Source organism: Carcharodon carcharias (assembly GCF_017639515.1).
Source record: "Carcharodon carcharias isolate sCarCar2 chromosome 39 unlocalized genomic scaffold, sCarCar2.pri SUPER_39_unloc_3, whole genome shotgun sequence".
Classification (NCBI taxonomy): Eukaryota; Metazoa; Chordata; class Chondrichthyes; order Lamniformes; family Lamnidae; genus Carcharodon; species Carcharodon carcharias.
The window spans coordinates 554,885-621,481 of NW_024470836.1; the positions used below are offsets into that span (position 1 = coordinate 554,885).

Here is a 66,597-nt window from a genome sequence, read left to right on the forward strand (position 1 = left end):
TATCAGTAAACTGAGTAGTGTCTATCAGGCCTCTTACTCAGGGAGTTATCTGTACACTGACTGGTGTCTCTCAGGCCCTCTCTCTCTCATGGAGATATCTGTACACTGATTGGTGTCTCTCAGTCTCTCTCTCCGGGAGATATCTGTACACTGACTAGTGTCTCTCAGTCTCTCTCTCTCTCAGGGTGATATCTGTACACTGACTGGTGTCTCTCAGTCTCTCTCTCTCTCAGGGAGATAACTGTACACTGAATCGTATCTCTCCTGCCCATCCCTCTCAGTGAGGTAGCTATACCATGTCTGATGTCTCTCATTTCCCTTTCTCTTGGGAGATATTTCTACAGTAGCCAGTGCCTCTCAGATCCCCCACCTCTCAAGGAGATGTCTGGAGACTGGTGTCTGATGTACCCCTGCTGTTAGGGATATATCAGTAGAGTAGCTGGTGTCTCTTCGTCTCTTCTCTCTTTCACAGCGATATCTGGACATTGACTTTGCCTCTCAGTCCCCTCTCTCTCATGGAGTTATCCCTACACTGACTGGTGTCTCTCAGTCCCTCTCTCTCTCATTGAGTTATCCGTACACTGACTGGTGTCTCTCCGTACCTCTGTCTCTCAGGGAGCTATCCGTACACCGACTGGTGTCTCTCAGTCTCTCTCTCTCTCAGGGAGATAACTGTACACTGAATCGTATCTCTCCTGCCCATCCCTCTCAGTGAGGTAGCTATACCATGTCTGATGTCTCTCAGTTCCCTTTCTCTTGGGAGATATTTCTACAGTAGCCAGTGTCTCTCAGTTCCCCCACCTGTCAAGGAGATGTCTGGACACTGGTGTCTGACGTACCCCTTCTGTTAGGGATATATCAGTAGAGTAGCTGGTGACTCTTCGTCTCTTTCACAGCGATATCTGGACAATGACTTTGTCTCTCAGTCCCCTCTCTCTCAGGGAGTTATCCGTACACTGACTGGTGTATTTCAGTCCATCTCTCTCTCAGGGACATATCTGTACACTGACTGGTGTCTATCAGCCCCTCTTTCTCTCAGGGAGATATTTGTACACTGACTGGTGTCTCTCAGTCTCTCTCTGTGACAGAGATATCTGTACACTTACTGGTGTCTCTCAGTCGCCTATATCTCAGGGAGATATCTGTACACTGACCGGTGTCTCTCAGTCCCTCTCTCTCAGGGAGATATCTGTACACTGACCGGTGTCTCTCAGCCCCTCTCTGTTAGGTAGATATCAGTAAACTGAGTAGTGTCTATCAGGTCTCTTACTCAGGGAGTTATCTGTACACTGACTGGTGTCTCTCAGTCCCCTCTCTCTCAGGGTGATATTTGTACACTGACTAGTGTCTCTCAGTCTCTCTCTCTCATGGAGATATCTGTACACTGACTGGTGTCTCTCAGTCCCTCTCTCTCTCAGGGAGATATCTGTAAACTGACTGGTGTCTCTCAGTCTGTCAGGGAGATATCTGTACACTGACTGGTGTCTCTCACTCCCCTCTCTCAGGGAGATATCTGTACGCTGACAGGTGTCTCTCAGTCTCTCTCTCTGACAGAGATATCTGTACACTTACTGGTGTCTCTCAGTCGCCTATATCTCAGCGAGATATCTGTACACTGACCGGTGTCTCTCAGTCCCTCTCTGTCAGGGAGATATCGGTAAACTGAGTAGTGTCTATCAGACATCTTACTGAGGGAGTTATCTGTACACTGACTGGTGTCTCTCAGTCCCTCTCTCTCTCAGGCAGATATTTGTACACTGACTGGTGTCTCTCAGTCTCTCTCTCTCATGGAGATATCTGTACACTGACCGGTGTCTCTCAGTCCTTCTCTGTCAGGGAGATATCAGTAAACTGAGTAGTGTCTATCAGACCTCTTACTCAGGGAGTTATCTGTACACTGACTGGTGTCTCTCAGTCCCCTCTCTCTCAGGCAGATATTTGTACACTGACTGGTGTCTCTCAGTCTCTCTCTCTCATGGAGATATCTGTACACTGACTGGTCTCTCTCACTCCCCCCTCTCTCTCTCTCAGGGAGATATCTGTACACTGACTGGTGTCTCTCAGTCCCTCTCTCAGGGAGATATCTGTACACTGATTGGTATCTTTCAGTCCCCTCGCTCTCTCAGGGAGATATCTGTACACTGAATCGTATCTCTCCTGCCCTTCCCTCTCAGTGAGGTAGCTACACCATGGCTGATGTCTCTCAGTTCCCTTTCTCTTGGGAGATATTTCTACAGTAGCCAGTGTCTCTCAGTTCCCCCACCTCTCAATGAGATGTCTGGACACTGGTGTCTGACATACCCCTTCTGTTAGGGATATATCAGTAGAGTAGCTGGTGTCTGTTCGTCTCTTCTCTCTTTCACAGCGATATCTGGATACTGACTTTGTCTCTCGGTCTCCTCTCTCAGGGAGTTATCCGTACACTGACTGGTGTCTCTCAGTCCCCTCTCTCTCAGGGAGATATCCGTACACTGACTGGTGTCTCTCAGTCCCCCCTCTCTCTCAGGGAGATATCTGTACACTGACCGGTGTCTCTCAGTCCCCTCTCTCTCAGGGAGTTAGCCGTACACTGACTGGTGTTTCTCAGTCCCTCTCCCTCATGGAGATATCTGTACACTGACTGCTGTCTCTCAGTCCCTCTCTCTCAGGGAGATATCTGTACAATGACTGGTGTCTCTCAGTCCCTCTTTCTCAGGGGGATATCTGTACACTGACTGGTGTCTCTCACTCCCCTCTCTCTATCTCTCAGGGAGATATCTGTACACTGACTGGTGTCTCTCAGTCCCCTTTCTCTCAGGGAGATATCTGTACACTGACTGCTGTCTCTCAGTCCCTCTCTCTCAGGGAGTTATCGGTACAATGACTGGAGTCTCTCAGTCCCTCTCTCTCTCAGGGAGATATCTGTACACTGACTGGTGTCTATCAGCCCCTCTTTCTCTCAGGGAGATATTTGTACACTGACTGGTGTCTCTCAGTCTCTCTCTGTGACAGAGATATCTGTACACTTACTGGTGTCTCTCAGTCGCCTGTATCTCAGGGAGATATCTGTACACTGACTGGTGTCTCTCAGTCTCTCTCTGTGACAGAGATATCTGTACACTGACTGGTGTCTCTCAGTCCCTCTCTCTCTCAGGGCGATATCTGTACACTGACTGGTGTCTCTCAGCCCCTCTCTGTCAGGTAGATATCAGTAAACTGAGTAGTGTCTATCAGGTCTCTTACTCAGGGAGTTATCTGTGCACTGACTGGTGTCTCAGTCCCTCTCTCTCTCAGGCAGATATTTGTACACTGACTGGTGTCTCTCAGTCCCTCTCTCTCTCAGGGAGATATCTGTACACTGATTGGTGTCTCTCAGTCCCCTCTCTCTCAGGGAGATATCTGTACACTGACTGGTGTTTCTCAGTTCCCTCTCTCTCAGGGAGATATCTGTACACTGAATGGTGTCCCTCAGTCCCCTCTCTCTCTCTCAGGGAGATAACTGTAAACTGACTGGTGTCTCTCAGTCCCTCTCTCTCGCATGGAGATATCTGTACAATGACTGGTGTCTCTCTGTCCCTCTCTCTCAGGGAGTTATCTGTACACTGAATGGTGTCCCTCAGTCCCCTCTCTCTCCCTCAGGGAGGTATCTGTACATCAATACTTCTACGAGACACTGGTCAAATCCATTCACTTTTGCAGAAGCAGGAAATGAGGCCATAGCCAGATCAGCTACACATTTCACCAAAGCTTTATTGGGTGAGGACACAAAGTCCTGGTACAACTCGAGAACCGAGGAGGTAGACATCGCAAAGTAATTCACGTGTGGACGGGCACAGAACACCTTTCCGCGCCCGCGTTTTTGTTTTTAAATTGTGTGCCGCGGCTCCACCACCACCCCTTGCGTGACCCTGATTTACAAGCATCCGCCCACCTAACCGCCCACGCCGGGGCGACCCGACTCTCCACCGGTATCCCCCGCCGGCCATCTCAGGTTCCCGCCTGCGAAGCGGTGCGTGCAATAGTTCCTCGTGAGGGTGGGGTGGGGGGCGCCACCGACTCGCACTCGCTCGGGGCGTGGCTGCCCCACCCTGCCGTCAGCCATGACACGGCGCCTGCCGGCAAGAAAACCAAAATAGTCACCTTCGGTTCCTTCTCCTGCGTTACAACGTGATGGCACTTAATGTACTTCCCGCCATCGGGTGGTCACCAAAGGCGCTATATAAATGCTAGGTATTCCTTCCTTGGTGAGACGCCAGCGGAGAGGCTGATGGTGCCGACTCGCCCGTGGTTTGGCGTCCTTTATAATTATTTTTCCTTCCTCTTTGTGTTTGGTTTTAAAAGGTCTTTATCTATTTTAAGAGTGGCAACAACACCCTTCAACCTCGTGGCACGTCCCCTCCAGACCCTTCACAGGAGCGACTGTCGAAAGCAACCCGACCCCGGGCCACGTGAGGAGGTACTGGCGGCAGGCGAGCAAAGTCTCGGTCAGAGAGGGAGGTTGTAAGGAACGTCTTAAAGGAGAGAGAGAGAGAGCGAGAGAGACAGATGGGGAGGGGAGAGAATTCCAGAGCTTAGGGCCAAACCCCACCACCACCCCACCCTCCCCCCTCCCAGGCAGCTGAAGGCCCGGCCGCCAATGGCGGAGCGATGGGAATCGGGGGGATGCTCGAGAGGCCGGAATCGGAGGAGCTCAGAGATCTCGGAGGATTGTAGGAGGTGCCAGAGATAGGGAGGGAGGGGATGAGGGAGGGATTTGAACAGGAGGATGAGAATTGTAGGGGCTGGAGGAGGTTGCAGAGATAGGGAGGGAGGGGGTGAGAGAGGGATTTGAGCAGGATGATGAGAATTGTAGGGGCTGGAGGAGGTTACAGAGATAGGAGGGAGGGGGTGAGGGAGGGATTTGAACAGGAGGATGGGAATTGGAGGGGCTGGAGGAGGTTACAGAGATAGGGAGGGAGCCGGCAAGGGGCCACAGAAGGATTGGAGCAGGAGGATGAGAATTTGAAAATCGAGACATTACTGGACTGGGAGTCAGTGCAGGTCAATGGGGTTGATGGGGGGCGGGCTGGTATCCAGTCTTTATCCTTTTCCGGCCTCTTTGTATCCTCCTCACAGCTTTCTTTCCCACCTAGTCTCGTATCATCAGCAAACCTGGGGCGCTTTACACTTGAGCGCTGCACCCGGTTCTGGTCGCCAAAGCTGTTGGTTAGATGCGAGGTCCCTCAGAGGGCGGGGGGTGGGAGCGGGGGAATTAAACTTGCAGGGCTGCGGGCAGGGAGTCGGGGCATGGGGTTGGGAGGGGGGGGCGTTGGAGAATGGGACTGACCGGATTGCCCTACAGAGAGAGAGAGAGAGCGGGAGAGACAATCAGGACTCGGTGGGAAGAATGGCCTCCTTGTGTACCATCAGGACTCTGAGCGGAGAGCGAGTTGGGACACGTGCATGACTGGGGAGGGGTTGGGGTCAGTCGAGCCAGCTTAAACCCTTTCCCGACCCCCACCACCCCCCCTCCACCTTTCCCGTTGATGCCCGGCAAAAAAACTACGAGGCGAATCAGGCTGCTACTCCCTGGGTGACGGTGTCGGATTTTCATGAGGCTATCGGGAGGAGACGGTGGGGGTGGATCGGAGAGCAACCTTTCCCGCTGGTTGTCGGGGCGGTGGGGGTGGTGGGTACAGAGTCTAAAAGTTGGAAACAGGCCCTCTCGTTGAGTGAAATTCAGAAACACTTTCAACACACGGAGGGCGAGGCAGGAGTTTGGAAAAAGCCTCTTCGAGCAGATCAGCAACCGACACTCGATCGATTCATTCCAACACGGAGATCGACAGGTTCACTGTTAGCCAAAGGCTTTCAGGGTGAAGACAAGGATCACAGGGGAGGGCCATTCGGAACCCCCCCCGAGCCTGCTTCCCCCCGAATCATGACTGATCCGATTGTGGTCTCAGCTCCACTCTCCTGTCTGTCTGTCCGCCCTGCCCTCCTACCCATAACCCTCGCCTCCCCGTCGATCGGAAACCTGTCTAACTCAGCCTCGCATACATTCAACGTCCCGGCCTCCACTGCTCTCTGTGGGGGGGGAGGGGGGAGAGAATTCCACAGACTGACCACCCTCGGAGAGAAGAAATTCCTCCTCGTCTCCGTCTTCAACTGGAGACCCCCTCATTCTGAAACTGTGTCTCCCCCTCCCCTCGTTCCAGATACCCCCACGAGGGGGGGGGGGTTAAACATCCCTTCAGCCTCCACTCTCCCCTCCCCTCAGGATCTGATCTGTTTCAATAAGATCACCTCTCATTCTTCTAAACTCCAATGGGTACAGGGCCCAACCTGCTCAACCTTTCCCCCATCAGACAAACCCCCCTTCACCCCGGGAATCAGCCCAGTGAAGCTTCTCCCAATGACCTCCAATAGCGAGTCTGTCCCTCCTTCAGTCAGGAGACTGAAACTGTCCACCGCGCTCCCGGCATGGACTCCCCAGTACCCTGTACACTTGGAGCGAGACTTCCCGGCTTTTATACCCCATCCCCCTCGCAATAAAGGCCATTTACCTCCTGAATCACTTGCGATTGGAACCCATCGCCCAGCGCCTGACTTTGACCATACTTCCCATTTCTGGGCATTGAGGATGAGGTGGGAGGAAAGAAACGGGAGGCTGTTCCTTGGATTAAGAGACAGAGAGAAAGAGAGAGTGTGAGAAGGCAGGGCCCGCTACACCAGGGCCGGCACGCAGTTCCAACTCGCAGGTCATGGGCAAAATAGTCTAATTCGACAGATCAAACAACTGAAGAGGGTCGGTTGAATCTCTTCACCCGATGGGGGTGGGGATTAGTGTTTCCAGTGCTTCTCAGTATAGTCTTACTTCTAAATAAACACGGCAGTCACTCCTTAGCCTGTAAACGCACTCGCTTTCTTCCTCTCGAGCCGCGATCATCGTCCTTGTCACAATAAGAAAACAAAACAAAAAAAAAATCAGGTTGGTCCCCGTGCGATCCAGGCGCTGCTGTGTCCGGGTCGACCGGCCTATGGCTCCCTCAGGCGGAGGAGTGGCAGAGCCGGAAGCTTCTCACTGAGTGGGGTTGGGGGGAAAACGTCCATCCGTTCGGTCGGCTCAGGGTCGCTTTTGGCGCGGTTTAAAAGTCAACGCAGCTGGATTGGTTCGGCGGGTCGGGAGGTGGGTTCTGGGACAGGGGTGTCCGTTGACAGTACGTGGATGGGGGGGGTGTGTGTGTGGGGTACGGGTGGGGGGGGGGAGGGTGGCCTCCCTACCTGTCCCAGAGAGAGAGAGAGAGAGAGAGAGGTGTGGGGGGAGGGGATCAGCTGGGCGCCGTTGTCTTCTTGCCCGCGGGGGCGCACTGGTGCCCGTGGAAGCCGGCGGAGGTCTTGAACTGGCCGCCGCAGTCGGCGCAGATGCGGGGCCCCTCCCAGGCATGGACGCGCTGGTGCCGGCCCAGGACGGAAGCCCGGGAGAAGCCCCGCTGGCAGACGGGGCACTTGTGGGGCCGCTCCTGGCTGTGGGTGCTGCGGTGCTGGGCCAGGGTGGAGGATTTGGTGAAGCCCTTGCCGCACAGGGGGCAGGTGTAGAGGCGCTCGCCCCGGTGGCCCCGCTGGTGTTGCAGCAGGCTGGAGGAGTATCGGAACTCCTTCTGGCAGTCGCCGCACTTGAAGGGCTTCTCGCCGGTGTGGGTGCGCTGGTGGCTCCGCAGGCTGGAGGGGTCGCTGAACCTTTTGTCGCACTCGCCGCACCGGAAGGGCTTCTCGCCGGTGTGGGTGCGCTGGTGGATGACCAGCATGCAGGAGCGGCTGAAGCCCTTGGCGCAGAAGGGGCAGGTGAAGGGCCGCTCGCCCGTGTGGGTGCGCTCGTGGCGCCGCAGGCTGGACAGCTCGCTGAAGCCCTTGCGGCAGGTGGGGCACTGGAAGGGCCGCTCGCCCGTGTGGGTGCGCTCGTGGCGCCGCAGGTTGGAGAGCAGGTTGAAGTCCTTGCCGCAGGCCGGGCAGGCGAAGGGCTTCTCCCCCGAGTGCACCCGCAGGTGCTGCTTGAGGTTGGAGTACTTGTTGAAGGTGCGGCCGCACTCGTTGCAGATGTAGCTCTTGCGCCCACCCCGCGGGCCTTGCCTCCGCCGCCGGCGAGGCTCCCTGCCCCTGGCCTCAGCTAGCAGCTCCGTCGGCTGGTAGGTCGGGTCCTCGCCAGGCCCAGCCGCTGCCTCCTCCTCCTCCTCTGTAGCCATGGGCAGGCGAGAAGGTCACGGCCTAGCACCGGCTGGAAGGTCCAGCTCCTTCTTCCCCCCCCCCACTTCTGGGGGCCCGTTGAGGTGTCACAAACTCGGGCTCCCTGCAATACAGAAAGTGCAGGTGGGGGGGGCGTCACAATTCTCGTAATATTATCGTGATTTATTGTATAAGTAGGTTAATAGCGGGGTTTGGATAGTTCGTGTGTGTGTGTGTGTGTGTGTGTGTGTGTGGGGGTGCGTGTGCGGGGGTAGGGGTGGAATTTAATTGAATTGGACTTAGCTGGTCCGGAGGCTTTGACACATCAAAAGGAAGCTTGGTTTGAAATGCTAACTAGGTCGACGTGGCTGAAGTTTTACAACATGAGGCAAGGAGAATTTGCACTTTCAGGTCAATCAGGGCAGTTTGAATTTCAAAGAGGCGGCAGGGTGCATACACCTCGCCAGAGAAGCTCGGCCAAAGCAGTGTGTTTACTTTTCCCAAAGCGCGGCCAAAGCAGTGTGTTTACTTTTCCCAAAGCTTGGCCAAAGCAATGTGTTTACTTTCCCCAAAGCTCGGCCCAGCAGTGTGTTTACTTTTCCCAAAAGCTCGGTCAAGCAGTATGTTTACTCTTCCCAAAGCTGGGCCAAAGCAGTGTGTTTACTTTTCCAAAAGCGCGGCCAAGCAGTGTGTTTACTTTTCCCAAAGCTCGGCCAAAGCAGTGTTTACTTTTCCTCAAAGCTCGGCCAAGCAGTGTGTTTACTTTTCCTCAAAGCTCGGCCAAGCAGTGTGTTTACTTTTCCTCAAAGCTCAGCCAAGCAGTGTGTTTACTTTTCCCAAAGCTCGGCCAAGCAGTGTGTTTACTTTTCCCGATGTCAGCGCCACGAAGGGGCGGGGGTTCACATCGTGAGGAAGGTCAAGTTCGGAAGGCATAAGGGAGTGACGGGATTGACGTGAGAAGGGGGGACATGCACCACGGAGAGTGAGCCTGTGTGTCAGGGAAGGCATGGCAAGATCTAACAGAAGTGCGAGAAGCCTCCTGTATCTGCGCATTAAGCCTGCTGTCTACAGAAACTGAAGCCACTTTGAATTCTATTGTCCGGGGTATTGTGTTGTCTGGCCTGGAACTGTTTAAAAACTATTTTTTTTAAACTGTTGCCCTAACAGGGTTGTAACTGGAAACCAGATGAATTTGGGGTTTTAGGAGTTATTATTGTAATCATTTATAGACCTATGAATGTGCCTGAAAACTTTCCTTATGTTAATAAATGTTTAGTTTTCTAAAAACCTCTGAAATCTTGGTGGACTTATTATTACTCCATTCAAGGCGCGCATCTTGAAATAAATACAAATTGCAAAACTGTCGTGACAGCGCGATCAAGTTTCCCTCGTGGGTTGGATCTGCCTGGCACACGTCCTCTGCCGGGTCATAACAAGGGTGAATCGATGTTCCGGGTTTGTTCATTATGAAGGTGGTGCCGATGAGAGAAACTATTCCACCCAACCACCACCCCCCCCACCACCGCCGTGCACTGGAGTCCACGTTTAAGGGGGCACGGTAAAGAAAAATCATGCCAATCGACGGTTGGTACTCCATTCAGAGATTGAGAGATTTCGGTTAACCCGAGTTATTCTGGGAAGGGGTGGGGGGTGGTGGGGTGAAGACAGGTCTTTAGAATCACTGATTTCTGTTACCCTGAGGAATTAAGGGATATGGGATTAAGACGGGATATGGAGTGAAGAACCCCGTTAGAATTACCGTATTAAGGTATTAGGGGGTATGGGGTGAAGATACCGACCCCACCCCCGTTAGAATTACCGTATTATGGTATTAGGGGGTATAGGGTGAAGACCCCCCACTGTTAGAATTACTGTATTAAGGTATTAGGGGGTATGGGGTGAAGACCACCCCCCCGTTAGAATTACCGTATTAAGGTATTAGGGGGTATGGGGTGAAGACCCCCCACCGTTAGATTTACCATATTAAGGTATTAGGGGGTATTTGGGTGAAGACCCCCCACCGTTAGATTTACCATATTAAGGTATTAGGGGGTATGGGGTGAAGACCCCCCCTCCTGTTAAAATTACCGAATTAAGGTATTAGGGGGTATGGGGTGAAGACACCCCCCACTGTTAGAATTACCATATTAAGGTATTAGGGGGTATGGGGTGAAGACCCCCCTCCTGTTAGAATTACCGTATTAAGGTATTAGGGGGTATGGGGTGAAGACCTCCCCTCCTGTTGGAATTACCATATTAAGGTATTAGGGGGTATGGGGTGAAGATCCCCCCTTTAGAAATACTGTATTAAGGTATTAGGGGGTATGGGGTGAAGACCTCCCCTCCTGTTGGATTACCATATTAAGGTATTAGGGGGTATGGGGTGAAGACCCCCCACCGTTAGATTTACCATATTAAGGTATTAGGGGGTATGGGGTGAAGACCCCCCACCGTTAGATTACCACATTAAGGTGTTAGGGGGTATGGGGTGAAGACCCCCCCCGTTAGAATTACCGTATTAAGGTATTAGGGGGTATGGGGTGAAGACACCCCCCACTGTTAGAATTACCATATTAAGGTATTAGGGGGTATGGGGTGAAGACCCCCCTCCTGTTAGAATTACCGTATTAAGGTATTAGGGGGTATGGGGTGAAGACCTCCCCTCCTGTTGGAATTACCATATTAAGGTATTAGGGGGTATGGGGTGAAGATTCCCCCTTTAGAAATACTGTATTAAGGTATTAGGGGGTATGGGGTGAAGACCTCCCCTCCTGTTGGATTACCATATTAAGGTATTAGGGGGTATGGAGTGAAGATCCCCCCTTTAGAAATACTGTATTAAGGTATTAGGGGGTATGGGGTGAAGACCCCCCCTCCTGTTAGAATTCCCGTATTAAGGTATTAGGGGGTATGGGGTGAAGACCTCCCCTCCTGTTGGAATTACCATATTAAGGTATTAGGGGGTATGGGGTGAAGATCCCCCCTTTACAAATACTGTATTAAGGTATTAGGGGGTATGGGGTGAAGACCCCCCCTCCTGTTAGAATTACCGTATTAAGGTATTAGGGGGTATGGGGTGAAGACCCCCCCTCCTGTTAGAATTCCCGTATTAAGGTATTAGGGGGTATGGGGTGAAGACCACACCCCCGTTAGAATTACCGTATTAAGGTATTAGGGGGTATGGGGTGAAGACCCCCCACCGTTAGATTTACCATATTAAGGTATTAGGGGGTATGGGGTGAAGACACCCCCCACTGTTAGATTTACCATATTAAGGTATTAGGGGGTATGGGGTGAAGACCCCCCCCGTTAGAATTACCGTATTAAGGTATTAGGGGGTATGGGGTGAAGACCTCCCCTCCTGTTGGAATTACCATATTAAGGTATTAGGGGGTATGGGGTGAAGATCCCCCCTTTAGAAATACTGTATTAAGGTATTAGGGGGTATGGGGTGAAGACCTCCCCTCCTGTTGGATTACCATATTAAGGTATTAGGGGGTATGGGGTGAAGACCCCCCCACCGTTAGATTTACCATATTAAGGTATTAGGGGGTATGGGGTGAAGACCCCCCACCGTTAGATTTACCACATTAAGGTGTTAGGGGGTATGGGGTGAAGACCCCCCCCGTTAGAATTACTGTATTAAGGTATTAGGGGGTATGGGGTGAACACCCCCCCCCTCCTGTTAAAATTACCGAATTAAGGTATTAGGGGGTATGGGGTGAAGACACCCCCCACTGTTAGAATTACCATATTAAGGTATTAGGGGGTATGGGGTGAAGACCCCCCTCCTGTTAGAATTACCGTATTAAGGTATTAGGGGGTATGGGGTGAAGACCTCCCCTCCTGTTGGAATTACCATATTAAGGTATTAGGGGGTATGGGGTGAAGATCCCCCCTTTAGAAATACTGTATTAAGGTATTAGGGGGTATGGGGTGAAGACCTCCCCTCCTGTTGGATTACCATATTAAGGTATTAGGGGGTATGGGGTGAAGATCCCCCCTTTAGAAATACTGTATTAAGGTATTAGGGGGTATGGGGTGAAGACCCCCCCTCCTGTTAGAATTCCCGTATTAAGGTATTAGGGGGTATGGGGTGAAGACCACCCCCCCGTTAGAATTACCATATTAAGGTATTGGGGGTATGGGGTGAAGACCACCCCCCCATTAGAATTACCGTATTAAGGTATTAGGGGGTATGGGGTGAAGACCCCCCCCTGTTAAAATTACCGAATTAAGGTATTAGGGGATATGGGGTGAAGACCCCCCTCCTGTTAGAATTACCGTATTAAGGTATTAGGGGGTATGGCGTGAAGATCCCCCCTTTACAAATACTGTATTAAGGTATTAGGGGGTATGGGGTGAAGACCCCCCCTCCTGTTAGAATTACCGTATTAAGGTATTAGGGGGTATGGGGTGAAGACCCCCCCTCCTGTTAGAATTCCCGTATTAAGTTATTAGGGGGTATGGGGTGAAGACCCCCCCCCGTTAGAATGACCGTATTAAGGTATTAGGGGGTACGGGGTGAAGACCCCCCCACCGTTAGAATGACCGTATTAAGGGCTATGGGGTGAGGCCGGGCTGCTCCCCTCACCGATTGGGTTCGAGAGGATCACTGGTGACCTACTACTCCCCATCTTGAGCGATGTCACCACTGCCACCCACCAAATGGGCATCTCCCCCCCTCGGGGTGCCCACTGCCTTTCCTCTTACCCCTTCCTCATCCCCCCCACCCTCCACCGGACTGTCCCGGGTATAGGTGGCAGGACAAAGGGTTGAAATGCTGTTCCATTCCTCACCCTCCTCCATCACCACCTTGGAGCCATCCTCGCCCTCACCAAAATGGAGGAGCAGGTAGAACCCATGGTCCTCAGGCTCCGCCCCCCCTCACAGCCGCTGCAACGTCACAATGGAAGAGAGTGGGTCTCTCCGTACATCACAATGGAAAGGGCGGAGCTCACCGGGCGTCACTAGGGAAGAGGGCGGAGCTCAGGCGGCCGCAGGCTATGAGAGGGCGGGGCTCGCCCTGGAGTCACAACGAAAGGAGGCGGGGCTCACCGGCGTCAAATGAATAGGGGGGGTGGTGGCGAGGAGCCACAATGGATAAAAACAAAAAAACTGCGGATGCTGGAAATCCAAAACAAAAACAGAATTACCTGGAAAAACTCAGCAGGTCTGGCAGCATCGGCGGAGAAGAAAAGAGCTGACGTTTCGAGTCCTCATGACCCTTCGACAGAACAGTTCTGTCGAAGGGTCATGAGGACTCGAAACGTCAGCCACAATGGAAGTAGGCGGGATTCAGACGCGCGGTCAGGCAGGAAGGGGGCGGGGCCCACCGCCGCGTCACGATGGCAGTGGGCGGGCTAACCAGGCGTCACAATGGAAGGGGCTCACCTCCTTCGTACGTCACATAACGGGCGGGGATGGGGGGGAAGGGGGACGTGAACTCACAATGGAAAGGGGCGGGGACGAGCGAGTCCCGATGGGACCTCAGGGCGGCCAAGCGGAAGGCTGGGTCACCTCTCGTCACAATGTGAGGGGCGGATCCAAAGAGCCGAATGTACGGAGGGGGCGTGACTGCCCAACGTCACAAAGCAAGTGGGACGGAACCGCCGAACGTCACAAAGCAAGGGGGCGGAGCAGGGAGAGGGAGCGTGCGCAGTCGGGTCCTCCTCCTCCCTTCCCCCCCTCCACTCAGCCCGTCGGTTAACGGACGTGCGGGCGGGCGCCTTTTTTTGAATTGTATGGAGACCCATATATAATCACAGAGAAAACCGACCGAGCTCTGGAAGGTAAGCCTGCGCGCGCGCGCACATGCAGACTCTCTAACCTGGTTGTTGAAGGTGGGGGGGAGGGGAAATTGAACCCTCCTCCTCCTCTCGCCTCAAACAAGCTGAGCGGCGGCGGCGGCGACGCTGCGATTCCGGCGCCTGCGCACTGCCCGCTGGCCTCGGGCACATGCGCACTGGCCCCCTCGGTTTCGGCGCCTGCGCATTGGCCGCTGGGTGGCCCGGCCATGCGCATCGGCCGCTCGGTCACCTCGCGCCTGCGCACTGGCCCCGTCCAGCCCTGGGGAGGGAGGGAAATAGGGCGCTTTCTGGCGCGCAGCGCCTTCTGGGTGAGTGAGGCCGCCATGATTGCCCATCATCTTCCTGCCCCACCACTACCAGCAATTTGCGTTTCTTTTTAATTCTTTCATGGGATGTGGCCAACAATGGCGAGGCCAGCATTTGTTGCCTGTCCCTAATTGCCCATTTCAGAGGGGGGCAGTTAAGAGCCAATCACAAGGCTGTGGGTCTGGAATCACATGGAGGCCAGACCGGGTGAGGTCGGCAGATTTCCCTTCTGAAAGGGCATTATTGAACCCAGATGGGATCTTACTCCAATCGATGATAGTTTCACGCTCACCATCACCGAGACCAGCTTTCAATTCCATGTTTATTCATTAACGTTCGAATTAGGAGCAGGAGCCCTGCACCCCCATTCAATAAAATCATGGCTGGCTGATCCGATTGTCACCTCAATCCCACATTCCTGCCTCCCCCCCTCCCCCCACCCCCCCGATAACCTTTCACCCCCTTGTGAATCCAGAATCTACCCACCCTCGGCCTTAAAAATATCCAAAGGCTCTGCTTCCACCGCCTGTTGAGGGAGAGAGTTCCAAAGACTCACCCCCTCGGAGAGAGAACATTTCCCCCCCATCTCTGTCCTAAATGGGCGACCCCTCTTTCTAGATTCTCCCACAAAAGGAAACCTCCTCTCCAAATCCACCCTGTCCAAGACCCCTCAGGATCTTAAAGGTTTCAATCCAGTTGCCTCTCACTCTTCTAAACTCCAGCGGCTACAAGACTAACCTGTCCGACCTTCCCTCATAAAACAGGCCGCGCATTCCTGGTGTTAATTGAATATCAATTCCACCAGCTGCTGTGGTGGGATTTGAACCCTTGTCCCAGGGCAATAGCCCAGCCCTCTGGTTACTTGCCCAGTGACATTGCGAACACACTTTTTATTTGGAGTACCGGTCTTCTGATGGCAGCACTGGTTTTTCTTGCCTTGTCTTTCATCTGTCCTCATTCTGCATGTCAGCTGCACTATCAGCAACCAATTCCCCAGTGATTTCTATTCTCTGCTGTCCCTCACTCTCTGTCCCTTACAGATGCCTGTCTGCTTCTGATATTATCTACCCATGCCATCTTATCCCTCCCTTGTGCAAGTTTTGCGCTTTCTCATCCTCCTGCTCAAATTCCTCCCTCAGCCCCTCCCTCCCTATCTCTTTAACCTCCTCCAGCCCCTACAATACTCATCCTCCTGTTCAAGTCCATCCCTCACCCCCTCCCTCCCTCCCTATCTCTAACCTCCTCCAGCCCCTACAATTCTCAACCTCCTGTTCAAATCCCTCCCTCACCCCCTCCCTCCCTATCTCTGTAACCTCCTTCAGCCCCTACAATTCTCATCCTCCTGTTCAAGTCTATCCCTCGCCCACTCCCTCCCTATCTCTGTAACCTCCTCCAGCCCCTACAATTCTCATCCTCCTGTTCAAATCCCTCCCTCGCCCCATCCCTCCTTATCTCTGTAACCTCCTCCAGCCCCTACAATTCTCATCCTCCTGTTCAAATCCCTCCCTCACCCCCTCCCTCCTTATCTCTGTAACCTCCAGCAGCCCCTACAATTCTCATCCTCCTGTTCAAGTCCATCCCTCACCCCCTCCCTCCCTATCTCTGTAACCTCCTCCAGCCCCTACAATTCTCATCCTCCTGTTCAAATCCCTCCCTCACCCCCCTCCTCCCTATATCTGTAACCTCCTTCAGCCTCTACAATTCTCATCCTCCTGTTCAAATCCCTCCCTCAGCCCCTCCCTCCCTATCTCTGTAACCTCCTCCAGCCCCTACAATTCTCTTCCTCCTGTTCAAGTCTATCCCTCACCCCCTCCCTCCCTGTCTCTGTAACCTCTTCCAAGCCCTACAATTCTCATCCTCCTGTTCAAATCCCTCCCTCACCCCCTCCCTCCCTATCTCTGTAACCTCCTCCAACCACTACAATTCTCATCCTCCTGTTCAAATCCCTCCCTCACCCCCTCCCTCCCTCCCTCTCTAACCTCCTCCAGCCCCTACAATTCTCACCCCCTCCCTCCCTATATCTAACCTCCTCCAGCCCCTACAATTCTCCTCCTCCTGTTCAAATCCCTCCCTCACCCCCTCCCTCCCTATCTCTGTAACCTCCTCCAGCCCCTACAATTCTTCTCCTCCTGTTCAAATCCCTCCCTCACCCCCTCCCTCCTTATCTCTGTAACCTCTGGTCTGCTGTCCTTCCCCGCTCTGGAGCATCCGTGACTTCAGAAAGCGCCCCCCAGTGACTCTTAACTTCCCTCTGAAATGGGTCCGCTGCTAAAACGGGGACCATTCGGCCAATCGATCCTGTCCCTCCATTCAATAGAATCATGCCTCTTTTGCATTTCCCACTCCCTGTATCCCTTAGTCCCCTTAGAGGTAAACCCACTGTCAACATCCTGGGGGTTACCATTGACCAGAAACTGAACTGGACCATCCACATAAATACTGTGGCTACAAGAGCATGTCAGAGGCTGGGAATCCTGTGGAGAGTCACTCACCTCCTGACTCCCCAAAGCCTGTCCACCATCTACAAGGCACAAGTCAGGTGTGTGATGGGATACTCCCCACTTGCCTGGATGAGTGCAGCTCCCACAACACTCAAGAAGCTCGACACCGTCCAGGACAAAGCAGCCCCGCTTGATCGGCATCCCATCCACAAACACTCACACCCTTCACCACCGACGCACAGTAGCAGCCGTGTGTGTACCATCTACAAGATGCACTGCAGCAACTCACCAAGGCTCCTTAGACAGCACCTTCCAAACCCACGAACACCACCATCTAGAAGGACAAGGGCAACATAGACATGAGGAACACCACCATCTGGAAGTTCCCCTCCAAGCCCCTCACCCATCCTGACTTGGAAATATGTCGGCCGTTCCTTCACTGTCGCTGGGTCAAAATCCTGGAACTCCCTCCCTAACAGCGCCGTGGGTGTACCTACACCACACAGCAAAATCCTAGAACTCCTTCCCTAACAGCGCTGTGGGTGCACCTATACCACACGGACAAAATGCTGGAACTCACTCCCTACCAGCGCCGTGGGTGTACCTACACCACACGGGACAAAATCCTGGAACTCCCTCCCTAACAGCGCCGTGGGTGTACCTACACCACATGGGACAAAATCCTGGAACTCCCTCCCTAACAGCACCGTGGGTGTACCTACACCACACGGACAAAATCCTGGAACTCCCTGCCTAACAGCGCCGTGGGTGTACCTACACCACACGGGACAAAATCCTGGAACTCCCTCCCTAACAGCGCCCTGGGTGTACCTTCACATCAGGGCCTGCAGCGGTTCAAGAAGGCGGCTCACCCCCACCATCTCAAGGGGCAATTAGGGATGGGCAGTAAACGCTATTGGTGTTTGTTGTATTTGTAATTGTTGTATTTGTTGTTGTATTTATTGTTGTTGTATTTGTTATTGTTGTATTTGTTGTTGTTGCATTTGTTGTTTCATTTGTTGTTCTATTGGTTGTTGTATTTGTATTGTTGTTGTTGTATTTGTTGTACTTGTTGTTGTTGTATTGGTTGGTGTATTGGTTGTTGTATTGGTTGTTGGTGTTGTTGTTGTATTTGTTTTTGTTGTACTTGTTGTTGTTGTATTGGTTGTTGGTTTTGTTCATTAAATGGCGGCCTCCCGGACCAGGCTCCCATGCGCGCATGGCTCCGTTTCCGCGGTTGTGCGCAGGCGCGGCTGCCGGCTGTGGGCGGGTCCAGCCGGAGCAGCGCGCCGTGCCTGCCGGACTGTTGGAGGGTCAGCCAGGGAGGAGAGAGAGGGGGGAAGGTGAGTGTCCTGTGGGAGGGGGAGGGGGAGGGGGGAGGGGGGAGGGGGCGGGGGCAAACAGCAATTTTCATCCCGTTTCAATCTGGAAACGGCCGAGACATTTAACTAAACCCCGCCCACTCTCTCCTCCCCCCCCCCCCTCCCCCCCAATAGTGGACTCGCCCAAACAACTCCCCATCCTCCCCTCTCCCCCTGTCATTGTGGAGGCGGCCAACCCCCTTCTCCTCCCCCCTCCCCCTCCCTCCTCCTCCCTCCCCCCTCCCCCTCCCTCCTCCTCCCCCTCCACCCCCTCCTCCTCCCCCTCCACCCCCTCCTCCTCCCCCTCCCCCTCCCTCTCCTCCTCCCCCTCCCACTCCCCCTTCTCCCTCCTCCTCCCCCTCCTCCTCCCCACCCACCTCCTCCTCCCCCTCCCCCTCCTCCTCCCCCTCCCACCTCCCCCTCCCTCCTCCTCCCCCTCTCCCCCTCCCTCCTCCTCCCCCCACCTCCCCCTCTACCCCCTCTTTCCCCCCACCCCCTCCTCCCCCCTCCCCCTCCTCCTCCCCGTCCTCCACCCCCTCCTCCCTCCTTCTTCTCCCTCCTCCCCATCCTCCCTCCCCCTCCTCCCACCCCCTCCATCCCCCCACCTCCCCCTCCATCCCCCCACCTCCCCCTCCCCTCCTCCTCCTACATCCTCCGCCATCCCCCTCCTCCTCCTCCTCCTCCTCCCTCCTCCACCCCCTCCCCCTCCCCTTCCCTCCACCCCCTGCTCCCCCTCCCGCTCCCTCTCCCCCTCCCCCTCCCACTCCCCCCTCCTCCTCCCCATCCCCTACCCTCCCACCTCCTCCTCCCTCTTCCTCCCCTCCCCCTCCCCCTCCTCCCCCTCCTCCCCCTCCCCCTCCTCCCCCTCCTCCCCCTCCCCCTCCTCCCCCTCCCCCTCCTCCCCCTCCCCCTCCCTCCTCCCCCCTCCTCCCCTCCCACCTCCTCCCCCTCCCACTCCCACCTCCTCCACCCCCTCCTCCCTCCTCATCCTCCCCCTCCTCCCTCCTCATCCTCCCCCCTCCACTTCCTCCCCCTCCACCTCCTCCCTCTCCCCCTCCACCTCCACCCTCTCCCCCTCCACCTCCACCCTCTCCCCCTCCACCTCCTCCCTCTCCCCCTCCACCTCCTCCCTCTCCCCCTCCATCTACTCCCCCTCCACCTCCTCCCTCTCCCCCTCCACCTCCTCCCTCTCCCCCTCCACCTCCTCCCTCTCCCCCTCCACCTCCTCCCTCTCCCCCTCCACCTCCTCCCTCCCCCCCACGACTCCCCCTCCCACTTCCTCCCACCTCCTCCTCCCTCCCCCTCCCACCTCCTCCTCCCTCCCCTCCCACCTCCTCCTCCCTCCCCTCCCACCTCCTCCTCCCTCCCCCTCCCACCCCCTCCCCCTTCCTCCCCCTCCCACCCCCTCCCCCTTCCTCCCCCTCCCACCCCCTCCCCCTTCCTCCCCCTCCCACCTCCTCCCCTCTTCCTCCCACCCCCTCCATCCCCCCACCTCCTCCATCCCCCCACCTCCTCCCCCTCCCACCTCCTCCTCCTCCTCCCTCCCCCGCCTCCCCCACTCCTCCCCCTCCCCCTCCTCCCACCTCCTCCTCCCTCCCCCTCCCACCTCCTCCCCCTCCCCCTTCCTCCCCCTCCCTCTTCCTCCGCCTCTTCCTCCCCATCATCCCTCCCCCACTTCTCCCCCTCCTCCCTCTCCCCCTCCTCCCTCTCCCCCTCCTCCCCCTCCCCCTCCTCCCCCTGCCCCTCCCCCTCCTCCCTCTCCCTCTCTTCCCTCTCCCCCTCCCTCTCCTCCCTCTCCCCCTCCACCCCCTCCACCCCCTCCTCTCCCCTCCCCCTCCTCCTCCCCGTCCTCCACCTCCTCCTCCCTCCACCCACTCCTCCCTCCACCCACTCCTCCCTCCTCCCCTCCACCTCTCCCCTCCCCTCCTCCTCCTCCATCCTCCTCCCTCCCCCTCCTCCTCCACCCCCTCCCCCTCCCCTTCCCTCTACCCCTCCCCTTCCCTCTACCCCCTGCTCCCTCTCCCTCTCCTCCTCCCCCTCCCACTCCCCCACCTCCCTCCTCCCCCTCCCACTCCCCCACCTCCCTCCTCCTCCCCCATCCCCTCCCCTCCCACCTCCTCCTCCCTCCTCCTCCCCCTCCCCCTCCCACCTCCTCCCCCTCCCCTTCCTCCCCCTCCCCTTCCTCCCCCTCCCCTTCCTCCCCCTCCCCCTTCCTCCCCCTTCCTCTCCCTCCCACCTCCTCCCCCTCCCACCTCCTCCCCCTCTTCCTCCCCATCCTCCCTCCCCCTCCTCCCACCCCCTCCATCCCCCCACCTCCTCCCCCTCCCACCACCTCCTCCTCCTCCCTCTCCTCCCCCTCCCCCTCCCCCTCCTCCCCCTCCTCCCCCTCCTCCCCCTCCCCCACTCCCCTCCCCCCTCCTCCTACATCCTCCTCCCTCCCCCTCCTCCTCCTCCCTCCACCCCCTCCCCCTCCCCTTCCCTCCACCCCCTCCCCCTCTCCCCTCCCCCCTCCTCCTACATCCTCCTCCCTCCCCCTCCTCCTCCTCCCTCCACCCCCTCCCCTTCCCTCCACCCCTCCCCCTCCCCTTCCCTCCGCCCCCTGCTCCCCCTCCCGTTCCCCCTCCCTCTCCTCCTCCCCCTCCCCCTCCCTCTCCTCCTCCCCCTCCCACTCCCCCACCTCCCTCCTCCCCCTCCCACTCCCCCACCTCCCTCCTCCTCCCCCATCCCCTCCCCTCCCACCTCCTCCTCCCTCCTCCTCCCCCTCCCCCTCCCACCTCCTCCCCCTCCCCCTTCCTCCCCCTCCCCCTTCCTCCCCCTCCCCCTTCCTCCCCCTTCCTCTCCCTCCCACCTCCTCCCCCTCTTCCTCCCCATCCTCCCTCCCCCTCCTCCCACCCCCTCCATCCCCCCACCTCCTCCCCCTCCCACCTCCTCCTCCTCCTCCCTCTCCTCCCCCTCCCCCTCCCCCTCCTCCCCCTCCCCCTCCTCCCCCTCCCCCTCCTCCCCCTCTCCCTCCTCCCCCTCTCCCTCCTCCCCCTCTCCCTCCTCCCCCTCCCCCCCCTCCTCCCCCTCCCCCTCCCCCTCCTCCCCCTCCCCCTCCCCCTCCTCCCCCTCCCTCCTCCCCCTCCACCCCCTCCCCCTCCTCCCCCTCCCCCTCCTCCCCCTCCCCCTCCCCCTCCTCCCCCTCCCCCTCCTCCCTCTCCCCCTCCTCCCTCTCCCCCTCCTCCCTCTCCCCCTCCTCCCTCTCCCCCTCCTCCCTCTCCCCCTCCTCCCTCTCCCCCTCCCTCTCCCCCTCCTCCCTCTCCCCCTCCCTCTCCTCCCTCTCCCCCTCCACACCCTCCTCTCCCCTCCCCCTCCTCCTCCCCGTCCTCCACCCCCTCCTCCCTCCTCCTCCTCCCTCCACCCCCTCCTCCCTCCTCCCCTCCCCCTCTCCCCTCCCCCCTCCTCCTACATCCTCCTCCCTCCCCCTCCTCCTCCTCCCTCCACCCCCTCCCCCTCCCCTTCCCTCCACCCCCTCCCCCTCTCCCCTCCCCCCTCCTCCTACATCCTCCTCCCTCCCCCTCCTCCTCCTCCCTCCACCCCCTCCCCTTCCCTCCACCCCCTCCCCCTCCCCTTCCCTCCACCCCCTGCTCCCCCTCCCTCTCCTCCTCCTCCTCCCCTTCTCCCTCCTCCTCCCCCTCCTCCTCCCCACCCACCTCCTCCTCCCCACCCACCTCCTCCTCCCCACCCACCTCCTCCTCCCCCCCCACCTCCTCCTCCCCCTCCCACCTCCTCCTCCCTCCCCCTCCCCCTCCCCCTCCCCCTCCCACCTCCTCCTCCCTCTTCCTCCCCCTCCCACCTCCTCCCCCTCCCCCTCCCACCTCCTCCGGCTCCCCCTCCCCCCCTCCCCCTCCCCCTCCCCCCCTCCCCCTCCCCCCCTCCCCCTCCCCCTCCTCCCCTCCTCCGCCTCCTCCCCTCCTCCGCCTCCTCCCCTCCTCCGCCTCCTCCCCTCCTCCGCCTCCTCCCCTCCTCCCCCTCCTCCCCTTCCCCTCCTCCCCTCCTCTCCCTCCTCCCCTCCCCCTCCTCCCCCTCCCCCTCCTCCCCCTCCCACTCCCCCTCCCCCTCCTCCCTCCTCCTCCCTCCCCCTCCCCTCCCGTCCTCCCACCTCCTCTTCCCTCTTCCTTCCCCTCCCACTCCCACCTCCTCCTCCCCCTCCCCCTCCTCCCCCTCCCACTCCCCCTCCCCCTCCTCCCTCCTCCTCCCTCCCCATCCCCTCCCGTCCTCCCACCTCCTCTTCCCTCTTCCTTCCCCTCCCACTCCCACCTCCTCCTCCCCCTCCCACCTCCTCCACCCCCTCCCACCTCCTCCTCCCCCTCCTCCCTCATCATCCTCCATCCACCCCCTCCTCCCCCTCCACCTCCTCCTCCCCCTCCACCTCCTCCCCTCCAGCTCCTCCCTCTCCCCCTCCACCCCCTCCCTCTCCCCCTCCCCCTCCTCCCTCTCCCCCTCCCCCTCCTCCCCCTCCCCCTCCTCCCTCTCCCCCTCCTCCCTCTCCCCCTCCACCTCCTCCCTCTCCCCCTCCACCTCCTCCCTCTCCCCCTCCACCTCCTCCCTCTCCCCCTCCACCTCCTCCCTCTCCACCTCCACCTCCTCCCTCTCCACCTCCTCCCTCTCCACCTCCTCCCTCTCCACCTCCTCCCTCTCCACCTCCTCCCTCTCCCCCTCCTCCACCCTCCCCCTCCCACCCTCCCACCTCCCACCCCATCCTCCCCACTCCCTCCCCCTCCTCCTCCCTCCCCCTCCTCCTCCCTCCTCCTCCTCCTCCCTCTCCCACCTCCCCCTCCTCCTCCCTCCTCCTCCCTCCCCTTCCTCCCCCTCCGCCCACTCCCCCTCCCACTCCCCCTCCCACTCCCCCTCCCACTCCCCCTCCCACTCCCCCTCCCCCTCCCCCTCCCCCTCTCCCTCCCACCTCTCCCTCCCACCTCCTCCTCCACTCCCCCTCCCACCTCCTCCTCCCTCTTCCTCCCCCTCCCACCTCCTCCCCCCCACCTCCTCCCACTCCCCCTCCCACCTCCTCCCCCTCCCACCTCCTCCCCCTCCCCTCCTCCCCTCCCCCTCCTCCCCTCCCCCTCCCCCTCCTCCCCCTCCCACCTCTTCCTCCCCCTCCCACCTCCTCCTCCCCCTCCCACCTCCTCCTCCCCCTCCCACCTCCTCCTCCCCCTCCCACCTCCTCCTCCCTCTTCCTCCCCCTCCCACCTCCTCCCCCCCACCTCCTCCCCCCCACCTCCTCCCCCCCACCTCCTCCCCCCCACCTCCTCCCCCCCTCCGCCTCCTCCCCCCCTCTGCCTCCTCCCCCCCTCTGCCTCCTCCCCCCCTCTGCCTCCTCCCCCCCTCTGCCTCCTCCCCCCTCCGCCTCCTCCCCTCCTCCGCGTCTTCCCCTCCTCCGCGTCTTCCCCTCCTCCGCCTCCTCCCCTCCTCCGCCTCCTCCCCTCCTCCGCCTCCTCCCCTCCTCCGCCTCCTCCCGTTCCTCCCCCTCCTCCCGTTCCTCCCCCTCCTCCTATCCCCCTCCACCTCCTCCCTCTCCCCTCCACCTCCTCCCTCTCCCCTCCACCTCCTCCCTCTCCCCCTCCACCTCCTCCCTCTCCCCCTCCACCTCCTCCCTCACCCCCTCCAACTCCTCCCTCTCCCCCTCCCCCTCTCCTCCACCCTCCCCCTCCCACCCTCCCACCTCCCACCCCATCCTCCCCTCTCCCTCCCCCTCCTCCTCCCTCCCCCTCCTCCTCCCTCCCCCTCCTCCTCCTCCCTCCCCCTCCTCCTCCCTCCCCCTCCTCCTCCCTCCCCCTCCTCCTCCCTCCCCCTCCTCCTCCCTCCCCCTCCTCCTCCCTCCCCCTCCTCCTCCCTCCCCCTCCTCCTCCCTCTCCCACCTCCCCCTCCTCCTCTCTCCTCCTCCTTGCCCCTCCTCCCTCCCCTTCCTCCTCCCTCCTCCCCCTCCGCCCACTCCCCCTCCCCTCCCCCTCCCACCTCCTCCCCCCCTCCCACCTCCTCCCACTCCCCCTCCCACCTCCTCCCCCTCCCACCTCCCCTCCCCCTCCTCCCCTCCCCCTCCTCCCCTCCCCCTCCCCCTCCTCCCCCTCCCCCTCCTCCCCCTCCCCCTCCCCTCCTCCCCTCCCCCTCCTCCTCCCTCTCCCCCTCCTCCCTCTCCCCCTCCTCCCTCTCCCCCTCCTCCCTCTCTCCCTCCCACCTCCTCCTCCCCACCTCCTCCTCCCCACCTCCTCCTCCCCTCCCCCTCCTCCCCTCCCCCTCCTCCCACTCCACCCTCCCCGCCTCCCTCCTCCTCCCACTCCCCGTCCCACCTCCTCCTCCCTCCCCCTCCCCGTCCCACCACCTCCTCCCTCCCCCTCCCACCTCCTCCTCCCTCCCCCTCCCACCTCCTCCTCCTCCCTCCCCCTCCCACCTCCTCCTCCCTCCCCCTCCCACCTCCTCCTCCCTCCCCCTCCCACCTCCTCCTCCCTCCCCCTCCCACCTCCTCCTCTCCTCCCTCTCCCCCTCCCACCTCCTCCCCTCCTCCCTCTCCCCCGCACAACTCCCCCTCCCACTTCCTCCTCCCTCCCACCTCCTCCTCCCTCCTCCTCCCCCTCCCCCTCCCACCTCCTCCCCCTCCCCCTTCCTCCCCCTTCCTCCCCCTTCCTCCTCCCTCCCACTTCCTCCCCCCTCCCCCTTCCTCCCCCTCCCCCCTCCCCCTTCCTCCCCCTCCCCCCACCCCCTTCCTCCCCCTTCCTCCCCCTTCCTCCCCCTTCCTCCCCCTTCCTCCCCCTTCCTCCCCCTTCCTCCCCCTTCCTCCCCCTTCCTCCCCTCCCCTCTTCCTCCCCCTCTTCCTCCCCCTCTTCCTCCCCCTCTTCCTCCCCCTCTTCCTCCCCCTCTTCCTCCCCCTCTTCCTCCCCATCCTCCCTCGCCCTCCTCCCACCCCCTCCATCCCCCCCACCTCCTCCTCCTCCCTCCCCCACTCCTCCCCCTCCCCCTCCTCCTCCTCCCCCTCCCCCTCCTCCCCCTCCTCCCCCTCCTCCCCTCCCCCTCCCCCTCCCCCTCCCCCTCCTCCCCCTCCCCCTCCTCCCCCTCCCCCTCCTCCCCCTCCCCCTCCTCCCTCTCCCTCTCCTCCCTCTCCCTCTCCTCCCTCTCCCTCTCCTCCCTCTCCTCCCTCTCCCCCTCCCTCTCCTCCCTCTCCCCCCTCCACCCCCTCCTCTCCCCTCCCCCTCCTCCTCCCCGTCCTCCACCCCCTCCTCCCTCCTCCTCCCTCCACCCCCTCCTCCCTCCTCCCCTCCCGCTCTCCCTTTCCCCTCCTCCATCCTCCTCCCTCCCCTTCCCTCCACCCCCTGCTCCCCCTCCCGCTCCCCCTCCCTCTCCTCCTCCCCCTCCCACTCCCCCTCCCACCTCCTCCTCCCTCTTCCTCCCCCCTCCCCCTCCCACCTCACCCCCTCCCCCTCCCACCCCCTCCTCCTCCCCTCTCCCCTCCTCGCCCTCTCCCCTCCTCGCCCTCTCCCCTCCTCGCCCTCTCCCCCCCTCGCCCTCTCCCCCCTCGCCCTCTCCCCCCTCGCCCTCTCCCCCCCTCGCCCTCTCCCCCCTCGCCCTCTCCCCCCTCGCCCTCTCCCCCCTCGCCCTCTCCCCCCTCGCCCTCTCCCCCCTCGCCCTCTCCCCCCTCGCCCTCTCCCCCCTCGCCCTCTCCCCCCTCGCCCTCTCCCCCCTCGCCCTCTCCCCCCTCGCCCTCTCCCCCCTCGCCCTCTCCCCCCTCGCCCTCTCCCCCCTCGCCCTCTCCCCTCCTCCCCCTCTCCCCTCCTCCCCCTCCTCCTCCCCCTCCTCCTCCCCCTCCCCCTCCCCCTCCCCCTCCTCCCCTCCCCCTCTCCCTCCCCCTCTCCCACCCCCTCCCCCTCCTCCCCTCCCCCTCCCCCTCCCCCTCCCCCTCCTCCCCTCCCCCTCCCCCTCCCCCTCCCCCTCCCCCTCTCCCTCCTCCCCCTCTCCCTCCTCCCCCTCTCCCTTCCTCCCTCCCCCTCCTCCCCCTCCTCCCCCTCCTCCCCCTCCTCATCCTCCTCCTCCTCCCTCCTCCTCCCTCCCCCTCCTGTCCTCCCACCTCCTCTTCCCTCTTCCTCCCTCTCCCCCTCTCCTCCCCTCCCCCTCCTCCCCCTCCTCACCTCCCCCCTCCCCCTCCTCCCCCTCCCCCTTCCCCTCCTCCCCCTCCCCTTCCCCTCCTCCCCTCCCCCTCCTCCCCCTCCTCCCCTCTCCCCCTCCTCCCCCTCCTCCCCTCTCCCCTCCTCCCCCTCATCCCCCCTCCCCCCTCCCCTCCCCCCTCCCCCTTCTCCCCACCTCCCCCTTCTCCCCCCCTCCCCCTTCTCCCCCCCTCCCCCTTCTCCCCCCCTCCCCCTTCTCCCCCCCTCCCCATTCTCTCCTCCCTCCCCCTCCCCCTCCCGTCCTCCCACCTCCTCTTCCCTCCTCCCCCTCCCCCTCCCACCTCCTCCCCCTCCCACTCCCACCTCCTCCACCCCCTCCTCCTCCACCCCCTCCTCCCCCTCCTCCCCCTCCACCCCCTCCTCCCCCCTCCACCCCCTCCTCCCCCTCCACCCCCTCCTCCCCCTCCACCCCCTCCTCCCCCACCTCCTCCCTCTCCCCTCCACCTCCTCCCTCTCCCCTCCACCTCCTCCCTCTCCCCTCCACCTCCTCCCTCTCCCCTCCACCTCCTCCCTCTCCCCCTCCACCTCCTCCCTCTCCCCCTCCACCTCCTCCCTCTCCCCCTCCACCTCCTCCCTCTCCCCTCCACCTCCTCCCTCTCCCCCTCCACCTCCTCCCTCTCCCCACCACCTCCTCCCTCTCCCCTCCACCTCCTCCCTCTCCCCCTCCACCTCCTCCCTCTCCCCCTCCACCTCCTCCCTCTCCCCCTCCACCTCCTCCCTCTCCCCCTCCACCTCCTCCCTCTCCCCCTCCACCTCCTCCCTCTCCCCCTCCACCTCCTCCCTCTCCCCCTCCACCTCCTCCCTCTCCCCCTCCACCTCCTCCCTCTCCCCCTCCAACTCCTCCTTCTCCCCTCCACCTCCTCACTCTCCCCCTCCCCCTCTCCTCCACCCTCCCCCTCCTCCCCCTCCCACCTCCCACCCCATCCTCCCCTCCCCCTCCTCCTCACTCCCCCTCCTCCTCCCACCTCCTCCTCCTCCCTCCCCCTCCTCCTCCCTCCTCCCTCCACCTCCCTCCACCTCCCACCACCCCCTGCCACTCCCACCACCCCCTGCCACTCCCCCTCCCCCTCCCACCTCCTCCCTCCCCTCCCTCTCCACCCCCCTCCCACCTCCTCCCCCTCCTCCCACCCTCCTCCCCTCCCCCTCCCCTTCTCCCCCTCCCACCTCCTCCCCCTCCCCCTCCCACCTCCTCCCTCCCCTCCCTCTCCACCCCCCCTCCCACCTCCTCCCTCCCCTCCCACCTCCTCCCTCCTCTCCCTCTCCACCACCCTCCCACCTCCTCCCACCTCCTCCCCTCCCCCTTCTCCCCCTCCCACCTCCTCCCCCTCCTCCCTCCCACCTCCTCCCTGCCCCTCCTCCCTGCCCCTCCTCCCTGCCCCTCCTGCCTGCCCCTCCTCCCTCCCCCTCCCCCTCCTCCCGCCCCTCCTCCCTCCTCCTCCTCCCCCTCCCCCTCCCCCCACTCCCCCTCCCACCTCCCCCTCCCACCTCCCCCTCCCACCTCCCCCTCCCACCTCTCCCTCCCACCTCCTCCTCCTCCCACCTCCTCCCTCCCCGCCTGCCTCCCCCTCCCCCTCCCCCCTCCCACTCCCCCCTCCCCCTCCCCCCCTCCCTCCCACCTCTCCCTCCCACCTCCTCCTCCTCCCTCCCCCTCCCACCTCCTCCTCCTACCTCCCCCTCCCACCTCCTCCCCTCCACCCTCTCCCCCCAACTCCCCCTCCCACTTCCTCCTCCCTCCCCCTCCCACCTCCTCCTCCCTCCCCCTCCCACCTCCTCCCCCCTGCCCCTTCCTCCCCCTCCCCCTTCCTCCCCCTCCCTCTTCCTCCCCTTCCCCCTTCCTCCCCCTCCCCCTTCCTCCCCCTCCCCCTTCCTCCCCCTCCCTCTTCCTCCCCCTCCCTCTTCCTCCCCCTCCCTCTTCCTCCCCCTCTTCCTCCCCCTCTTCCTCCCCCTCTTCCTCCCCCTCTTCCTCCCCCTCTTCCTCCCCCTCTTCCTCCCCCTCTTCCTCCCCCTCTTCCTCCCCCTCTTCCTCCCCCTCTTCTTCCCCATCCTCCCTCCCCCTCTTCTTCCCCATCCTCCCTCCCCCTCCTCCCACCCCCTCCTCCCCCACTCCTCCCCTCCCCCCTCCTCCCCCTCCCCCTCCGCCCCCTCCCCTTCTCCCCCTCCCTCTCCTCCCTCTCCCCCCTCCACCCCCTCCCCGTCCTCCACCCCCCTCCTCCCTTCTCCTCCCTCCACCCCCTCCTCCCTCCTCCCCTCCCCTCTCCCTTTCCCCCTCCTCCTCCTCCATCCTCCTCCCTCCCCCTCCCCTTCCCTCCACCCCCTCCCCCCCTCTCGCTCCCCCTCCCCTTCCCTCTCCTCCTCCCACCTCCTCCTCCCCCTCCCACCTCCTCCTCCCTCTTCCTCCCCCTCCCACCTCCTCCCTCCTCCCTCCTCCCACCTCCTCCCGTCCTCCCCTCCTCCCGTCCTCCCCCTCTCCCGTCCTCCCCCTCTCCCGTCCTCCCCCTCTCCCGTCCTCCCCCTCTCCCGTCCTCCCCCTCTCCCGTCCTCCTCCTCCCCCTCCTCCCCCTCCCCCTCCTCCCCTCCCCCTCCTCCCCCTCCTCCCCCTCCTCCCCCTCCTCCCCCTCCTCCCCCTCCTCCCCTCCTCCCCTCCTCCCTCCCCCTCCTCCTCCCTCCTCCCTCCACCTCCCTCCACCTCCCACCACCCCCTGCCACTCCCACCACCCCCTGCCACTCCCCCTCCCCCTCCCACCTCCTCCCTCCCCTCCCTCTCCACCCCCTCCCACCTCCTCCCCCTCCTCCCACCTCCTCCCCTCCCCCTCCCCTTCTCCCCCTCCCACCTCCTCCCCCTCCCCCTCCCACCTCCTCCCTCCCCTCCCTCTCCACCCCCCCTTCCCACCTCCTCCCTCCCCTCCCACCTCCTCCCTCCTCTCCCTCTCCACCCCCCCTCCCACCTCCTCCCACCTCCTCCCCTCCCCCTTCTCCCCCTCCCACCTCCTCCCCCTCCTCCCTCCCACCTCCTCCCTGCCCCTCCTCCCTGCCCCTCCTCCCTGCCCCTCCTGCCCCTCCTCCTGCCCCTCCTCCCTCCCCCTCCCCCTCCTCCCGCCCCTCCTCCCTCCTCCTCCTCCCCCTCCCCCTCCCCCCACTCCCCCTCCCACCTCCCCCTCCACCTCCCCCTCCCACCTCTCCCTCCCACCTCCTCCTCCTCCCACCTCCTCCCTCCCCGCCTGCCTCCCCCTCCCCCTCCCCCCTCCCACTCCCCCCTCCCCCTCCCCCTCCCACTCCCCCCTCCCCTCCCCCCTCCCTCCCACCTCTCCCTCCCACCTCCTCCTCCTCCCTCCCCCTCCCACCTCCTCCTCCTACCTCCCCCTCCCACCTCCTCCCCTCCACCCTCTCCCCCCAACTCCCCCTCCCACTTCCTCCTCCCTCCCCCTCCCACCTCCTCCTCCCTCCCCTCCCACCTCCTCCCCCTGCCCCTTCCTCCCCCTCCCCCTTCCTCCCCCTCCCCCTTCCTCCCCCTCCCTCTTCCTCCCCTTCCCCCTTCCTCCCCCCCCCTTCCTCCCCCTCCATCCCTTCCCCTCCCCCTTCCTCCCTCCCCCTCTCCCTCCCTCTCCGTCTCCCTCCCCTCCCCCTCTTCCTCCCCCTCCCTCTTCCTCCCCCTCTTCCTCCCCCTCTTCCTCCCCCTCTTCCTCCCCCTCTTCCTCCCCCTCTTCCTCCCCCTCTTCTTCCCCATCCTCCCTCCCCCTCTTCTTCCCCATCCTCCCTCCCCCTCCTCCCACCCCCTCCTCCCCCACTCCTCCCCTCCCCCCTCCTCCCCCCTCCCCCTCCGCCCCCTCCCCTTCTCCCCCTCCCTCTCCTCCCTCTCCCCCCTCCACCCCCTCCCCGTCCTCCACCCCCTCCTCCCTTCTCCTCCCTCCACCCCCTCCTCCCTCCTCCCCTCCCCTCTCCCTTTCCCCTCCTCCTCCTCCATCCTCCTCCCTCCCCCTCCCCTTCCCTCCACCCCCTCCCCCCCTCTCGCTCCCCCTCCCCTTCCCTCTCCTCCTCCCACCTCCTCCTCCCCCTCCCACCTCCTCCTCCCTCTTCCTCCCCCTCCCACCTCCTCCCTCCTCCCTCCTCCCACCTCCTCCCCTCCTCCCCTCCTCCCGTCCTCCCCCTCTCCCGTCCTCCCCCTCTCCCGTCCTCCCCCTCTCTCCCGTCCTCCCCCTCTCCCGTCCTCCCCCTCTCCCATCCTCCTCCTCCCCCTCCTCCCCCTCCCCCTCCTCCCTCCCCCTCCTCCCCCTCCTCCCCCTCCTCCCCCTCCTCCCCCTCCTCCCCCTCCTCCCCCTCCTCCCCTCCTCCCCTCCTCCCTCCCCCTCCTCCCTCCCCTCCCCTCCTCCCACCTCCTCCTCCCTCTTCCTCCCCCTCCGCCTCCCACCTCCTCCCCCTCCCACTCCCACCTCCTCCACCCCCTCCTCCCTCCTCATCCTCCCTCCACCCCCTCCTCCCCCTCCCCCTCCACCTCCTCCCTCTCCCCTCCACCTCCTCCCCCCTCCCCCTCCACCTCCTCCCCCCTCCCCCTCCACCTCCTCCCTCTCCCCCTCCACCTCCTCCCTCTCCCCCTCCACCTCCTCCCTCTCCCCCTCCACCTCCTCCCTCTCCCCCTCCCCCTCTCCTCCACCCTCCCCCTCCTCCCCCTCCCACCTCCCACCCCATCCTCCCCTCTCGCTCCCCCTCCTCCTCACTCACCCTCCTCCTCACTCACCCTCCTCCTCCCTCCTCCTCCTCCCCTCCTCCCCTCCTCCTCCTCCCTCCCCTCCTCCCCTCCCCCTCCTCCCCTCCCCCTCCCCCCCTCCCCCTCCTCCCCCCCTCCGCCTCCTCCCCCCTCCGCCTCCTCCCCCCCTCCGCCTCCTCCCCCCCTCCGCCTCCTCCCCCCCTCCGCCTCCTCCCCCCCTCCGCCTCCTCCCCCCCTCCGCCTCCTCCCCTCCTCCGCCTCTTCCCCTCCTCCACCTCCTCCCCTCCTCCGCCTGCTCCCCTCCTCCCCCTCCTCCCCCTCCTCCCGTTCCTCCCCCTCCTCCCCCTCCCACTCCCCCTCCCCCTCCTCCCCCTCCCACTCCCCCGCCCCCTCCTCCCTCCTCCTCCCTCCCCCTCCCCTCCCGTCCTCCCACCTCCTCTTCCCTCTTCCTTCCCCTCCCACTCCCACCTCCTCCTCCCCCTCCCACCTCCTCCTCCCCCTCCACCTCCTCCCCTCCACCTCCTCCCTCTCCCCCTCCACCTCCTCCCTCTCCCCCTCCCCCTCCTCACTCTCCCCCTCCCCCTCCTCACTCTCCCCCTCCCCCTCCTCACTCTCCCCCTCCCCCTCCTCCCTCTCCCCCTCCACCTCCTCCCTCTCCCCCTCCACCTCCTCCCTCACCCCCTCCCCCTCCCACCCTCCCACCTCCCACCCCATCCTCTCCTCCCCCTCCCCCTCCTCCTCCCTCCCCCTTCCCCTCCTCCTCCCTCCCCCTCCTCCTCCCTCCCCCTCCTCCTCCCTCCCCCTCCTCCTCCCTCCCCCTCCTCCTCCCTCCCCCTCCTCCTCCCTCCCCCTCCTCCTCCCTCCCCCTCCTCCTCCCTCCCCCTCCTCCTCCCTCCTCCCCCTCCGCCCACTCCCCCTCCCACTCCCACTCCCCCCTCCCCCTCCCCCTCCCCTCCCCTCCCCCTCCCCCTCCCCCTCCCCCTCTCCCTCCCACCTCTCCCTCCCACCTCCTCCTCCCCTCCCCCTCCTCCCACTCCCCCTCCCACCTCCCCCTCCCACCTCCTCCCCCCTCCCCCTCCTCCCCCTCCCCCTCCTCCCCCTCCTCCTCCCCCTCCCCCTCCTCCCCCTCCCCCTCCTCCTCCCCTCCCCCTCCTCCCTCTCCCCCTCCTCCCTCTCCCCCTCCTCCCTCTCCCCCTCCTCCCTCTCTCCCTCCCACCTCTCCCTCCCACCTCTCCCTCCCACCTCTCCCTCCCACCTCTCCCTCCCACCTCTCCCTCCCACCTCTCCCTCCCACCTCCTCCTCCCCTCCCCCTCCTCCCACTCCTCCCTCCCCGCCTCCCTCCTCCTCCCCCTCCCCGTCCCACCTCCTCCTCCCTCCCCCTCCCCGTCCCACCACCTCCTCCCTCCCCCTCCCACCTCCTCCTCCCTCCCCCTCCCACCTCCTCCTCCCTCCCCCTCCCACCTCCTCCTCCCTCCCCCTCCCACCTCCTCCTCCCTCCCCCTCCCACCTCCTCCTCCCTCCCCCTCCCACCTCCTCCTCCTCCCTCCCCTCCCACCTCCTCCTCCTCCCTCCCCCTCCCACCTCCTCCTCCTCCCTCCCCCTCCCACCTCCTCCTCCTCCCTCCCCCTCCCACCTCCTCCTCCTCCCTCCCCCTCCCACCTCCTCCTCCCTCCCCCTCCCACCTCCTCCTCCCTCCCCCTCCCACCTCCTCCTCTCCTCCCTCTCCCCTGCACAACTCCCCCTCCCACCTCCTCCTCTCCTCCCTCTCCCCCTCCCACCTCCTCCCCTCCTCCCTCTCCCCCGCACAACTCCCCCTCCCACTTCCTCCTCCCTCCCACTTCCTCCTCCCTCCCCCTCCCCCTTCCTCCCCCTTCCTCCCCCTCCCCCTTCCTCCCCCTTCCTCCCCCTTCCTCCCCCTTCCTCCCCCTTCCTCCCCTCCCCCTCCCCCTTCCTCCCCCTTCCTCCCCCTTCCTCCCCCTCCCCCTCTTCCTCCCCCTCTTCCTCCCCCTCTTCCTCCCCATCCTCCCTCGCCCTCCTCCCACCCCCTCCATCCCCCCACCTCCTCCCCCTCCCCCTCCTCCCCCTCCCCCTCCTCCTCCTCCCTCCCCCTCCCACCTCCTCCCTCCCCCTCCCACCTCCTCCTCCTCCCTCCCCCTCCCACCTCCTCCTCCTCCCTCCCCCTCCCACCTCCTCCTCCTCCCTCCCCCTCCCACCTCCTCCTCCTCCCTCCCCCTCCCACCTCCTCCTCCCTCCCCCTCCCACCTCCTCCTCTCCTCCCTCTCCCCCTCCCACCTCCTCCCCTCCTCCCTCTCCCCTGCACAACTCCCCCTCCCACCTCCTCCTCTCCTCCCTCTCCCCCTCCCACCTCCTCCCCTCCTCCCTCTCCCCGCACAACTCCCCTCCCACTTCCTCCTCCCTCCCACTTCCTCCTCCCTCCCCCTCCCCCTTCCTCCCCCTCCCCCTTCCTCCCCCTTCCTCCCCCTTCCTCCCCCTCCCCCCTTCCTCCCCCTCCCCCTTCCTCCCCCTTCCTCCCCCTCCCCCTCTTCCTCCCCCTCTTCCTCCCCCCTCTTCCTCCCCTCTTTCCTCCCCCTCTTCCTCCCCCTCTTCCTCCCCCTCTTCCTCCTCCCCTCTTCCTCCCCCTCTTCCTCCCCCTCTTTCCTCCCCCTCTTCCTCCCCCATCCTCCCTCGCCCTCCTCCCACCCCCTCTCCCTCCCCCTCCCCCTCCTCCCCCTCCCCCCCCGCCTCCCCCTCCCCCTCCTCCCCCTCCTCCCCCTCCCCCTCCTCCCCCTCCCCCTCCTCCCCCTCCCCCTCCTCCCCCTCCCTCTCCTCCCTCTCCTCCTCCCCGTCCTCCACCCCCTCCTCCCTCCTCCCCTCCCGCTCTCCCTTTCCCCTCCTCCTCCTCCATCCTCCTCCCTCCCCTTCCCTCCACCCCCTGCTCCCCCTCCCGCTCCCCCTCCCTCTCCTCCTCCCCCTCCCACTCCCCCTCCCACCTCCTCCTCCCTCTTCCTCCCCCCTCCCCCCCCACCTCACCCCCTCCCCCCTCCCATCCCCTCCCCCCTCACCCTCCCACCCCCTCCTCCTCCCCTCCCCCCCCTCCCCCTCCTCCGCCCTCTCCCCTCCTCGCCCTCTCCCCTCCTCGCCCTCTCCCCTCCTCGCCCTCTCCCCTCCTCGCCCTCTCCCCTCCTCGCCCTCTCCCCTCCTCGCCCTCTCCCCTCCTCGCCCTCTCCCCTCCTCGCCCTCTCCCCTCCTCGCCCTCTCCCTCCTCGCCCTCTCCCCCCTCGCCCTCTCCCCCCGCCCTCCCCCCTCGCCCCTCCCCCCTCCGCCCTCTCCCCCTCCCCCTCCCTCTCCCCCTCCCTCTCCCCCTCCCTCTCCCCCCCCCTCTCCCCCTCCCTCTCCCCCTCCCTCTCCCCCTCCCTCTCCCCCTCCCTCTCCCCCTCCCTCTCCCCCTCCCTCTCCCCCTCCCTCTCCCCCTCCCTCTCCCCCTCCTCCCTCCACCTCCTCCCTCCACCTCCTCCCTGCCCCTCCTCCCTGCCCCTCCTCCCCCTCCCCTCTCCCTGCCCCTCCCCCGCTTCCCCCTCCCCCAACCCCTCCTCCCCCCCACCCACCCCTCTTCCCTTTCCCCCACCCGCCCCTGCTACCTCCTCCCCCCCCAGCCCCGCTTCCCCCTTCCCCCCCCCCAGCCCCGTTTCCCCCCTTCCCCCCCCCCAGCCCCGTTTCCCCCTTCCCCCCCCCAGCCCCGTTTCCCCCCTTCCCCCCCCCCAGCCCCGTTTCCCCCTTCCCCCCCCAGCCCCGTTTCCCCCTCACCCCCCCCCAGCCCCGCTTCCCCCTTCCCCCCCCCAGCCCCGCTTCCCCCTCACCCCCCCCCAGCCCCGCTTCCCCCTCACCCCCCCCAGCCCCGCTTCCCTTTCCCCCCCCGACCCCCGCTTCCTCCTCCGCCCAACCCCACTTCCCCCTCCCCCCTATCACCCCTCCCTTGCCCCATCCCACCCCAACCCCTCCCATTGTGGACTCGCCCACTCCTCCTTCCGCAGCCCCTCCCCCGGCGGGAGAATGGGGGAGGAGGGGGTCGAGGGTAGAACGGCGGACTCACAATTGCATGGCACTGTGCACAATTCCAGTCTCCATACCTCTCGGTCAGACCACACTCGCAATCTCACAGAGCGGAAGAGGCCCTTCGGCCCATCGAGTCTGCGCCGACCCTGTGAGAAACACCTGACCTACCTCCCTAATCCCATTGACCAGCACTTGGCCCCATCGCCTTGAATGTTTATGAGGTGCCAAGTGCTCATCCAGGTGCTTTTTAAATGATGTGAGGCTAACCCACCTCCACCCCCCTCCCAGGCAGTGCATTCCAGACCCTCCCCACCCTCTGGGTAAAAAAGCTTCTCCTCACATTCCCCCCCCCCCAAACCTCCTGCCCCCCTCACCTTGAAATTATGTCCCCCTCGTGACTGACCCTTCAACTAAGGGGAGTAGCTGCTCCCTATCCACCCTGTCCATGCCCCTCATAATCTTGTACACCTCGATCAGGTCGCCCCTCAGTCTTCTCTGCTCTAATGAAAACAACCCAAGTCTATCCGACCTCTCTTCATAACTTAAATGTTTCATCCCAGGCAACATCCTGGTGAATCTCCTCTGCACCCCCTCCAGTGCAATCACATCCTTCCTATAATGTGGTGACCAGAACTGCACCCGGTACTCCAGCTGTGGCCTCACCAAGGGTCTATACAACTCGAACATGACCTCCCTACTTTTGTTATCTATGCCTCAATTGATAAAGGCAAGTGTCTCATATGCCTTTTTCACCGCCCCACTAACATGCCCCTCTGCCTTCAGAGATCTATGGACACACACGCCAAGGTCCCTTTGTTCCTCATAACTTCCTAGTGCCATGCCGTTCATTGAATACTTCCTTGTCAAATTACTCCTTCCAAAGTGTATCACCTCACACTTTTCAGGGTTAAATTCCATCTGCCACTTATCTGCCCATTTGACCATCCCATCTATATCTTCCTGTAGCCCAAGACACTCAACCTCACTGTTAACCACCCGGCCAATCTTTGTGTCATTCGCAAACTTACTAATCCTACCCACCACATAGTCATCTATGTTGTTTATATAAATGATGAATAATAGGGGACCCAGCACAGATCCCTGTGGTACGCCACTGGACACTGGCTTCCAGTCACTGACGCAGCCTTCTGTCATCACCCTCTGTCTCCTACAACTAAACCAATTTTGAATCCACCTTATCAAATTACCCTGTATCCCATGTGCATTCTTTATAAGTCTCCCATGTGGGACCTTGTCAAAGGCTTTGCTGAAATCCATATAAACTACATTAACTACACTACCCTCATCTACACACCTCATCACCTCCTCAAAAAATTCAATCCAATTTGTTAGGCATGACCTCCCTCTGACAAAGCCATGCTGACTATCCCTGATCAAACCTTGCGTCTCCAAGTGGAGATAGATTCTCTCCTTCAGAATTTTCTCCAATAGTTTCCCTACCACTGATGCGAGACTCACTGGCCTGTAGTTCCCTGGCTTATTTCTACAACCCTTCTTAAACAGCGGAACCACATTAGCTGTTCTCCAGTCCTCTGGCACCTCCCCCGTGACCAGAGAGGAATTAAAAATTTGGGTCAGAGCCCCTGTGATCTCTTCCCTTGCCTCCCTCAGCAGTCTGGGACACAAATCATCTGGACCTGGAGATTTGTCCACTTTTAAGCCTGCCAACACCTCCAATCCTTGTCACTCCCTATATCAATTTGCTTAAAAACCTCACAGTCTGTCTCCCCGAGTTCGATACCTTCATCCTCATTCTCTTGGGTGAAGACGGATGTGAAGTATTCGTTCAACACTCTCCCGATGTCCTCCGGCTCCACCCATAGATTGTCCCCTTGGTCCCTAATGGGCCCTACTCTTTCCCTGGTTATCCTCTTCCCATTGATATACTTATAGAATATCTTGGGATTTTCCCTAATTTTACCAGCCAGAGCTTTCTCATATCCCCTCTTTGCTCTCCTAATTGCTTTCTTAAGCTCCACCCTGCACTTTCTGTACTCCACTAATGCCTCCACTGATTTGCTTGATATGCTTTGACCTGCTAAAAGCCTCTTTTTTCCTTCTCATCATATCCTGAATATCTCTGGTCGTCCATGGTTCTCTGGGCTTGTTACTCCTTCCTATCACCCTGGAGGGAACTTGTTGAGCCTGTAACCTCCCCATTTCCTTTTTGAACACCCCCCACTGCTCCTCTGTAGATTTCCCCACAAGTAGCTGTTCCCAGTCTACCTTGGCCAGATCCTGCCTTATTTTACTAAAATCCACTTCCCCAATCCAAAACATATTTTTGCAACTTGTCTATTTCTTTGTCCATAACAAGCTTAAATGTACTATGTTGTGGTCACTATTGCTAAAATGCTCCCCCACCACCACCACCACCTCAGCCACTTGTCTGGCTTCATTCCCCAGAATTAGGTCCAGCACTGCACCGTCCCTTGTTGGACACTCTACAATATTGATCTAAAAAGTTCTCCTGCACACATTTCAAGAAATCCACTCCATCCGAGCCCTGAACACTATGTCTATCCCAGTTAATGTTGGGAAAGTTGAAATCACCTAATATAATTACCCTATTGCTATTGTTTTTACACACCTCCGGAGCATTATGCACAGTTCTGGTCTCCATGTCCCTCGGTTAGACCACACTTGGAGCACCGTGCACAGTTCCGGTCTCTATACCTTCAGTTAGACCACATTTGGAGCAACGTGCATAGTTCCGATCTCCGTATCTATCGGTTAGACCACACTCGGAGCACCATGCACAGTTCCGGTCTCCGTATCCCCCTCGGTTAGACCACACTCGGAGCACCATGCACAGTTCCGGTCTCCGTATCCCTCGGTGAGACCACACTCGGAGCACCGTGCACAGTTCCGGTCTCCATATCCCTCAGTTAGACCACACTGGGAGCACCGTGCACAGTTCCGGTCTCCGTGTCCCCCTCGGTTAGACCACACTCGGAGCACCGTGCATAGTTCCGGTCTCCGTGTCCCCCTCGGTTAGACCACACTTGGAGCACCATGCACAGTTCCGGTCTCCGTATCCCCCTCGGTTGGACCACACTCGGAGCACCGTGCACAGTTCCGGTCTCCGTATCCCTCGGTTGGACCACGCTCGGAGCATCGTGCACAGTTCCCATCTCCATATCTCTTCAGTTAGACCACGCTCTGAGCACCGTGCACAGTTCCGGTCTCCGTATCCCCCTCGGTTAGACCACACTCGGAGCACTGTGCTCAGTTCCGGTCTCCGTATCCCCTCGGTTAGACCACACTCGGAGCACCGTGCACAGTTCTGGTCTCTGTATCCCTCGGTTAGACCACATGCGGAGCACCGTGCACAGTTCCGGTCTCTGTATCGCCTCAGTTAGAACACACTCGGATCACTGTGCACAGTTCCGGTCTCCGTATCCCCCTCGGTTAGACCACACTCGGAGCACCATGCACAGTTCCGGTCTCCGTATCCCCCTCGGTTAGACCACACTGGGAGCACCGTGCACAGTTCTGGTCTCCGTATCCCCTTGGTTAGACCACACTCGGAGCACCGTGCACAGTTCCGGTCTCCGTATCGCCTCAGTTAGAACACACTCGGAGCACCATGCATAGTTGCGGTCTCCATATCCCCCTCGGTTAGACCACACTCGGAGCACCGTGCACAGTTCCAGTCTCCGTATCCCCTCGGTTAGACCACACTCGGAGCACCGTGCACAGTTCCGGTCTCTGTATCCCTCGGTTAGACCACACTGGGAGCACCGTGCACAGTTCCGGTCTCTGTATCCCTCGGTTAGACCACACTCGGAGCACTGTGCTCAGATCCGGTCTCCGTATCCCCTCGGTTAGACCACACTCGGAGCACCGTGCACAGTTCCGGTCTCCGTATCGCCCTCGGTTAGACCACACTCGGAGCACCGTGCACAGTTCCGGTCTCCCAATCCCCCTCGGTTAGACCACACTCGGACCACTGTACGCAGTTCCGGTCTCCGTATCCCCTCCGTTAGACCACACTGGGAGCACCGTGCGCAGTTCCGGTCTCCGTATGCCTCAGTTAGACCACACTCGGAGCGCTGTACACAGTTCTGTCATCCTTGCCCATATCTGTTTTAACTCCACTTTAAACCGTTTTTCTCTGCAGACTTCGAGATGGAGGCTGGAGGTGACAGCTCTGCAGAGACACAGGTCAGTTATCTCTTTGAGACAGTACCTTAGTCATATCTTATTTCATGAAGAGAGCATCAAAAGTAGAGAGAGTGGAGGAGGCCCATTCAGCCCCTCTCGAGCCTGTTACACAGGAACAGGAGGAGGCCCATTCAGCCCCTCGAGCCTGTTACACAGGAACAGGAGGAACCTGTCTCCCCCACACTCTCAGACAGTGCGTTCCAGACCCTAACCACTTGATTGACCCTCTCTCCCCCACACTTTCAGTGCATTCCAGACCCTAACCACTCGATTGACTGCGTCTCCCCCACACTCTCAGTCCATTCCAGACCCTAACCACTCGATTGACCCTGTCGCCCCCACATTCTCAGACAGCGCGTTCCAGACCCTAACCACTCGATTGACACTGTCTCCCCCACACTCTCAGGCAGTGCATTCCAGATCCTAACCACTCGATTGACCCTGTCTCCCCCACACTCTCAGACAGTGCGTTCCAGATCCTAACCACTCGATTGACCCTGTCTCCCCCACACTCTCAGACAGTGCATTCCAGATCCTAACCACTCGATTGACCCTGTCTCCCCCACACTCTCAGACAGTGCGTTCCAGATCCTAACCACTCGATTGACCCTGTCTCCCCCACACACTCAGACAGTGCATTCCAGATCCTAACCACTCGATTGACCCTGTCTCCACCACACTTTCAGTGCATTCCAGACCCTAACCACTCGATTGACACTGTCTCCCCCACACTCTCAGACAGTGCATTCCAGATCCTAACCACTCGATTGACCCTGTCGCCCCCACACTCTCAGACAGTGCATTCCAGATCCTAACCACTCGATTGACATTGTCTCCCCCACACTCTTAGACAGTGCATTCCAGATCCTAACCACTCGCTGGGTGAAAAAGTTTCTCCTCCTGTCTCTGTTGCTTCTTTTCCCAATCCCCTTAAATCTGTGTCCCCTCTGGTTCTCCATCCTTTCCCCAATGGGAACAGTCTCTCCCTCTCCACCCTGATTTTGTGGGTCACTCGAGTTGGGATAGGGCGTGAGTAGCGTTCTCATGGGTTCCCCGTGCTATGCAACAAAAGTGATCATGTCTCTATGCCTCTATCTCCCTCTCTCCCACTCACTTTCCCTCTTTTTCTTTCTCTCTCTCGCTGCCTCTCTTTCTCTCTGCCTCATTCTCTCTCTCTCTCTGCCTCGTTCTCGCTCTCTCTCACTCTGCCTCATTCTCGTTCTCTCTCTCTCTCTCTGCCTCGTTCTCTATCTTTCTGCCTCGTTCTCTCTCTAACTTTCTGCCTCGTTCTCTCTCTTTCTGCCTTGTTCTCTCTCTCTCTCTCTCTGCCTTGCGCGCTCTCTCTCTGCCTTTTGTGCGCTCTCTCTCTGCCTTTTGCGCGCTCTCTCTCTGCCTTGCGCGCTCTCTCTCTGCCTTGCGCGCTCTCTCTCTGCCTTGCGTGCTCTCTCTCTGCCTTGCGCGCTCTCTCTCTGCCTTGCGCGCTCTCTCTCTGCCTTGCGCGCTCTCTCTCTGCCTTGCGCGCTCTCTCTCTGCCTTGCGCGCTCTCTCTCTGCCTTGCGCGCTCTCTCTCTGCCTTGCGCGCTCTCTCTCTGCCTTGCGCGCTCTCTCTCTGCCTTGCGCGCTCTCTCTCTGCCTTGCGCGCTCTCTCTCTGCCTTGCGCGCTCTCTCTCTGCCTTGCGCGCTCTCTCTCTGCCTTTTGCGCGCTCTCTCTCTGCCTTTTGCGCGCTCTCTCTCTGCCTTTTGCGCGCTCTCTCTCTGCCTTTTGCGCGCTCTCTCTCTGCCTTTTGCGCGCTCTCTCTCTGCCTTTTGCGCGCTCTCTCTCTCTGCCTTGCGCGCTCTCTCTCTCTGCCTTGCGCGCTCTCTCTCTCTGCCTTGCGCGCTCTCTCTCTCTGCCTTGCGCGCTCTCTCTCTCTGCATCGTGCGCTCTCTCTGCATCGTGCGCTCTCTCTGCATCGTGCGCTCTCTCTGCATCGTGCGCTCTCTCTGCATCGTGCGCTCTCTCTGCATCGTGCGCTCTCTCTGCATCGTGCGCTCTCTCTGCATCGTGCGCTCTCTCTCTGACTCGCGCTCCCTCTCTCTCTCTGACTCGCGCTCCCTCTCTCTGACTCGCGCTCCCTCTCTCTCTCTGACTCGCGCTCCCTCTCTCTCTCTGACTCGCGCTCCCTCTCTCTCTCTCTGGCTCGCGCTCCCTCTCTCTCTCTCTGGCTCGCGCTCCCTCTCTCTCTCTCTGGCTCGCACTCCCTCTCTCTGGCTCACGCTCCCTCTCTCTCTCTGGCTCGCGCTCCCTCTCTCTCTCTGGCTCGCGCTGTCCCTCTCTCTCTCTCTGGCTCGCGCTGTCCCTCTCTCTCTCTCTCTCTCTCTGGCTCGCGCCGTCCCTCTCTCTCTCTCTGTGGCTCGCGCCGTCCCTCTCTCTCTCTCTCTCTCTGGCTCGCGCCGTCCCTCTCTCTCTCTCTCTCTCTCTGGCTCGCGCCATCCCTCTCTTGCTCTCTCTCTGGCTCGCGCCGTCCCTCTCTCTCTCTCTCTCTCTCTCTGGCTCGTGCCATCCCTCTCTCTCTCTCTCTCTCTCTGGCTCGCGCCGTCCCTCTCTCTCTCTCTCTCTCTCTCTCTCTCTGGCTCGCGCCGTCCCTCTCTCTCTCTCTCTCTCTCTCTCTGGCTCGCGCCGTCCCTCTCTCCCTCTGGCTCGCGCCGTCCCTCTCTCTCTCTCTCTCTCTCTCTCTCTTTCTGGCTCGCGCCGTCCCTCTCTCTCTCTCTCTCTCTCTGGTTCGCGCCGTCCCTCACTCTCTCTCTCTCTCTCTCTCTCTGGCTCGCGCCATCCCTCTCTCTCTGCCTCTGGCTCGCGCCGTCCCTCTCTCTCTCTCTCTCTCTCTGGCTCGCGCTCTCTCTCTCTCTTTGACTCGCGCTCTCTCTGTGCTTCATGCTCTCTCTCTCTCTTTGCCTCGCGCTCTCTCTCTCTCTTTGCCTCGCGCTCTCTCTCTCTCTTTGCCTCGCGCTCTCTCTCTCTCTTTGCCTCACGCTCTCTCTCTCTCTTTGCCTCGCGCTCTCTCTCTCTCTTTGCCTCGCGCTCTCTCTCTCTTTGCCTCGCGCTCTCTCTCTCTTTGCCTCGCGCTCTCTCTCTCTTTGCCTCGTGCTCTCTCTCTCTCTTTGCCTCGCGCTCTCTCTCTCTCTCTTTGCCTCGCGCTCTCTCTCTCTCTTTGCCTCGCGCTCTCTCTCTCTCTTTGCCTCGTGCTCTCTCTCTCTCTGCCTCGCGCTCTCTCTCTCTCTCTGCCTCGCGCTCTCTCTCTCTCTGCCTCGCGCTCTCTCTCTCTCTGCCTCGCGCTCTCTCTCTCTCTCTGCCTCGCGCTCTCTCTCTCTCTCTGCCTCGCGCTCTCTCTCTCTCTTTGCCTCGCGCTCTCTCTCTCTCTTTGCCTCGCGCTCTCTCTCTCTCTTTGCCTCGCTCTCTCTCTCTCTCTCTTTGCCTCGCTCTCTCTCTCTCTCTCTCTCTTTGCCTCGTGCTCTCTCTCTCTGCCTCGTGCTCTCTCTCTCTTTGCCTCGCGCTCTCTCTCTCTTTGCCTCGTGCTCCCTCTCTCTCTTTGCCTCGTGCTCCCTCTCTCTCTTTGCCTCGCGCTCTCTCTCTTTGCCTCGCGCTCTCTCTCTTTGCCTCGCGCTCTCTCTCTTTGCCTCGCGCTCTCTCTCTTTGCCTCGCGCTCTCTCTCTTTGCCTCGCGCTCTCTCTCTTTGCCTCGCGCTCTCTCTCTTTGCCTCGCGCTCTCTCTCTTTGCCTCGCGCTCTCTCTCTTTGCCTCGCGCTCTCTCTCTTTGCCTCGCGCTCTCTCTCTTTGCCTCGCGCTCTCTCTCTTTGCCTCGTGCTCTCTCTCTTTGCCTCGCGCTCTCTCTCTTTGCCTCGCGCTCTCTCTCTTTGCCTCGCGCTCTCTCTCTTTGCCTCGCGCTCTCTCTCTTTGCCTCGCGCTCTCTCTCTTTGCCTCACGCTCTCTCTCTCTCTGCCTCGCGCTCTCTCTCTCTGCCTCGTGCTCTCTCTCTCTCTTTGCCTCGCGCTCTCTCTCTCTCTCTCTTTGCCTCGCTCTCTCTCTCTCTTTGCCTCGCTCTCTCTCTCTCTTTGCCTCGCTCTCTCTCTCTCTTTGCCTCGCGCTCTCTCTCTCTTTGCCTCGCGCTCTCTCTCTCTTTGCCTCGCGCTCTCTCTTTGCCTCACGCTCTCTCTCCCTTTGCCTCGCTCTCACTCTCTCCCTTTGCCTCGCTCTCACTCTCTCCCTTTGCCTCGCGCTCTCTCTCTCTCCCTTTGCCTCGCGCTCTCTCTCTCTCCCTTTGCCTCGCGCTCTCTCTCTCTCCCTTTGCCTCGCGCTCTCTCTCTCTCCCTTTGCCTCGCGCTCTCTCTCTCTCCCTTTGCCTCGCGCTCTCTCTCTCTCCCTTTGCCTCGCGCTCTCTCTCTCTCCCTTTGCCTCGCGCTCTCTCTCTCTCCCTTTGCCTCGCGCTCTCTCTCTCTCCCTTTGCCTCGCGCTCTCTCTCTCTCCCTTTGCCTCGCGCTCTCTCTCTCTCCCTTTGCCTCGCGCTCTCTCTCTCTCCCTTTGCCTCGCGCTCTCTCTCTCTCCCTTTGCCTCGCGCTCTCTCTCTCTCCCTTTGCCTCGCGCTCTCTCTCTCCCTTTGCCTCGCGCTCTCTCTCTCTCCCTTTGCCTCGCGCTCTCTCTCTCTCCCTTTGCCTCGCGCTCTCTCTCTCTCCCTTTGCCTCGCGCTCTCTCTCTCCCTTTGCCTCGCGCTCTCTCTCTCCCTTTGCCTCGCGCTCTCTCTCTCTCCCTTTGCCTCGCGCTCTCTCTCTCTCCCTTTGCCTCGCGCTCTCTCTCTCTCCCTTTGCCTCGCGCTCTCTCTCTCTCCCTTTGCCTCGCGCTCTCTCTCTCTCCCTTTGCCTCGCGCTCTCTCTCTCTCCCTTTGCCTCGCGCTCTCTCTCTCTCCCTTTGCCTCGCGCTCTCTCTCTCTCCCTTTGCCTCGCGCTCTCTCTCTCTCTCTTTGCCTCGCGCTCTCTCTCTCTCTCTTTGCCTCGCGCTCTCTCTCTCTCTTTGCCTCGCGCTCTCTCTCTCTCTTTGCCTCGCGCGCTCTCTCTCTTTGCCTCGCACTCTCTCTCTTTGCCTCGCGCTCTCTCTCTCTCTCTTTGCCTCACGCTCTCTCTCTCTCTTTGCCTCGCGCTCTCTCTCTCTCTTTGCCTTGCGCTCTCTCTCTCTTTGTCTCACGCTCTCTCTCTCTGTGCTTCACGCGCTCTCTCTCTCTGTGCTTCACGCGCTCTCTCTCTCTGTGCTTCGCGCTCGCTCTCTCTCTCTGTGCTTCGCGCTCGCTCTCTCTCTCTGTGCTTCGCGCTCGCTCTCTCTCTCTGTGCTTCGCGCTCGCTCTCTCTCTGTGCTTCGCGCTCGCTCTCTCTGTGCTTCGCGCTCGCTCTCTCTGTGCTTCGCGCTCGCTCTCTCTCTCTGTGCTTCGCGCTCGCTCTCTCTCTCTGTGCTTCGCGCTCGCTCTCTCTCTCTGTGCTTCGCGCTCGCTCTCTCTCTCTGTGCTTCGCGCACGCTCTCTCTGTGCTTCGCGCTCGCTCTCTCTCTCTGTGCTTCGCGCTCGCTCTCTCTCTCTGTGCTTCGCGCTCGCTCTCTCTCTCTGTGCTTCGCGCTCGCTCTCTCTCTCTGTGCTTCGCGCTCGCTCTCTCTCTCTGTGCTTCGCGCTCGCTCTCTCTCTCTGTGCTTCGCGCTCGCTCTCTCTCTCTGTGCTTCGCGCTCGCTCTCTCTCTCTGTGCTTCGCGCTCTCTCTCTCTGTGCTTCGCGCTCTCTCTCTCTCTGTGCTTCGCGCTCGCTCTCTCTCTCTCTGTGCTTCGCGCTCGCTCTCTCTCTCTGTGCTTCGCGCTCGCTCTCTCTCTCTGTGCTTCGCGCTCGCTCTCTCTCTCTGTGCTTCGCGCTCGCTCTCTCTCTCTGTGCTTCGCGCTCGCTCGCTCTCTCTGTGCTTCGCGCTCGCTCGCTCTCTCTGTGCTTCGCGCTCGCTCGCTCTCTCTGTGCTTCGCGCTCGCTCGCTCTCTCTGTGCTTCGCGCTCGCTCGCTCTCTCTGTGCTTCGCGCTCGCTCGCTCTCTCTGTGCTTCGCGCTCGCTCGCTCTCTCTGTGCTTCGCGCTCGCTCGCTCTCTCTGTGCTTCGCGCTCGCTCTCTCTCTCTGTGCTTCGCGCTCGCTCTCTCTGTGCTTCGCGCTCGCTCTCTCTCTCTGTGCTTCGCGCTCGCTCTCTCTCTCTGTGCTTCGCGCTCGCTCTCTCTCTCTGTGCTTCGCGCTCGCTCTCTCTCTCTGTGCTTCGCGCTCGCTCTCTCTCTCTGTGCTTCGCGCTCGCTCGCTCTCTCTGTGCTTCGCGCTCGCTCGCTCTCTCTGTGCTTCGCGCTCGCTCGCTCTCTCTGTGCTTCGCGCTCGCTCGCTCTCCCTGTGGTTCGCGCTCGCTCGCTCTCCCTGTGCTTCGCGCTCGCTCGCTCTCCCTGTGCTTCGCGCTCGCTCGCTCTCCCTGTGCTTCGCGCTCGCTCGCTCTCCCTGTGCTTCGCGCTCGCTCGCTCTCTCTGTGCTTCGCGCTCGCTCTCTGTGCTTCGCGCTCGCTCTCTGTGCTTCGCGCTCGCTCTCTCTCTCCGTGCTTCGCGCTCGCTCTCTCTCTCCGTGCTTCGCGCTCGCTCTCTCTCTCCGTGCTTCGCGCTCGCTCTCTCTCCCCGTGCTTCGCGCTCGCTCTCTCTCCCCGTGCTTCGCGCTCGCTCTCTCTCCCCGTGCTTCGCGCTCGCTCTCTCTCCCCGTGCTTCGCGCTCGCTCTCTCTCCCCGTGCTTCGCGCTCGCTCTCTCTCCCCGTGCTTCGCGCTCGCTCTCTCTCCCCGTGCTTCGCGCTCGCTCTCTCTCCCCGTGCTTCGCGCTCGCTCTCTCTCCCCGTGCTTCGCGCTCGCTCTCTCTCCCCGTGCTTCGCGCTCGCTCTCTCTCCCCGTGCTTCGCGCTCGCTCTCTCTCCCCGTGCTTCGCGCTCGCTCTCTCTCCCCGTGCTTCGCGCTCGCTCTCTCTCCCCGTGCTTCGCGCTCGCTCTCTCTCCCCGTGCTTCGCGCTCGCTCTCTCTCCCCGTGCTTCGCGCTCGCTCTCTCTCCCCGTGCTTCGCGCTCGCTCTCTCTCCCCGTGCTTCGCGCTCGCTCTCTCTCCCCGTGCTTCGCGCTCGCTCTCTCTCCCCGTGCTTCGCGCTCGCTCTCTCTCCCCGTGCTTCGCGCTCGCTCTCTCTCCCCGTGCTTCGCGCTCGCTCTCTCTCCCCGTGCTTCGCGCTCGCTCTCTCTCCCCGTGCTTCGCGCTCGCTCTCTCTCCCCGTGCTTCGCGCTCGCTCTCTCTCCCCGTGCTTCGCGCTCGCTCTCTCTCCCCGTGCTTCGCGCTCGCTCTCTCTCCCCGTGCTTCGCGCTCGCTCTCTCTCCCCGTGCTTCGCGCTCGCTCTCTCTCCCCGTGCTTCGCGCTCGCTCTCTCTCCCCGTGCTTCGCGCTCGCTCTCTCTCCCCGTGCTTCGCGCTCGCTCTCTCTCCCCGTGCTTCGCGCTCGCTCTCTCTCCCCGTGCTTCGCGCTCGCTCTCTCTCCCCGTGCTTCGCGCTCGCTCTCTCTCCCCGTGCTTCGCGCTCGCTCTCTCTCCCCGTGCTTCGCGCTCGCTCTCTCTCCCCGTGCTTCGCGCTCGCTCTCTCTCCCCGTGCTTCGCGCTCGCTCTCTCTCCCCGTGCTTCGCGCTCGCTCTCTCTCCCCGTGCTTCGCGCTCGCTCTCTCTCCCCGTGCTTCGCGCTCGCTCTCTCTCCCCGTGCTTCGCGCTCGCTCTCTCTCCCCGTGCTTCGCGCTCGCTCTCTCTCCCCGTGCTTCGCGCTCCCTCTCGCTCTCCGTGCTTCGCGCTCCCTCTCGCTCTCCGTGCTTCGCGCTCCCTCTCGCTCTCCGTGCTTCGCGCCCTCTCGCTCTCCGTGCTTCGCGCCCTCTCGCTCTCCGTGCTTCGCGCCCTCTCGCTCTCCGTGCTTCGCGCCCTCTCGCTCTCCGTGCTTCGCGCCCTCTCGTTCTCCGTGCTTCGCGCTCTCTCGCTCTCTCTCTCTCTGCTTCGCGCGCTCTCTCTCTCTCTCTGCTTCGCGCGCGCTCTCTCTCTCTCTGCTTCGCGCGCTCTCTCTCTCTCTGCTTCGCGCGCTCTCTCTCTCTCTCTCTGCATCGCGCGCTCTCTCTGCATCGCGCGCTCTCTCTGCTTCGCGCGCTCTCTCTGCTTCGCGCGCTCTCTCTGCTTCGCGCGCTCTCTCTGCTTCGCGCGCTCTCTCTGCTTCGCGCGCTCTCTCTGCTTCGCGCGCTCTCTCTCTCTCTGCTTCGGCGCTCTCTCTCTCTCTGCTTCGCGCACTCTCTCTCTCTCTGCTTCGCGCACTCTCTCTCTCTCTGCTTCGCGCGCTCTCTCTCTCTCTGCTTCGCGTTCTCTCTCTGCTTCGCGTTTTCGCGCTCTCTGTCTCTCTGCTTCGCGCTCTCTGTCTCTCTGCTTCGCGCTCTCTGTCTCTCTGCTTCGCGCTCTCTGTCTCTCTGCTTCGCGCTCTCTGTCTCTCTGCTTCGCGCTCTCTGTCTCTCTGCTTCGCGCTCTCTGTCTCTCTGCTTCGCGCTCTCTGTCTCTCTGCTTCGCGCTCTCTGTCTCTCTGCTTCGCGCTCTCTGTCTCTCTGCTTCGCGCTCTCTGTCTCTCTGCTTCGCGCTCTCTGTCTCTCTGCTTCGCGCGCTCTCTGTCTCTCTGCTGCGCGCGCTCTCTGTCTCTGCTGCGCGCGCTCTCTGTCTCTGCTGCGCGCGCTCTCTGTCTCTGCTGCGCGCGCTCTCTGTCTCTGCTGCGCGCGCTCTCTGTCTCTGCTGCGCGCGCTCTCTGTCTCTGCTGCGCGCGCTCTCTGTCTCTGCTGCGCGCGCTCTCTGTCTCTGCTGCGCGCGCTCTCTGTCTCTGCTGCGCGCGCTCTCTGTCTCTGCTGCGCGCGCTCTCTGTCTCTGCTGCGCGCGCTCTCTGTCTCTGCTGCGCGCGCTCTCTGTCTCTGCTGCGCGCGCTCTCTGTCTCTGCTGCGCGCGCTCTCTGTCTCTGCTGCGCGCGCTCTCTGTCTCTGCTGCGCGCGCTCTCTGTCTCTGCTGCGCGCGCTCTCTGTCTCTGCTGCGCGCGCTCTCTGTCTCTGCTGCGCGCGCTCTCTCTCTGCTCCGCGCGCTCTCTCTCTGCTCCGCGCTCTCTCTCCCGCTGTGCTCCGCGCTCTCTCTCCCGCTGTGCTCCGCGCTCTCTCTCCCGCTGTGCTCCGCGCTCTCTCTCCCGCTGTGCTCCGCGCTCTCTCTCCCGCTGTGCTCCGCGCTCTCTCTCCCTCTGTGCTCCGCGCTCTCTCTCCCTCTGTGCTCCGCGCTCTCTCTCCCTCTGTGCTCCGCGCTCTCTCTCCCTCTGTGCTCCGCGCTCTCTCTCCCTCTGTGCTCCGCGCTCTCTCTCCCTCTGTGCTCCGCGCTCTCTCTCCCTCTGTGCTCCGCGCTCTCTCTCCCTCTGTGCTCCGCGCTCTCTCTCCCTCTGTGCTCCGCGCTCTCTCTCCCTCTGTGCTCCGCGCTCTCTCTCCCTCTGTGCTCCGCGCTCTCTCTCCCTCTGTGCTCCGCGCTCTCTCTCCCTCTGTGCTCCGCGCTCTCTCTCCCTCTGTGCTCCGCGCTCTCTCTCCCTCTGTGCTCCGCGCTCTCTCTCCCTCTGTGCTCCGCGCTCTCTCTCCCTCTGTGCTCCGCGCTCTCTCTCCCTCTGTGCTCCGCGCTCTCTCTCCCTCTGTGCTCCGCGCTCTCTCTCCCTCTGTGCTCCGCGCTCTCTCTCCCTCTGTGCTCCGCGCTCTCTCTCCCTCTGTGCTCCGCGCTCTCTCTCCCTCTGTGCTCCGCGCTCTCTCTCCCTCTGTGCTCCGCGCTCTCTCTCCCTCTGTGCTCCGCGCTCTCTCTCCCTCTGTGCTCCGCGCTCTCTCTCCCTCTGTGCTCCGCGCTCTCTCTCCCTCTGTGCTCCGCGCTCTCTCTCCCTCTGTGCTCCGCGCTCTCTCTCCCTCTGTGCTCCGCGCTCTCTCTCCCTCTGTGCTCCGCGCTCTCTCTCCCTCTGTGCTCCGCGCTCTCTCTCCCTCTGTGCTCCGCGCTCTCTCTCCCTCTGTGCTCCGCGCTCTCTCTCCCTCTGTGCTCCGCGCTCTCTCTCCCTCTGTGCTCCGCGCTCTCTCTCCCTCTGTGCTCCGCGCTCTCTCTCCCTCTGTGCTCCGCGCTCTCTCTCCCTCTGTGCTCCGCGCTCTCTCTCCCTCTGTGCTCCGCGCTCTCTCTCCCTTTCTCTGCGTGGTGCGCTCTCTTTCTCTCTCTCTGCGTGGTGCGCTCTCTTTCTCTCTCTCTGCGTGGTGCGCTCTCTTTCTCTCTCTCTGCGTGGTGCGCTCTCTTTCTCTCTCTCTGCGTGGTGCGCTCTCTTTCTCTCTCTCTGCGTGGTGCGCTCTCTTTCTCTCTCTCTGCGTGGTGCGCTCTCTCTCTCTCTCTGCGTGGTGCGCTCTCTCTCTCTCTCTGCGTGGTGCGCTCTCTCTCTCTCTGCGTGGTGCGCTCTCTCTCTCTCTCTGCGTGGTGCGCTCTCTCTCTCTCTGCGTGGTGCTCTCTCTCTCTCTGCGTGGTGCGCTCTCTCTCTCTCTGCATGGTGCGCTCTCTCTCTCTCTGCATGGTGCGCTCTCTCTCTCTTTCTCTGCATGGTGCGCTCTCTCTCTCTTTCTCTGCATGGTGCGCTCTCTCTCTCTTTCTCTGCATGGTGTGCTCTCTTTCTCTCTCTGCATGGTGCGCTCTCTTTCTCTCTCTCTGCATGGTGCGCTCTCTTTCTCTCTCTCTGCATGGTGCGCTCTCTTTCTCTCTCTCTGCATGGTGCGCTCTCTTTCTCTCTCTCTGCATGGTGCGCTCTCTTTCTCTCTCTCTGCATGGTGCGCTCTCTCTCTCTCTGCATGGTGCGCTCTCTCTCTGCATGGTGCGCTCTCTCTCTGCATGGTGCGCTCTCTCTCTCTCTGCATGGTGCGCTCTCTCTCTCTCTGCATGGTGCGCTCTCTCTCTCTCTGCATGGTGCGCTCTCTCTCTCTCTGCATGGTGCGCTCTCTCTCTCTCTGCATGGTGCGCTCTCTCTCTCTCTGCATGGTGCGCTCTCTCTCTCTCTGCATGGTGCGCTCTCTCTCTCTCTGCATGGTGCGCTCTCTCTCTCTCTGCATGGTGCGCTCTCTCTCTCTGCATGGTGCGCTCTCTCTCTCTCTGCATGGTGCGCGCTCTCTCTCTCTCTGCATGGTGCGCTCTCTCTCTCTCTCTGCATGGTGCGCTCTCTCTCTCTCTCTGCATGGTGCGCTCTCTCTCTCTCTCCATGGTGCGCTCTCTCTCTCTCTCCATGATGCGCTCTCTCTCTCTCTGCTTTGCGCTCTCTCTCTCTCTCTGCTTTGCGCTCTCTCTCTCTCTCTCTCTGCTTTGCGCTCTCTCTCTCTCTCTCTGCTTTGCGCTCTCTCTCTCTCTCTGCTTTGCGCTCTCTCTCTCTCTCTGCTTTGCGCTCTCTCTCTCTCTCTGCTTTGCGCTCTCTCTCTCTCTGCTTTGCGCTCTCTCTCTCTCTGCTTTGCGCTCTCTCTCTCTCTGCTTCGTGCGCTCTCTCTCTCTTACCCCCTCCAGGAGGACTCCGTTGCGGAAGAGGAGGTGGACGAGGACGAAGAGGAGGAGGACGACGAGGAGGAGGAGGAGGACGAGGACGAGGACGACGATCGGTCCCACTGCACCCACGAGTCTGCCGAGCTGCTGGAGGAGTGGACCGCGGAGGCTGAGGGGGGCGGGGATGGTGAGGAGGAGCTGGAGAGGCCCCGGCACAGGCCCAGGCCCCGCCGGCGCCCCCCGGCCGCCCCCCCAGCCTCGGCGGGTCCCGGGCGTCCCAAGAGCTACATATGCAACGAGTGCGGCCGCACCTTCAACAAGTACTCCAACTACAAGCAGCACCTGCGGGTGCACTCGGGGGAGAAGCCCTTCACCTGCTCGGCCTGCGGCAAGGACTTCAACCTGCTCTCCAACCTGCGGCGCCACGAGCGCACCCACACGGGCGAGCGGCCCTTCCAGTGCCCCACCTGCCGCAAGGGCTTCAGCGAGCTGTCCAGCCTGCGGCGCCACGAGCGCACCCACACGGGCGAGCGGCCCTTCACCTGCCCCTTCTGCGCCAAGGGCTTCAGCCAGTCCTCCATCCTGGTCATCCACCAGCGCACCCACACCGGCGAGCGCCCCTTCCGGTGCGGCGAGTGCCAGCGGGGCTTCAGCGAGCCCTCCAGCCTGCGGAGCCACCTGCGCACCCACACCGGCGAGCGCCCCTTCCGGTGCGGCGAGTGCCAGAAGGCGTTCCGGCACTCCTCCAGCCTGCTGCAACACCAGCGGGGCCACCGGGGCGAGAAGCCCTTCAAGTGCCCCCTGTGCGGCAAGGGCTTCACCAAGTCCTCCACCCTGGCCCAGCACCGCAGCACCCACAGCCAGGAGCGGCCCCACAAGTGCCCCGTCTGCCAGCGGGGCTTCTCCCGGGCTTCCGTCCTGGGCCGGCACCAGCGCGTCCACGCCTGGGAGGGGCCCCGCATCTGCGCCGACTGCGGCGGCCAGTTCAAGACCTCCGCCGGCTTCCACGGGCACCAGTGCGCCCCAGCGGGGAAAGAGACGCCGGCGCCCAGCTGATCCCCTCCCTACACCACCCCACCCCCCCCCCAACTCGGAACCTTCCCGACCCTTTCGTCCGTCCCATTTTCCGCCCCCCCCCCCGACTCCCCGGTTGACGTGCTGGGGGGGGGGGGTGGAGGTGTCGGGGGAGAGAGCAGGGCCCCGCACTGTCTCGGATAGGTCCCCCAATCCTCCACCTGGCCCCGCATGGCCTCTTAAGGGAATGGTGGGCCCCGTCTCTCACCCACACCGCCCCTCCCCCCCACCAACTGCTCCACACCCCCAACGCACGTGCCTCCAAAGCCCCCACCCAACCCCCACTCTATCTCCCTGCCCCCACATATCTCCTGTCTTGGATAGGTCCCCCAATCCTCCACCTGCCACCGCGTGGCCTCTAATGAAACAGTGGGCCCCGATTCTCTCTCTCTCTCTCCCCCACACCCCCAACGCACGTGCCTCCAAAACCCCCACCCAACTCCCACTCTATCTCTCCCCCACCCCCAACCCAGCCCCTGTCTCGGATAGGTCCCCCAATCCTCCGCCTGGTCCCGCGTGGCATCTAAGGGAATGGTGGGCCCCGTCTCTTTCACTCCCCCCTCCACACCCCCAACGCACGTGCCTCCCAAGCCCCCACCCACCTCCCCACTCTCTCCGCCCACCCCCCCCACCCCTCCTCCCCCCCCCACCGCCCCCACCGCCCCCTGTCTCGAATAGGTCCCCCACTCCTCCACCTGGTCCCGCGTGGCCTCTAAAGGAATGGTGGGCCCCGTCTCTTTCACTCCCCCCTCCACACCCACAACGCACGTGCCTCCAAAGCCCCCACCCACCCCACACTCTCCTCCCCCACCTCCGGCCCCTGTCTCAGATAGGTCCCCAAATCCTCCACCTGGCCCCTCGTGGCCTCTAAGGTAACGGTGCGCCCCGTCTCACCCCCTGCTCCGAAGCGGCCCGCCCCCTTGAGGCGGGGTGGGGGGAGGGCGGTCCCCGAGGACCTTTACCAACGGCCCCCTACTTACCCCATTGCCGCAGCTACGGGAATGCGCGAGTTGCCTGTTGATGTAACGATTTGTTTCTCATTTTTCTTTATCCTCCCCCCGCCCCCCCACCGGCCCTGAATGATTTGGTAAAGAAAAATTGTGATCTCACTTCTCTTGCTTATCAGTAAAACGGACAAAGTTTGGAAACATCTCCCTGGCTCACTCTCTCCTTTCTCTCTCGCCTGTGTCCGCACCGTGAATTCAGCCCTCCACCGGTGGGGGGCACTGCACGCCTCAGAATTTGAGGCCATTCAGCCCGACACAAGCAAGAGCGATCCAATTAATCCCGCTCCCTCCCTCCATCTCCCTGTCAGCGTCTCCCCTTCCAGTATTTATCCGGTTTCCCCTTTTTGAAAATGCCGATTGAATCTGCTTCCGACGCCCTTTCAGGCAGAGCCTTCCAGATCACACCGCCTCCCCGTGTTTAAAACTAAACTTTGCCCCCTCTCTTCCCCCCCTCCCCACCCCCCTCACCGCCACACCCCTGTACCCCTCTGGTTCCTTTCCCCCGATCGCCCTCAGTCTGTGTGCCCCTCTGGTTCCCCGACCCTCCAGCCACCGGAGACAGTTTCCCATCATTGACCCCTGTCGCAGACCCTTCCCGATTCCGAACGTCTGGGCTCAATCTCCCCCTTAACCTGCTCCGCTCCGAGGAGAATGAGGGCACCCAGCTCCTCCCAGCCTCTCTCCGCATGGACTGAAGTCCCTCGTTTCCTCCCTCTTCCCCCGCCGCCCTCTAGGGAAGCCGTTCTGGGAAATCTCCTCCACGCATTCCCCCCCCCTCTCTCCGAGCCCTCGACAATGAGGGTGAACACGTGGGCACTACTCCAGCTGTAGCCTGACCAGTGCTTGATAAAGGGTTCAACACACCCTCCCTGCTCTTGTACTCTCTGCCCCTATTAATAAAGCCCAGGATACTGTCTGCTTTATTACCCGCTCTCTCTCAACCTCTCCTGCCACTTTCAAACATTTGACTCCAATTTGGCCTTAATAATTCCCCTCCTTCGCACCCCCCTCCCTCCCTCCCACGCGACCCCTCCCTCCGTCCCTCACATGCTCCCCGCCCCACTGGATCTCGTTCTCCTCGGAAGCGGAGAAGGTTAAGGGGGAGATCGAATCGAGGCGTTCGGAATCAGGAAGGGTCTGCGATGGGGGGTCAATGAGGAGAAACTGTCTCCGGTGGCTGGAGGGTCGGGAACCAGAGGGACACACAGATTGAGGACGATCGGGGGAAAGAACCAGAGGGGACCGGGGTGAGGTTGGGTGGGGACGGGGTGAGATGGGGGAAAGATTTAGTTTTAAACACAGCGAGTCATTGTGATCTGGAAGGCGCTGCCTGAAAGGGCGGCGGAAGCAGATTCAATCGGCATTTTCAAAAAGGGGAAATCGGATAAATACTGGAAGGGGAAACGTTGACAGGGAGATGGGGGGAGGAGGGGGATGAATTGGATCGCTCGTTCACAGAGCCAGCACAGGAACGATGGGCCGAATGGCATCATTCTGTATCGTTTTACAGCACCAACGGAATAACTTTGGTGTAGGAAAGGGAGTAGGGATGGAGGGAGAGGGATAGCCATCGCTATCTTTGAAGGAAAGATCGGAGTGAGGACAGTATCCAAGCAGTAAAGATTGCCAACACCAACGTTTCTATAACACATCCCCAAGGGACAAGGGGGTGAGGGAGGGATTTGAACAGGAGGATGAGAATTGTAGGGGCTGTAGGAGGTTACAGAGATAGGGAGGGAGAGGACGAGAGAGGGATTTGAACAGGAGGATGAGAATTGTAGGGACTGGAGGAGTTTACAGAGATAGGGAGGGAGGGGGGTGAGGGAGGGATTTGAACAGGAGGATGAGAATTGTAGGGGCTGTAGGAGGTTACAGAGATAGGGAGGGAGAGGACGAGAGAGGGATTTGAACAGGAGGATGAGAATTGTAGGGACTGGAGGAGTTTACAGAGATAGGGAGGGAGGGGGTGAGGGAGGGATTTGAACAGGAGGATGAGAATTGTAGGGGCTGGAGGAGGTTACAGAGATAGGGAGGGAGGGATGGAAGGGGTGAGGGAGGGATTTAAACAGGAGGATGAGAATTGAAGGGTCTGGAGGAGGTTACAGAGATAAGGAGGGAGGGGGGTGAGGGAGGGATTTGAACAGGAGGATGAGAATTGTAGGGGATGGAGGAGGTTACAGAAATAAGGAGGGAGGGGGCGATGGAGGGATTTGAGCAGGAGGATGAGAATTGAAGGGTCTGGAGGAGGTTACAGAGATAGGGAGGGAGGGGGTGAGGGAGGGATTTGAACAGGAGAATGAGAATTGTAGGCGCTGGAGGAGGTTACAGAGATAGGGAGGGTGGGGGTGAGGGAGGGATTTGAACAGGAGGATGCGAAATGTAGGAGCTGGAGAAGGTTACAAAGATAGGGAGGTGGGGTGAGGGAGGGATTTGAGCAGGAGGATGAGAATAGTAGGGGCTGGAGGAGGTTTCAGAGATAGGGATGGAGGGGGTGAGGGAGGGATTTGAACAGGAGGATGAGAATTTTAGGGTCTGGACGAGGTAACAGAGTTAGGGAGGGAGGGGGAGAGAGAGGAATTTGAACAGGATGATCGGAATTGTAGAGGCTGGAGGAGGTTACAGAGATAGGGTGGGAGGGGGTGAGGGAGGGATTTGAGCAGGAGGATGGGAATTGTAGAGGCTGGAGGAGGTTACAGAGATAGGGTGGGAGGGGGTGAGGGAGGGATTTGAGCAGGAGGATGAGAATTGTAGGGCCTGGAGGAGGTTACAAAGATAGCGAGGGGGGTGAGGGAGGGATTTGAGCAGGAGGATGAGAATAGTAGGGGCTGTAGGAGGTTACAGAGTTTGGGAGGGATTGAGACAGAGGGATTTGAACAGGAGGAGGTTACAGAGATAGGGAGGGATGGGTTGAGGGATGGATTTGAACAGGACGATGATAACTGAAGGGGTTGGAGGAGGTTGCAGCGATAGGGAGGGAGGGGCTGAGGGAGGGATTTGAACAGGAGGATGAGAATTGTAGGGGCTGGAGGATTACAGAGCTAGGGAGGGAGGGGGTGAGGAGGGGATTTGAACAGGAGGATGAGAATTTTAGGGGCTGGAGGAGGTTACATAGTGAGTGCGGGGGTGAGGGAAGGATTTGAACAGGAGGATGAGAATTGTGGGGGCTTCAGGAGGTTACAGAGATAGGGAGGGAGGGAGTGAGGGAGGGATTTCAACAGGAGGATGAGAATTGTAGGGGCTGGAGGAGGTTACAGAGATAGGGAGGGGGGTGAGGGACGGGTTTGAACAGGAGGATGAGAATTTTAGGGGCTGGAGGAGGTTACAGAGATAACGAGGGAGGGTTGGAAGGGGTGAGGGAGGGATTTGAACAGGAGGATGAGAATTGTAGGGGCTGGAGGAGGTTACAGAGATAGCGAGGGAGGTTTGGAAGGGGTGAGGGAGGGATTTGAACAGGAGGATGAGAATTGTAGGGGCTGGACGATGTGACAGATAGGGAGGGAGGGGTTGAGGGAGGGATTTGAACAGGAGGTTGAGAATTGTAGGCGCTGGAGGAGGTTACAGAGATAGGGAGGGAGGGTGAGGGAGGGATTTGAGCAGGAGGATGAGAATAGTAGGGGCTGGAGGAGGTTACAGAGATAGGGAGGGAGGGGGTGAGGGAGGGATTTGAACAGGAGGATGAGAATTGTAGGGGCTGGAGGAGGTTACAGAGATAGGGAGGGAGGGTGAGGGAGGGATTTGAACAGGAGGATGAGAATTGTAGGGGCTGGAGGAGGTTACAGAGATAGGGAGGGAGGGGGTGAGGGAGGGATTTGAGCAGGAGGATGAGAATTGTAGGGGCTGGAGAAGGTTTCAGAGATAGGGATGGAGGGGGTGAGGGAGGGATTTGAACAGGAGGATGAGAATTTTAGGGTCTGAAGGAGGTTACAGAGTTAGGGAGTGATTGAGACAGAGGGATTTGAACAGGAGGAGGTTACAGAGATAGGGAGGGATGGGTTGAGGGATGGATTTGAACAGGACGATGATAACTGAAGGGGTTGGAGGTTACAGCGATAGGGATGGAGGGCCTGAGGGAGGGATTTGAACAGGAGGATGAGAATTGTAGGGGCTGGAGGATTACAGAGATAGGGAGGGAGAGGGTGAGGAGGGGATTTGAACAGGAGGATGAGAATTTTTGGGGCTGGAGGAGGTTACATAGTGAGTGCGGGGGTGAGGGAAGGATTTGAACAGGAGGATGAGAATTGTGGGGGCTGGAGGAGGTTACAGAGATAGGGAGGGAGGGATTTGAACAGGAGGATGAGAATTGTAGGGGCTTGAGGAGTTTACAAAGATAAGGAGGGAGGGGGTGAGGGAGGGATTTGAACAGGAGGTGGAGAATTGTAGGGGCTGGACGATGTGACAGATAGGGTGGGAGGGGTTGAGGGAGGGATTTGAACAGGAGGTTGAGAATTGTAGGCGCTGGAGGAGGTTACAGAGATAGGGAGGGTGGGTGTGATAGAGGGATTTGAACAGGAGGATGCGAAATGTAGGAGCTGGAGGAGGTTACAAAGATAGGGAGGGGGGGTGAGGGAGGGATTTGAGCAGGAGGATGAGAATTGTAGGGGCTGGAGGAGGTTTCAGAGATAGGGATGGAGGGGGTGAGGGAGGGATTTGAACAGGAGGATGAGAATTGTAGGGGCTGGAGGAGGTTTCAGAGATAGGGATGGAGGTGGTGAGGGAGGGATTTGAACAGGAGGATGAGAATTGTAGGGGCTGGAGGAGGTTACAGAGATAGGGAGGGAGGGGCTGAGGGAGGGATTTGAACAGGAGGATGAGAATTGTAGGGGCTGGAGGAGATTACAGAGATAGGGAGGGACGGCGTGAGGGATGGATTTGAATAAGAGGATGAGAATTGTAGGGGTTGCAGGAGTTTACAGAAATAGGGAATGAGGGATTTGAACAGTAGGATGAGAACTGTAGGGGCTGGAGGAGGTTACAGAGATAGGGAGGGAGGGAGGGGGTGAGCGAGGGATTTGAACAGGAGGATGAGAATTTTAGGGGCTGGAGGAGGTTACAGAGATAGAGAGGGAGGGGGTGAGGGAGGGATTTGAACAGGAGGATGAGAATTGTAGAGGGTGGAGGAGGTTACAGAGATAGGGAGGGAGGGGGTGAGGGAGAGATTTGAACAGGAGGATGATAATTGTATGTGCTGGAGGAGGTTACAGAGATAGGGAGGGAGGGGGTGAGGGAAGGATTTGAACAGGAGGATGAGAATTTTTGGGGCTGGAGGCGGTTACACAAATAGGGAGGGAGGGGATGAGGGAGGGATTTGAACAGGAGGATGTGAATTGTAGGGGCTGGAGGAGGTTACAGAGATAGGGAGGGAGGGGGTGAGGGAGGGATTTGAACAGGAGGATGAGAATTGTGGGGGCTGGAGGAGGTTACAGAGATAGGGAGGGAGGGGGTGAGGGAGGGATTTGAACAGGAGGATGTGAATTGTAGGAGCTGGAGGAGGTTACAGAGATAGGGAGGGAGGGGGTGAGTGAGGGATTTGAACAGGAGCATGAGAATTGTAGGGGTTGGAGGAGGTTACAGAGATAGGGAGGGGCTGAGGGAGGGATTTGAACAGGAGGATGAGAATTGTAGGGGCTGGAGGAGGTTACAAAGATAGTGAGGGAGGGAGGGGGTGAGGGAGGGATTTGAACAGGAGGATGAGAATTGTAGGGGCTGGAGGAGGTTACAGAGATAGGGAGGGAGGGAGGGGGTGAAGGAGGGTTTTGAACAGGAGGATGAGAATTGTAGGGTCTGGAGGAGGTAACAGAGATAGGGAGGGAGGGGATGAGTGAGGCATTTGAACAGGAAGTTTTGAGTGGTAGGGACTGGAGGAGGTTACAGAGATAGAGAGGGAGGGGTTGAGGGAGGGATTTGAACAGGAGGATGAGAATTGTAGGGGCTGGAGGAGGATACAGAGATAGGGAGGGAGGGGGTGAGGGAGGGATTTGAACAGGAGGATGAGAATTGTAGCGGGTGGAGGATGTTACGGAGATAGGGAGGGAGGGGGTGAGGGAGGGATTTGAACATTAGGGTGAGATTTGTAGGGTCTGGAGGAGGTTACAGATATAGGGAGATAGGTGGTGAGGGAGGGACTTGAACAGGAGGGTGAGAATTGTAGGTGCTGGAGGAGGTTACAGAGATAGGGAGGGATGGAGGGGGTGAGGGAGGGATTTGAACAGGATGATGAGATTTGTAGGGGCTGGAGGAGGTTACAGAGATAGGGAGGGAGGGGGTGAGGGAGAGATTTGAACAGGATGATGAGATTTGTAGGGGCTGGAGGAGGTTACAGAGATAGGGAGGGAGAGATTTGAACAGGATGATGAGAATTGTAGGGGCTGGAGGAGGTTACAGAGATAGGGAGGGAGGGGGTGAGGGAGGCATTTGAACAGGAGGATGAGAATTGTAGGAGCTCGAGGAGGTTACAGAGATAGGGAGATAGGGGGTGAGTGAGGGATTTGAACTGGAGGATGAGAATTATGGGGGCTGGAGGATGTTACAGAGATAGGGAGGGAGGGGGTGATGGAGGGATTTGAACAGGAGGATGAGAATTGTAGGGGCTGGAGGAGGTTACAGAGATAGGGAGGGAGGGGGTGATGGAGGGATTTGAACAGGAGGATGAGAATTGTAGGGGCTGGAGGAGGTTACAGAGATAGGGAGGGATGGAGGGGGTGAGGGAGGGATTTGAACAGGATGATGAGATTTGTAGGGGCTGGAGGAGGTTACAGAGATAGTGATGGAGGGTGTGAGTGAGGGATTTGAGCAGGAGAATGAGAATTGTAGGAGCTCGAGGAGGTTACAGAGATAGGGAGGGAGGGGGTGAGGGAGGGATTTGAGCAGGAGGATGAGAATTGAAGGGGCTGGAGGAGGTTACAGAGATAGGGAGGGAGGGGGTGAGGGAGGGATTTGAACAGGAGGATGAGAATTGTACGGGCTGGAGAAGGTTACAGAGATAGGGAGGGAGGGATTTGTAGAGGAGGATGAGATTTGTAGGGGCTGGAGGAGGTTACAGAAATAGATAAGGAGGAATGGCGTGAGGGATGGATTTGAATAAGAGGATGAGAATTGTTGGGGTTGGATCTGATTACAGAGATAGGGAGGGATGGGGTGAGGGAGAGATTTGAATAGGAGGATGAGAATTGTAGGGGCTGGAGGAGGTTACAGAGATAGGGAGGGAGGGGGTGAGGGAGGGATTTGAACAGGAGGATGGGATTTGTAGGGGCTGGAGGAGGTTACAGAGATAGGGAGGGAGGGGGTGAGGGGGGGATTTGACCAGGAGGATGGGAATTGTAGGGGCTGGAGGAGGTTACAGAGATAGCGAGGGAGGTATCTGAACAGGAGGAGGAGAGTCTGAAAATCGAGGATTTGCCGGACCGGGAGCCGGTGTGGGGTCAGCGAGCGCGGGGACGAAGGCTTCGACAGCCGACCAGCCGAGACACGGGCGGAGCTGGCGATGGTGGGGGTGGAGCCGGGGGTCTCAGTCCCTGGGCCTGAATCACGACCACAATTCCTGCCTCTGTTTGGTCGGTTTACGGCCCTCACCGAATGTGTGGGCGCTCACCGCTCTTACTAGGTAACCAAAGAGGGGATCCCCCAATCTCTGTGGAGAACATCGACACCCCATTGTTTAACATAGACCAGACTGATACCAGCGCTCGGTGAGGAGCAGAGATCACAAACCCCTTTGCATTTTTGTCATGGTGTTCTGGAACATTCTGCTCGGGTAGACGTGCTTCCCCCCCCGACCCAACCTCCACGTTATCCCGGCCCCTCGCCGCTTTGTACATCTCGATCCAACCTCCCCTCGCCCTCCTCTAGTCCAAGGAGGACAGACCCAGCCTATGGCCAACAAAGAGCGTAAAATGCCGGAAGAACTCAGCAGGTCTGGCAGCGCCGGAGTAGGAGTAGGATTAGGAGGAGGAGGAGAAGGAGACGGGAGTCTAAGCTTTCGAGCCCGTAGGACTCCTCCTCTTCGCCTTCAGAGCTCCTGAAGGAAGAGTCGGGCGGGCTGGATGTGTCAACTCTCCGCCTTCCTCCCCACGGGCACCGGGTCTTTCCAGCACTTTCCGTTTTTGTTCCCCGATTTCCAGCGTCCACGCTGTTTCGCCTTGATCCCGCCTTTGCTCGCAGCCGCAACTTTTCCAGTCCTGGGTGGCAACATCCTTGTAAATTTCCTCTGCTGCCCCCCCCCCCCCCCCCCCCCCCACCCCACCCCCCCCCCCCACCCCCCCCTCTCTGGTGCCATCACATCCTTTCTGTCATGAGCTTGGTGGCCAGAAACACACACACACTACTCAAGTTGTGGCCCTGACTTGTGTTTTATACACTTCCAGCGTAACCTCACCTGCTCTTATATCCCTCTGCCAATAAAAGGAGGGGTCACGTAGGTAACAAGGGTTCTTAACCACCTCATCGGGAGGAGCGAATGTTTTCTCTCTCCAAGGGCCGCGAGTCTTTGGTGCTCTCTTCCGCAAAAGGTGGCGGACGCAGAGTCTTTGAACATCTTTCAGGCAGAGCTGGGCCGGTTCTCGACAAGCCAGGGGGTGAAAGGTTATCGGTGGGGGAGGCAGGAAGGTGGGGTTGAGGTGATAGACCTTTACAGCACAGCAGGAGGCCATTCAGCCCCATCGTGTGCGCAGCAGTCAACAAAGACCAGGCCACACTAACCCCATTCCCCAGCGCTCGGCCCATAGCCCTGGGAGGTTACAGCAACGCAAGTGACCATCTGAATGTTTCTTCAATGTTAGGAGAGTTCCTGACTCAACCACCCTTTCAGGCAGTGGGTTCCAGACTCCCACCACCCTCTGGGTGAAAAACATTTCTCCCCAATTCCCCTCTTACCCTTCTACCCCTTACCTTCAATCTACGCCCCCCTGGTTATTGACCCCTCTACTCATGGATAAAGTCCCTTCCTGTCCATTCTATCTATGCCCCTCATAATCTTACACATCTCTAACAGGTCCCCTCTCAACCCTCGCTGCTCCAAGGGAAACAACCCCAGCCTATCCAATCTTTCCTCCTAGTTCAACCCTCCAGCCCAGGCAGCATCCTGGTGAATCTCCTCTGCACCCCCTCCAGTACAATCACGTCCTTCCTATACTATGGTGACCAGAACTGCACACAGTACTCTAGTTGTGGCCTAACCAGGGTTTTATACCGTTCCGGCATAACCTCCCTGCTCTTGTGATCTATGTCTCGGCTACTAAAGGCAAGTGTCCCATATGCTTTCTCAACCACATTATCTACCTGCCCTGCTACCTTGAGGGATCGGTGGATTATGCACATCTTCAGCACTTCCCAGGCTCCTACCATTCATAGTGTAATCCCTTGCCTTGTTAGCCCTCCCTCACGCTTTTCCGGGTTGAATTCCATTTACCGCTGCTCTGCCCACCTGACCAGTCCATTGATATCTTCCTGCAGTTTACGGCTACCCTCTCCACTATTTACCACCCCGCCAATTTTCGTGTCATCTGCAAACTACTTGATCATACTCCCTAAATTTAAGTCCAAATCATTTATGTACACCACAAACAAGCAAGGGCCCCAGCACCGAGTCCTGCGGAACTCCACCATTGGAAAAAGACTCCCAGTCACAGAAACATCCCTCTACCATCACCCTCTGCTTCCTGCCTCAGACAATTTTGGATCCAACGTGCCATTTTGCCTTGGATCCCATGGGCTCTTACTTTCTTGACCAGTCTGCCACGAGGGACCTTAGCAAAAGCCTTGCCGAAGTCCATGTAGACCACATCAAATGCATTACCCTCATCAACACTCCTGGTTCCCTCCGCAAAACAAAATTCAATCAAATTTGTCAAACGCGACCTCCCCTTAACAAATCCATGCCGACTATCCCTGATTAATCCGTGTCTCTCCAAGTGCAGATATGTTCTGTCCCTCGGAATCCTTTCTAGTAACTTCCCCACCACCGAGGTAAGACTGAGTGGTCTGTTATTTCCTGGTCTATCCCTTGGTCCCTTTTTTAATAGCAGTCCTCAATCCCCCTGGCACCTCACCAGAGACGATTTGAAAATTACTGCCAGGGTCCTCTGATATCTCTTCCCTTGCCTCCCTCAACAGCCTGGGACACATCTCACCCGGGTCTGCGGATTTATCCACTTATAAGGCCGTTAAACCCTCTAGTACCTCCTCTCTCTCCATATGTAAATTTCCTCTAATATTTCACAGTCCTCCTCCCTGATGTCTCTACCTGCATCGTCCTTTTCCACGTGCAGGCCAACGCAAAGTATTCATTGAGGACTGCACCCACGTCTTCCAGGTCCACACACATGTTACCTCTATGGTCCCTAATTGGCCCTCCTCTTTCCCTAGTTATTCTCTTGCTCTTTATATATTTTTAAAAAACTCCTTTGGGTTTTCCTTAATTCTACCCACCAATGCTTTCTCATGCACTCTCTTAGCTTTCCTAATTTCCTTTTGAAGTTCCCCCCTGCACTTTTTATACTCCTCTAGGGACTCTGCTGTGTTGAACCCTCGGTATCTGCCAGAAGCCTCTCTTTTATTCTCAATCTTAACCATTATGTTCCCAGGGTTTCCTGGGCTTAGTTCCAACCTCCCCCACCTTTGTCTTGACGGGAACATATTTGCCCTGTACTCTCACTATTTCCTCCTTGAAAGACTCCCACTGCTCCGACAGTTTTATCTTCAAGTGGCTGCTCGCAGTCCACTTGAGCCAAAACTGTATCCCGTCTTTAGTAAAAGTTAGCCTTTCCCCCACTTTAGAACTTTTATTCCCGGCCCAACCTTATCCTTCCCCATAACTGTCCTAAAGCTGAGTTATGGTCACTATTTACGGAATGCTCCCCCACTGACACGCCTTTCACCTGGCCCGGGCTCGTTCCCGGATATTAGGTCCAGAACTGCCCCTTCCCTTGTTGGGCTTTCTACGTACTGGCTAAAACAGCTCTACTGGGTTCAACTGAAGAATTTTGCTACCTCCTTACCAAGAGCACTAACAAACCTCCCCGGGAGAACAGTGGTCCTGTTTCTGTTCAGATGTAACCCCCCACCGACAACTTGTACAGGTCCCACCCTCCCCCCCCTCCCCAGAAACGGTCCCAATGCCCCAGGAATCTAAAGACCTCCCCCTCCTGCACCTTCCCTCCAGCCACACGTTCATCTGCTCCATCCTTCTGTTCCTATACACAACACTGCATGGTAGAGATGTTAATGCTAGAGGATTTGAGCTCCATAATCCAGGCCGACACTGCCACCCCCCCCCCCCCACCCCCTGGTGCCAGTACTGAGGGAGTGCTGCACTGTCGGAGGGAGATGTATATACTCTAGGATTTGAGCTCCATAATCCAGGCCGACACTCCCCCCTGGTGCCAGTACTGAGGGAGTGCTGCACTGTTGGAGGGACATGTATATACTCTAGGATTTGAGGTCCATAATCCAGGCCGACGCTCCCCCCGGTGCTAGTACTGAGGGAGAGCTGCACTGTCAGAGGGAGATGTATATACTCTAGGATTTGAGCTCCAGAATCCCTACCTCACCACCTCCCTCTCTATCTCTGTAACCTCCTCCAGCCTCTACAATTCTCATCCTTCTGTTCAAAGACATCCCTCACCCCCTCCCTATCTCTGTAACCTCCTCCTGCCCCTACAATTCTCATCCTCCTTTTCAAATCATTCCATCAGCCCCTCCCTCCCTATCTCTGTAACCTCCTCCAGCCCCTACAATTCTCATCCTCCTGTTCAAAGACATCCCTCACCACCTCCCTATCTCTGCAACATCCTCCATCCCCTACAGTTATCATCCTCCTGTTCAAATCCCTCCCTCCCTATCCCTGTAACCTCCTCCAGCCCCTACAATTCTCATCCTCCTGTTCAAATCCCTCACTCAGCCCCTCCCTCCCTATCTCTAACCTCCTCCAGCCCCTACAATTCTCATCCTCCTGTGCAAATCCCTCCCTCCCTATCTCTAACCTCCTCCAGCCCCAATTCTCATCCTCCTGATCAAACCCCTCCCTCCCTATCTCTGGAACCTCCTGCGACCCTCCGAGATCTCTGCGCTTCTCCGATTCCCATCGCTCCGCCATTGGCGGCCGGGTCTTCAGCTGCCCGGAGACCCCTAAACTCTGGGATTCCCTCCCTAAAGCGCTTTCACACACTCGCTCTCTCTCCTTTAGGACGCTCCATAAAACCTTCCTCGTTGAACAAGATGTTGGCCCCCTGTCCCTAATATCTCCTCACTAGGCCCAGGGCCAAGGTTTTTGAGAATCACCAACTGGTTTCAACGCAGAAGGAAGCTAATAGCCCTCTCCTTGTAACCCTGCCCACTCTCCCCTTTCAGAGAGCGATCCAATTCCCTCTCATCCGCCTCGATGGACCATCTCCCCCACATTCTCTGTGTTCCAGATCCTAACCACTCGATTGACCCTGTCTCCCCCAAACTCTCAGACAGTACGTTCCAGACCCTAACCACTCGATTGACCTTGTCTCCCCCACACTCTCAGACAGTACGTTCCAGACCCTAACCACTCGATTGACCCTGTCTCCCCCACACTCTCAGACAGCGTGTTCCAGACCCTAACCAGTCGCCGTGTGAAAAAGTTTCTCCTCCTGTCTCTATTGCACCTTTTCTCAATCCTCTTAAATCTATTATCCCCTGTGGTTCTCCATCCTTCCGCCAATGGGAACAGTTTCTCCCTCTCCATTCTGTTCTGGACCCCTCACATTTTTGAACACCTCGATCGAATCCCCTCTCGACCTTCTCTTCTCCAAGGAGAATAGTCCCAACTTCTCCAATCGCCCTGTGAAGTTCCTTATCCCTGGAACGATTTCTCGTCAATCTTTTCCACGCTCTCTCCCACCCCTTCACATCCTTCCTAAAGTGCGGAGCCCAGAACTGGACACAACACCCCAGCTGAGGCTGAACCTGTGCCTTATACCAGCTCAACACACCCTCCCTACTCTTGTACTCTGCCCCAATTAATAAAGCCCAGGATACTGTATTAACGTCATTGTTGATGGGGATTGTGCCTTTTTAAGCTGTGTTCTCTGCCTGTCCTGCCACCTTGAAAATGATTTGTGCAGATATCCACCCAGCTCCCCTCTGCTCTCGCATCGCCTCGTCTCTCTCTCTGCCTTCCTCTGCACCAGATGCATCGCTACACACGCCGGCGCATTAAACTGCACTTGCCACTTGTCTGCCCTCCCCCCACCTCTTCTCCCAGCTGCTCCCTGACGATCGACCCTGGAGGAGTGGGGCAGCCCACAGGTCAGGGGACCTCACGTCCTGAGTACAGATATCGCGGGGCTCTTATCAATATTACAGCCCACCCGATGCACGCAGGTCTCTTTTCCATATTAAATCTTGAAAAAAAAAGTAAAAATAAAAACCAGACAGACCGAGTTTCTTGCTATCAAAAGTCTCTTTAATGAAGCCTTGTACAGCGCTTGTTGACCAGACTCGCGTACACAGATGAAGGGACACAGACGGGAATCCATGCAGAGAGCGCGAGATCGACTTGATGACTGAAGCTCGCTGTGGTGTGAAGGGAGATAGGGAGGGGAGGGAGTGGGGGGGAGATAGGGAGGGGAGGGAGAGGGGGGGAGATAGGGAGGGGAGGGAGAGGGGGGGGAGATAGGGAGGGGAGGGAGGGAGAGGGGGGG

At 60.3% G+C, this 66,597-nt stretch overlaps 2 protein-coding genes across 2 annotated transcripts; one reads left to right on the plus strand and one right to left on the minus strand.

Annotated features, from left to right (window-relative positions):
• Positions 1-6,201: 6,201 nt before the first annotated feature.
• LOC121274961 (gastrula zinc finger protein XlCGF17.1-like) lies at positions 6,202-14,134 on the minus strand. The gene is made up of 2 exons (XM_041182333.1): positions 14,012-14,134; positions 6,202-8,305 (listed from the first exon to the last, which is right to left on the minus strand). The coding sequence occupies exon 2, from the start codon at positions 8,199-8,201 to the stop codon at positions 7,290-7,292; it is 912 nt and encodes a 303-aa protein (XP_041038267.1). The 5' UTR covers positions 8,202-8,305; positions 14,012-14,134; the 3' UTR covers positions 6,202-7,289.
• Positions 13,818-52,540, plus strand: LOC121274960 (zinc finger protein 239-like). The gene is made up of 3 exons (XM_041182332.1): positions 13,818-13,973; positions 39,195-39,238; positions 50,877-52,540. Exons 2-3 carry the CDS (start codon positions 39,203-39,205, stop codon positions 51,906-51,908), a joined length of 1,068 nt encoding a protein of 355 aa, XP_041038266.1. The 5' UTR covers positions 13,818-13,973; positions 39,195-39,202; the 3' UTR covers positions 51,909-52,540.
• Positions 52,541-66,597: the final 14,057 nt, after the last annotated feature.

Bases quoted from the DNA above. Each gene is read 5' to 3' on its own strand.
- LOC121274961 (XM_041182333.1), bottom strand. From the start codon at position 8,201: ATGGCTACAGAGGAGGAGGAGGAGGCAGCGGCTGGGCCTGGCGAGGAC.
- LOC121274960 (XM_041182332.1), top strand. From the start codon at position 39,203: ATGGAGGCTGGAGGTGACAGCTCTGCAGAGACACAG. The intron at 39,239-50,876 runs GTCAGTTATCTC...TACCCCCTCCAG, and splicing joins ACAGCTCTGCAGAGACACAG to GAGGACTCCGTTGCGGAAGA.